This window comes from Arachis hypogaea, chromosome 14 (assembly GCF_003086295.3).
Source record: "Arachis hypogaea cultivar Tifrunner chromosome 14, arahy.Tifrunner.gnm2.J5K5, whole genome shotgun sequence".
Lineage (NCBI taxonomy): Eukaryota > Viridiplantae > Streptophyta > Magnoliopsida > Fabales > Fabaceae > Arachis > Arachis hypogaea.
Window position 1 is genome coordinate 70,413,541 of NC_092049.1, and position 72,089 is coordinate 70,485,629.

A 72,089-nucleotide genomic window follows, 5' to 3' on the forward strand; every position below is an offset into this window, starting at 1 on the left:
CTTAGCAACAACCCCCTCCAATGCACTATAACCAACAACCATTCTGTGATACATACCAAAACGATGACTATGGTGGACCCCCTTGTAGTTACCAACAAGTCCCGCCATATGCTTATGAACCATCTCCTCAACACAACTCTGGACCACCATACTCACAAGCCCTTTATCACCAAACACCACTATATGACCCTAACCTATATCCACCACACCAACCACCATATGAACCACACCCAGAACCACCACCTCAATATTCACCATCTTCATATCCTTATCAAGAAGAACCACCTTCCTATTATGAACCCTTTCTCCAAAATAATGAACCCTCATATCCACCCCAATCTCCAATAGATGACATCCTTTGTGGTCTTCTTCAAGGGCAAGCAGAGATGCAAAGGGAAGTACTAGAACTCGTGACTGCCTTAACCGAGGTAGTAAATAAATTAGCTTCTCAACATCTGTGGAGAATCAAAAGAAGAGCGTAGCATGAAGGAGACACTAGAAACTTCGGTGGACAATGAGGAACATGGCTTTGTATTGGAACAAGTGGAGGAAGCCATAATAGTTGCAGAGGAAGAAATGGTTGAAGATTTAGGAGATGCTGAACCTCCATGGGAATCGAGAATTGTACAGGATTCCACCGAGAAGTTTGAATTTGATGTTGAAGAGGGTGTACAACCTCCAAGGCATATCATGGTTGAAGATTTTGCGGAGGTTGATCAAGAGATGGAGATTAAAGAAGAGGAAGCACAACCTCCCATGCCCTTGGTAAGCCATAAAGAAGAGTTTGATTTGGAAGAAAGCTACCAAGAGGAAGAGGTTGGAATTAAAGAAGCTCGCAAAGAGGTGCAAGTTGTCAAGGAAGAGCACAAGGGAATGGAGTTGGAAATCACCTTACCACAGTTGCTGGAGACCTCTTTCCCAAAGCCATCACCATCCATCCCTTCATTCAAATGGGTAAATCTCTCATCTCTAAGCTTAATTAGCTCACTTGAATATGCTTTGCTTGAAACAGATGGTCAGCTTAGAGCTCTTTGTGGCTTTAAGAGTAAGAGGGAGATGGTTAGTGGTAGGAGTCGTCATGCAAGATTCAATATGGTGGAAAGCTCAAAGTTTAAATGCAAAGGTTGGTGTAAAGCTCAACTGAATGGGTCTAGGGAGTTGTTTGGCTGCTTTAGTGAGAATTCAGATTGCCTGCCACCCGGTTGGAACACTAATGATCAACAAGAAGACGGGGCAAAAGCAAGGTTTGGGACCCCAGAATTCATTCTGGCAATCAACACTCTTGGGGCCTTGTCACTTGCTTTAACTTGCTTGAAGGCTTTCTGCGCCTAATTTAGGATCCCGGAGGATACTAGAATTGCAAACATTGGTGGAGATTCAAGGATCAGTACAAGCACAAGCCACCATAACAAAGGACTCCCCAAATGTCCAACTTAAGGACTTTAACTGAAAGTGCTAGGTGGGAGACAACCCACCATGGTATGATCGTTCCTTTTTCAATTTTAATTTTATTTCATTTTGTTTGTTTTTAAGTTTTATTTTATTTCATTGAACCTGGAATTATTCATAACATCCACATTAGCATTGCATTTTGCATTCTACAAAAAAAAAAAAAAAAACGCACGCGACGCGGCAGCGTCGCTGACGCGTCCGCATCACCAGTGCATTTTGAAGAAAAGAGAATTAAGCGGAGAGTCATGCAAGAGCGTGGCTGGAGGCGTGCCTTTGGCACAAACATGCCCACGCGTCCGCGTCACCCACGCAAACGCGTGACCCTAAAAATCGACGTAAAACGGGTGTATGGCAACAAGTTGTGATGGAGTGGGGCTGGAACCGCGCTAGAAGCACAAGCCCCACCATGCGAACGCGTGCCCCACGCGTCCGCGTCGTTTTTCAAAGTATGGCCATTCACGCGATCGCATCAACCACGCTACCGCGTCACCCATATTTTTGGCAAAATGCATTTAAAACAGAAAGTTGCGCGGCCGCGAGGCTGCCCTCGCGCTAATGGCACAAATCACTCCACACAAACGTGTCACCCACGCATCCGCGTCACTTCATAGAAGCGCTATCCACGCAAACGCGTAACCCACACGCTCGCGTCGCTTGTGCCGCACAGCTTATCCAAATCAGCGCCAATTATCTTATCTTTTCTTTTCTAATCCTAATTTCTTCTATCTTTTCTTCTTTCTTCTTCCTTTTCTTACTTTCTTCTTCTTCATCTCTTTAACTTCTCATCCCTCTTCACTTCCATTCTATTTCATCTAATTTATTTGCATACTTTCATTCATTGCATTATTTTCATTGGTGTTAGAAATTTATTTGGGTCATTATTTTCTATATTTTGCTTGTGGATTATTAAAAGGAATTGTTTGACAATTATGTATTACTTTTTAAAGAGTTGTTTGCATGTTCAATTTAATACATTCAATAACTTATTTACCATGCATGCTATGTGTTTGTGAAAACGCCCGTATGGCATTATGCACTATTTTTAGATTTCTTTTATTCTACTACTCTAAATGCTTACTTTTCACAAAACCCTTTTTATATTTTATTAATTAAATATAATTGTTATTCAAACATGTTAGTTTGAAAGACTTGGTAATCTAACTTGGACATGGAATGCTTGATCTGTGCTACTCATGCCTTTGCCAGCATGCCAATAAACATCTTGCATTTAATTGTCATTACATGCACTTGCTATATTTCCATTGATGAACTATTCACATGCAGTCATGACCATGTGTTAACATCATTCTTCTTTATTGTGCATTGATTACCACCTTTCCCGCTCTCTTCCTTGCTCTAACTCTTAGCTTTAAAAGTTACTTTCTTTTTCCCTTTTCAGGATGGCCACCAAGAAGGGTAAAGAGAAAGCTACTCCCAAACCACCGGTAAGGAAATGAACAAAAAGAGCCCCAGCTGAGAAACCACAACTCCATCCACTTGCGCATCTTAGCATGCACCGAGGATTGTGCAATCTTTAAGTGTGGGGAGGTCAATACCGATCTCCGTGGGTTAGTTATTTCCTCTCAAAACACCAATGTTTAAATTTTCTTTGTAGTTAGTTGTTGCATGTTTGATTACATATTTGTTTGATTTTGTGCATTTAACCACTACTTGGTTAAAGTAATATTTTCTTTTTCAAGAAACTTTTTATAGCATTTCACTAATTTAAATTAAAATTTTTTTTAAACTTGTTTGAAGAAATATTATACTGGAACATGATTTAGAGCTCGAACACACAAAACCAGTGAGATTTTGAGCCTATTTGAATTGGTTGCATCTTATCAACCAATATTTTATTTTTGGTGTGTGTTTTTCTCTCTAAAATTGTGATCTTTGTCTTGCTTAATTCTATATTTCCATGGTTTGATGTATGTATGCACTTATATGATTGAGGCCTTTGTTTCATTGAGCTTACATACCCATATGGCCTTAACCTTTTCATTATCCATTGCAAACTAATTTTGAGCCTATTTTACCCCTTTGTTCTTTACTTTAGCTCATCACTAACTCTAAGCGGAAAACAATAATGTCCTTAATTTGAATCCTTGGTTAGCGTAGACTAATGAGAGTGCTTATGATTTAAGTGTGGAAAAAGTGGGTTTGGAAACATTTGGTTTAAGAATTGGGCATTGTATATCTTTATGAAAATGTGAAAGAAATGTTTAGGACATATTCATGCATTCAATAATTTGATCATATGCATTGAGAAAAAAACAAGCTAAAAAAAAGAGAAAAAGAAAAAGAAAAAAAATAAAGGAGAAAAAGAAAAGAAAAAGAGCAAATAATAAAAAGGGGACAAAATGCCCCAAAGTAAATGGTGAAAGCAATGCATATGTATTGTACTTGAAATTAGAATGCATATGTGGAAAACATGGTTAATGGATAGTTAGATGTGGTATTATGATTACATGGATTGTCTAAAGTTAGGTGGAAAGTTTAAGTTAATTAAAGATTCAGATTTTAGTCCACTTGGCAAAATACAATCCTACCTTGACCCTAACCCCATTACAAACCTTAAAAGACCTCTTGATATGTATATTTGTGCATCAAATTTGTGTTGATTGGTAGAAGAAAAGAAAGCCTTAGAAAGCAAGGTTAGTAGAGGATTGAGAGAATCGAACCTTAAACACATGAGTGATTAGAGTGTATACACTTCCAGTGAGGGTTCGATGCTCGATTCCTTGTTCCCGGCTTTCATGAGCTATCTTCTTCTTGCAAATCTATTTGTACTTTATTTTTATGATTTGAATTAGTGAAATCTAGTTCATGTATGTTCTTGGAAGATTTATTTACTTTTAACCAAGTAGGTAGAAACATTCTGTATGTAGTTGCATTCATATAGATAGGTTGCATTTCATACATTCTATCATTGCTCTTCACCCCTTTATAGCTTCTCTTGAGCTTAGCATGAGGACATGCTAATGTTTAAGTGTGGGGAGGTTGATAAACCACTATTTTACGATTTATCTTGTGCTCAATTGAGTTGATTTTATCAAGCCCTTTCCCACTTATTCATAGAAATCGTATGTTTTACATCTTCCTTCCTGATTTTGTGCTATGATTGAAAACATGTTTCTTTGACCTTAATTTTATTAATTTTGATCCTCTCTTATTACCATTCGATGCTTTGATATGTGGGTTAAGTGATTTCAGGGATTACAGGGCAGGAATGGCTCAGAGGATGGAAAGGAAGCATGCAAAAGTGGAAGGAATACAAGAAACTAAAGGAACTGCTAAAGCTGTTCAGCCTGACCTCTTGATACTAAATCGATCATAACTTGAGCTACAGAGATCTAAATGACACGGTTCTAGTTGCGTTAGAAAGCTAACATCCGGGGGCTTCGCAACGATATATAATTTGTCATAGCTGCCTCGAAGCCAGGCAACACGAACGCGTGGATCACGCGGACGCATGACCTGGCAGAAAACCCAATCCGCACAAACGCGTGGACGACGCTTCTGTGTCACTTTCCTGCAACCTGTACGTAGGGCGATTTCTGAGCTATTTTTGACCCAGTTTTCGGCCCAGAAAACTCATATTAGAGGCTATAAAGTGGGAGAATGCATCCATTCATGCAGATGTCTTCCATTATTCACTTTTCATTTTTTAGATGTAGTTTTAGAGAGAGAGAGGCTCTCTCCTCTCTCTTAAGATTTAGTTTTAGGATTTAGGATTACTTCTTCTTCATCACAGGTTCAATGTTCCTTTAATTTATTTTTCTACTTTTATTTTATTACTTTAATTGATATTTATCTTTTCAATTTAGCTTATAAACCTTTCCATGTTAGATTTGAATTTATGTTTAAACGTAATTTGAGGTATTTCAGATTTATGATTGCTTTATTCTATTTATGATGTTTTCAATTTAATTTAGATATTTTCTTCCTTTTGGTTTTGGTTAAGTAATTGGTAACACTTGAGTTGTCAAACTCAGCAGTGGTTGAAATTGGCAGATTACTAATTGATCTAGATCGCTCTAAAGCTAGTCTTCCCACAGGGATCGACTAGGACTTGAGGATCAAACTAATTAGTCCACTTGACTTTCCTTTGATTTAGTAAAGGTTAACTAAGTGGGATTAAAACTCAATTCTCATCACTATCGATAAGGATAACTAGGATATGATTTCCAGTTCTAATACCTTGCCAAAAGATTTTATTATTATTGTTTTATTTTTCTTGTCAATTAAATTACCTGTTCCTTATTTTAAAAACCCCCCATTTACAAGACTCATAACCAATAATAAGAACACCTCCCTGCAATTCCTTGAGAAGATGACCCGAGGTTTAAATACTTCGGTTATCAATTTCAAAGGGGTTTGTTACATCTGACAACCAAAACTTTTGCACGAAAGGATTCTCTGTTGGTTTAGAAACTATACTTACAACGTGATAATATATTTGTGAATTTCTTTACCGATAGAAAATCCAATCTTCAAGCGTCTCTTACGACTTCTACTTCTTTTGGTTCTCCATTCCTTGGTTGAACTGCTTCTTCTTCAACCATGTCTTGTATTTCATCTTCCTCTTCCACATCCTCCACTTCAACCATGTCTGCATCTGGGACGTGTTCCTGTGGGCTTGGCTCCTCCTGATTCCTCTCTTGCAGTGTGGTTCCGGACCTTAGGGTGATGGCATTGACGCCACCCTTTGGATTGGGTAAGGGTTGAGAAGGAATTCCACTGGAGCTTGCAGGTTGAGTGTTAGAAGTGCTAGATGATCCCATCTAAGAGACGAGAGCTTATATAGAGAATGTTAGACCGTTGAGTGTACCTTCCATGTTCTTTTGTCCTTGTGCAATGGACTGAAGCAACTCATCATTGGAAGAGGAGGGGTAAGTGATTTGAGGGACCTGCTGTTGGTTGTTCTGAGGTGCTTGGGCTTTCCTTAGGTGAGGTGCTCTGTAAGGCTTGTTCTGGTTCTGCTGTCTGTTGTTGTTATTATTCTACCTCTGATTTCCCTGGTTGTCTCTGCCTCCTCTGTTATAGTTGTCCCTCCAGCCATGGTTGGAATTATCTCTCTAGCTATGGTTGGAGTTGTCTTGCCAACTCTGGTTATAGTTCCCACCTTGGTTGTAGTTGCCGCCTTGTTGGTAGGAGCTTTGATTTGGGCGATCATAGAAATTGTGAGTGGCTGCCAAGGTGTTGTCCTCTTGTTGGAGCTATGGACACTCATCAGTATAATGACTATAATCAGCACATATCCCGCATACCCTCTGAGGAACCAGTTGTTGACTATGTTGGGGTGAGGGAGGTTGAGACTATTGTTGATTCAGGTTTATCTGCTTCAGTAGATTGGTCACCTCTCCCAGAGCCTTAGTGAAAGCAGCAGTCTCACCACTAGAGGACACCTCCGCAACAGTCTTAGGATGGTTGGTCCTGTATCTAGTGTTCCGGGTAGATTCAGCCAGATCAGTGATCAGCTGCCATGCTTCTGTCGCCGTCTTGTACTTCTTCAGAGAGCCATTACTTGCAGCATCTAATATAGTTTTATCTTGAGGCTTCATACCTTGTGTAAAGTAACTGATCAACACCATCTCATCAATCTTGTGGTGGGGACATGAGTCCAAGAGGTTTCTGAAACGTTCCTAATATTAGTAGAGGGTCTCTAATTCTCCTTAGATAATGCAGGAGATCTCTTTCCTTAGTCTGTCTGTAACTTCAGCTGGAAAGTATTTGTCCAGAAACTCCCTCCTGAGCACCTCCCAGTCGGTAACTACTGCCTCCAGTTGAGTGTAGTACCACTCCCTCGCCTTTTTCCCAAGAGAAAACGGGAAGGCCATAAGCAAAATAGTAGTTTCATCTGCACCATGACGCCTAACAGTAGAACAGGCTGTCTGGAAATCCTTGAGGTGCTTTATGGGCTCTTGAGCAAGTAAGCCATGAAACTTGGATATCAAGTTGATTAGCGACGTCTTCAGTTCAAAATCTGCAGCCAGATCTGAGTGACGCGCTTGATACGCTTGCAGGGTAAAATCTGGGGCTCCTGCCTCCTGGAGGGTAATCCTCCTACGTGCTGCCATGTCACCTGCACGTGAATCAACTGAATCAATAGTAGAGGAGCTTGTTTCCTCCTCAAATGGTGGTTCAGATTCGCTCTCAGATAAGACTGGTGAATTGGCAACAACCACTTCACCACCCTCAGAGGCTAACCGACGCCGAGCTCGCCTAATACGGGAAATAGTTCTTTCAATTTCAGGATCAAAAGCGGCTGAGCTCGGATCAGGCAGTGAACGCGTCATTCAATGAAAGAAACATACAGCTCATGGTAACAAAATAAAATAACATAAAATGCAAATAAATAAATTCCAACCAATAAATTAGCACTCTACTGCAACTCCCCGGCAACGGCGCCAAAAATTGGTGCGGCAGAAATTTGCAGATTAATAATTATTAAGAAAAACGGCGTTGCAAGTACAGCTCTTAACCAGCAAAAATCCACTTGTCAATTTAGAAAAGAGTTGTCACAAATTTTAGAAATAAAATACTGGGAGTATGAGTCCCAGGTCGTCTCCCAACGAGTTGCAGGAAGATGTGCTATTTTACTAATCAGAGGTTTTCCAAAATGTTTTTTTTTAGTTTGATAAACAGGAAATTAAATTAGAGAATTTATGTAATTTAAATAAAATCTCGACCGGGAAAAGATTAATCGGAAGTTCTATCCTTGTTGGAATTTTCTCAAGATCAATCAATAATTAGTAGTTGTTTCCACTTAGTTAACCCTCAACAAATGAGGGAAAGTCAAGTTAAAAGTCAACTTCTATTCACAAGTCCTAATCCTCTCCCTTAGGAAGGATTAGAGTTAGTGACTAACGAGTCAACCAACAACGAACCAATTATAATTGAACTCTTGAGTATTCCAGCTCAAGGTTCTCCTTTTAATCAACTCCCAATCAAGTTGGAAAACTACTCCATTATCATAAATGTAGACTTTACAAAATAAAAAGGGGAAATAAAAAGAGACATGATAAACAATTATCAAAGAGATCAATTAAAATAAAAATAGTCTTGCATTAATGAACTCTAAAAGTAATCCAATGTTAACTCTGGACAGATTAAGGATATGAAAGAGTAAGTAAAAAGTAAGTAAATAAACGAGAATGACCAAGTCCAGAGGTAGACTCTTCTCAATAACCGAAGCCAAAATCTTCAAATCCTTAATTATGAGTATATAGAAAAAAACCTAGGGGAATAGTGAAAATCAGATCTAAAAACTAAAAATTATGCGGAATGAATGTCGTTCTTTGTCTCTACATGTTCCCTGGCTCTAATCTGCGTTTCTGGGCCGAAAACTAGGTTAGAACGCGGCCCAGAATTCACGCCAGCGACTTCTGTAAATTCTGCAGATCGCGCACGCCACGCGATTGCGTAGTCCATGCGTTCGCGTCATCCGGCATTTTTTCGTGCCACGCGTGCGCGTTGTCCACGCATTCGCGTCACTTGTGCAGCTTCCAATCCATGTGGTCGCGTCAGGTACGTGAGCGCGTCACTGTAATTTTCTCCAATTTGCGCGGTCGCGTGAGCCATGCGCCCGCGTCACTTCTCGCTGGTCATCTCCTCAACTTCTTGTGTTCTTTCCATCTTTGCAAGCTTCCTCTTCATTCTCTAAGCCATTCCTGCCCTATGAAACCTGAAACACTTAACACACGGATCACGGCATCGAATGGTATAAAGGAGGATAAAATAAAAAAATATACAATTAAAAGATCTTTAGGAAGTAAGTTTTCAATCATAGAACATTTTTAGGAAGGATTTGTAAATACATGCAAATCATATGAATAAGTGGGTGAAGACTTGATAAAACCACACAATTAAACACAATATAAATCATAAAATAGTGGTTTATCACCACCCTTAGATACTCCAACTCACCTGAGCCCAACTAGAATTACCACCTGACAAAGGTTGCATGTGCTGCCTGTCCTCGACCTGTAAATCCACATACTGTTGTTTCTGCAATGGAAAATATTGTGTTAAGTGCCCTTTTGTCTCAAATCATTCTCAGCCTAACCCAACCTTTTTATTAATTCTCCTTTCCCCATAGATTGAACCCGAAAAACCCTAATACAACCCTACTGATGTGGCACAACTTGTTGCTGCCAGGGTCTCGTTTGATACTCCTCCACTTGATCTGGTTGTCACATTTGTTGAAGTTGGTGGAGCAACATGAGTCTGAGTTATAGTTGGTGCAGATGGTCTTTTGATTGGTTGCTTTGGCCTAAATCTAGCTGGTGTTTTGAAATGAGTCTGGTTTGTTATTGATTGATGTTTGGCTTAATGATGCTGCTTGTGCTGGAGTAGTTGTTTCTATTGGTACAACTCGTCCTGCTGGAGTTGCTGATGGGCATGGTAAGGCTTGATTTGGGACCATTGGAATGTCCTGTGCTTATTCAGCTAGAGCTGCCTGTTGTGTATTCTGGCTAGCTTGCAACATTTATAATGAAGACACATAAATCGTTTAACTTTTCTATTAAAGACACTTAAATCCTTCAACATTTATAACGAAGATTCATAAATCCTTTAACTTTTCTTTTGAAGACACATAAATCCTTCAACATTTATAATGAAGACAACTAAATCCTCAAGTGCTCTATTACCTCAGGCTCTAGAGCTGATTGAGATAATGGAAGTATCACTAGTGCTTTACTACTTGAGTTTTGGTGCTTTGTTTTTCTGATTTTAAGTTTTCAATTAGGATTAGATGGTGCTCCCTTGCACGTCTTGTAGTTGAGACCCTTCTCGCCGCACTTGCTACATGTTACGCAAAATGTTTTTCTTACCTTATCCCTTGAATCAAATCCTCTATTGGATCCTTCTTTCTTTTATGCACCTTTGGCCTACCAATCGGCCTCTTGATGGGTGGAGGATCTGGCTTTATATAACATGTTCTATGCCAATAATCTCCATTAGAAACTGGTTGGATAGACTGTGCATAAGTCAGATGGATGGACTCCATGCAAAGCCATTTGTGCATATAATCTTCTGGCTTGTCATGCTTCTTCCTAATAGCAACAATCACATGAACACAAGGCATTCCTATAATTAAACAATCACATACAATTTTAGAATACATTACTCATTTAACAAGTTTTTAATCAAAGAATAACTAAATCAACCTGTTAGTTGCCACATATTGCATAAACAAGTATGCTTCATCAAATCAACATCAAGTCTTGATATCTTGCAGCTCACTTCAAACCGATTCCTCTCGTTGTCACCTGTCCATTATGTATTCCATCTTTTGTTGGGCTTAATCATTCGACCAAACCTTTTTTGCTGTATCAGAGCAAGCTTCCCAGGATATGCCGATAGTAGAGTGATATGCTTCGTCATTCTCCTCATGACATAATAGCGCAACTCTTCACACATTGTAAGAATGGCCTTCACTCTGTACTTTTCTGTTGTGGCGTTCCAAGATTCATACATATTATTTGTCAAGGAATCAATCTTCGGCCCATGGTTAAGGTAAGCCTTCACCCACACCCTTGGATCAAATCTTGTATGATACTCTCATACCTCCTCATTAATCTTCTTAAGCTTCTCCATAGTCTCTACGAACTCAGGGGGAGTTGAATAGTTTGCACATTCCCAAGCCACATCTCTAACTTGCAGATTCTTAAAATGTTTGATGAAGTTTTTTCACATATGCATCAAATAATTTTGATGTGGTGCCTCTGGCATCACCTCTTTCATTGCTTTAAGAAGACCCTGAAAGTAGCACAATATCATCTTCAAATGAACGAAAAAGCATAAGCAAGTGAAATAAATTATAATTCATTCTAATGAATTTAACAAATTCTAATTTAATACACAAATGATGCTAATGCTAATTCAACCCAAACGAGTGAACTAATTCTAACTAATGCCACGAGTCTGAGAAAAGTGAACTAATGCAATGTAACAATTTCTAATTTCATACACAAATGCACTAATTAAAAAGGTAGAAACAGAACAAGCCTCAATTTCTGTAGCATTAATACAAATAATCTAAATTTCAGAGTACAACAAGCGAACTAGATTTCAAAATACAAGCATAATTTTATAAACTAAATTCTCATAATAGAAGCATAATGAACTAGATTTCAGAACATAACCATAAACAAATAAATTACTAACTTTCGGTTGATCCGACATAAAGTTCCATCCGTGCACACTTGCATTCTCAAGATCTTCTTGTAAAATAGAGTTAAAAATCATTTCCGTGACTCCTTTGTTTCTAATCCGACAATAGCATAAGCAATGGTATAGAAATTATTATTAGCATCTTGTACCATTGCCGAAAGTAACTATCGACTGAAGTACCCTTTTAGAAAGCATCCATCCAAACTTATTAGAGGTCTACAACCACTCTTGAATATATATATATATATATATATATCTTATCAAACACTGGTGGGGACTGTGGAATTGGTATCAGTTTTAAGAGTGCAGTAGATCTAGGATTGCTGCGTAGGAGTTTGAATAGATAATCCCTCAGCTTTTCATATTGCTCACTCTCGCTTCCGACAATTCTATCTCTTGCCTCCTTTAGTGCCTGACGATTAGATTTCTGCTAGTAAAGAATTTTTATAAGAATAATCACGTTGCAAGTATAGTTTCTAAACCAACAGAGAATCCTTTCGTACAAAAGTTTGGTTGTCACAAGTAAGAAAACCCAATAAAATTTATAACCGAAGTATTTAAACCTCGGGTCGTCTTCTCAAAGAATTGCAGGGAAGTATGATTTATTATTGGTTATGGAAAAAGGTGTATTTTTGGGTTTTTGAAATAAGAAACAAATAATTTAAATGGCAAGAAAAATAAATTAATAATTATAAAGAAAACTCTTGGCAAGGTATAAGAACTGAAAATCCCATCCTAGTTATCCTTATCAGGTGTGATGAGAATTGTTATTGCTCCCACTTAGTTAACCCTTATTAAATAAAGGAAAGTCAAGTGGACTAATTAATTTGATTCCTCAAGTCCTAGTCAACTCCTGTGGAAAGACTAGCTTTAGAGGGATCCAAATCAATCAGCAATTCCCAATTTTCAATCAACTGCTGAGTCTGATAACTCATGTGTTACCAATTACTTAACCAAAGCAAAAAGGGAATAAATCTTAAATTAAATTGAAAGCATTATAAATAGAATAAAACAATCATGAATCTGAAATACCTCAAATTATATTAAATAGAATATTCAAATCTAACATGGAAGGATTCACAAGCTAATTTGGCAACTGATAAACCACTATTTTATGGTTTATTTTGTGCTCAATTGAGTGGATTTTATCAACTCTCTACCCACTTATTCATAATATTTGCATGGTTTTATATTTCCTTCCTAATTTTATTCTATAATTGGAAACTTGCTTCCCGAGGCTTTTAATTACCAAAAATTAATTTCCCCTTATCACCATTAGATGCCTTGATATGTGTGTTAAGTGATTTCAGAGATTACAGGGCAGGAATGGCTCAGAGGATGGAAAGGAAGCATGCAAAAGTGGAAGGAATACAAGAAGTTAGAGAAATTGCTAAGCTGTCCAGCCTGACCTCTTTGCACTCAAACGGCTATAAATTTAGCTACAGAGGTCCAAACGATGCGGTTCTAGTTGAGTTGGAAAGCTAACGTCCGGGGTTTCGATTTAATATATAATATGCCATAGTTGCCCTAACGCTAGGCAACGCGAACGCGTGTTCCATGCAGACACGTTGCAGTGACGAAAAACCAGCGTGGCAGATTTCGCAACCAGCAATTTCTGGGTTGTTTCTGACCCAGTTTTTGGCCCAGAAAGCACAGATTGAAGGCTATAAAGTGGGGGAATGCATCCATTCATAAGGAAGCTTTCACATTCACAATTTTAGGAGTAGATGTAGTTTTTAGAGAGAGAGGTTCTCTCCTCTCTCTTAGGATTTAGTTTTAGGATTTAGGATTATTTCTTCTTCATCACAGGTTCAATGTTCTTTTTATTTCTTTTCTCAATTTTATTTATGAACTCTTTATGTTTAGATTGATCTTCTATTATTAATGCAATTCGAGGTATTTTTAGATTTAATTTTGCTTTGCTTTATTTATAAATGCTTTTAATTTAATTTAGATATTTTCCCCTTTTGGCTTTGGTTAAATAATTGGTGACTCTTGAGTTATCAAACTCATTGTTGATTGAAAATTGGAATTCTTCAAGAATTAATTTAAGTTCTAATAACTCTAACTTTTCCCAAGGAAAGACTAGGATCTGAGGAATAAAAATTAATTCATCCACTTAACTTACCTTCATAGTTAGAGGTTAACAAAGTCGGAAAAAAATCTAATTCTCATCACAATTGATAAGGATAACCAGGATAGGACTTCCAGTTTCCATACCTTACCAAGAGTCTATTCTATAATTATTTATTTATTTTATTCTTCTTATCATTCAACATACTGCTTCCTTACTTCCAAAACCCCCAATTTACAAGACTCATAACCAATAATAAGAACACCTTCCTGCAATTCCTTGAGAAGACGACCCGAGGTTTGAATACTTCGGTTATCAATTTATTTAGGAGTTTGTTACTTGTGACAACTAAAACGTTTATATGAAAGGACTTTTGAAGGTTTAGAAACTATACTTGCAATGAGGATTTATCCGCAAATTTCTAGACCACGCAAAAGTTCTCTCATCAAAATGGCGTCGTTGCGGGGGAATTGCAAACGTGTGCCTTATTATTGGTTATTGTAAATATTTGCTTTTTACTTGATTATTTGTTTTTTTTTTATTTTTGCTTTTTCATAAATTAAGAGGTTATTGGTTTTTATTTAGTTATTAAAAATTTTTCAAAAATTTGTTTTTGGTGTTCATTTTGATCTTCAAGTTGTTCTTCGTGTTCATCTTGACCTTTAAGTTGTTCTTAGTTGTTTTCTTCATTTTGATCAAAAAAAAATTTTACATTTGGTGTCATTTTATTGTTTTTCTCTTTCCTTATTAAATTCAAAAATTCAAAATTTAATTTTCAATTTTCTAAATTTAAATCTTTTTCAAAAAAATCATATCTTTTTCAAAATCTTATCTTATCTTATTTCAAAAATCAAATTTCAATATTTAAAATTCAAAATTTCAAATTTAAATTTCAATAACCTTTTAATTTCAATTTGTTTTTATTTTCGTTTTTAAATTTTTATTTGCTATCATGAGTTCTCAGCCCCATCGCTATGAGTCTGGTTACAATTATGTTGCAGGAAGAGGAAATTATCAATTTATTTAGGAGTTTGTTACTTGTGACAACCAAAACGTTTATATGAACGGACTTTTGAAGGTTTAGAAACTATACTTGCAACGAGGATTTATCCGCAAATTTCTAGACCACGCAAAAGTTCTCTCATCAGCAACATAAGTAATTAACAAGTAAAAGCATTAGAGTATCTAAAAGTAGAAGAGAAACATAAATTAAAGGAACATTGAACTTGGAACTTTAGAAAAAGTAGTCTAATCATAATAGAAATCCTAAATCCTAATCCTAATCCTAAATCCTAAGAGAGAGGAGAGAGCCTCTCTCTCTAAAACTACATCTAAAACCTAAATTTGTGAATTATGAATGTTGTATTTTTGTTTGTTGTTTTCATGAATGGATGGATTCCCCCACTTTATAGCCTCTAATCTATATTTTCTGGGCCAAAAACTGGGTCAAAAATAGCTCAGAAACCGCCCCCAGCGATTTCTGGTACGTACAGGTCGCTGCAAAGTCACGCGGAAGCGTCGTCCACGCGTTAGCATGGATTGGGTTTTTGCTATTTCACGCGTCCGCGTGATCCACGCGTGCGCGTCACCGGGCTTCGAGGAAGATATGGCAAATTATATATCGTTGTGAAGCCCCAGACGTTAGCTTTCCAACGCAACTAGAACCACGTTATTTAGACCTCTGTAACTCAAGTTATGGTCGATTTTGTACCAAGAGGTCAGGCTGGACAGCTTTAGCAGTTCCTTCAGTTTCTTGTATTCCTTCTACTTTTGCATGCTTCCTTTCCATCCTCTAAGCCATTCCTGCCCTGTAATCTCTGAAAATACTTAACACACATATCACGGTATCGAATGATAATAAGAGAGGATTAATAATTAGCAATCTAAAGGCCCAGGAAATATGTTTTCAATCATAGCACAAGATTAAGAAGGAAAATGTAAAACCATGCAATTGGTATGAATAAGTGAGTAAAGAATTGATATAAACCACTCAATTGAGCATAAGATAAACCATAAAATAGTGGTTTATCAATCTCCCCACATTTAAACATTAGCATGTCCTCATGCTAAGCTCAAGAGAAGCTATAAAAGTGAAGAGGAATGGTAGAATGTATTAAATGCAACCTATCTATATGAATGCAACTACATGCAAAATGTTTCTACCTACTTGGTTAAAAGTAAACAAATTCCCCAAGAATAAATATGAACTGGATTTCACTAATTCAAATCACAAAATAAAGTACAAGTGGACTTGCAGAAGAAAATAGCTCATGAAAGCCGGGAACAAGGAATCGAGCATCGAACCCTCACTGGAAGTGTATGCACTCTAATCGCTCAGGTGTTTAAGGTTCGATCTCTCAATTCTATACTAATCTTGCTTTCTAAGGATTGCTCTTCATCTAACAATCAACAATGATTTAATGCACAAATACACATATCAAGAGGTCTTTTAAGGGTTGTAATGGGGTTAGGGTCAAGGTAGGATTGTATTTGGCCAAGTGGACTAAAATCTGAATCCTTAATTAACTTAAACTTTCCACCTAACTTTAGACAATCCATGTAATCATAATACCACATCTAACAATCCATTAACCATGTTTTCCACATATTCTTGCATTCTAATTTCAAGTACAGTACATATGCATTGCTTTCACCATTTACTTTGGGGCATTTTGTCCCCTTTTACTTATTTGCTCTTTTTTTTTCTTTTGCTCTCTTTTTTCTTTTCTTTTCTTTTTCTCTTTTTTTTTTATTTTTTTATTATTATTTTTTTCTTTTATTTTTTTAAATGCATATGATTAAATTATTGAATGCATGAACATGTAATAAACATTTCTTTCACATTTTCATAAAGATATATAACACCCAATTCTTAAACCAAATGTTTCCAAACTCACTTTTTCCCACACTTAATTCATGAGCACTCTCACTAGTCTAAGCTAACCAAGGATTCATATTAAGGACATTATTATTTTCCGCTTAGAGTTAATGATGTGCTAAAGTAAAGAATAAAAGGGGTAAAATAGGCTCAAATTGATTTGTAAAGGATAATGAAAGGTTAAGGCTATATGGGTATGTAAGCTTAGTGAAACAAGGCCTCAATCACATAAGTGCATGCATATATTAAACAATGGAAATATCGAATCAAGCAAGACAAAGATCACAATTTTAGAGAGAAAAACACACACCAAAAATAAAATATTGGTTGATAAAATACAACCAATCAATTAGGCTCAAAATCTCACTGGTTTTGTGTGTTCGAGCTCTAAACCATGTTCCAGTATAATATTCCTTCAAACAAGTTTAACAAAAAAAGTTTAATTAAAATTAGTGAAATGTTATAAATAGTTTCTTGAAAAAGAAAATATTACTTTAACCAAGTGGTAAAATATGCACAAAATCAAACAAATATGCAATTAAACATGCAAATGCAACAATGAACTAACAAAGAAAATAAAACATTGGTGTTGAGAAGAAGGTGACTAACCTACGGAAGTCGGTATCGACCTCCCCGCACTTAAAGATTGCACCGTCCTCGGTGCATGCTGAGATGTGCAAGTGGACGGGTGGCTCTGCAGTTAGTGCTCTTTTTTTTTTTGTTCCTTTCCTTACCAGTGGTTTCGGAGTAGCTTTCTCTTTATCTTTCTTGGTGGCCATCCTGAAAAAGAAAAAAGAAAGTAATATGTAAAGCTAATGGTTCGAGCAAGGGAGCGAATATTATGGGTGATAATCAATGCACGGTAAAGAAGGATGTCGTTAACACATGGTCTAGACTACATGTGAAAAGTTCATCAAAGGTAATATAGCAAGTGCATGTGATGGTAATTAAATGCAAGATGTTTATTGGCATGCCGGCAAAGGCGTGAGTAGCATAGATCAAGCATTCAATGTCCAAGTTAGATTACCAACCCTTTCAAACTAACAACCTGTTTGTATTGACAATTATATTTAATTAATAAAATATAAAACGAGTTTTGTGAAAAACAGGCATTAGAGTAGTAGAATAGAATAATTTAAAAATAATGCACAATGCCATACGGCTTTTTCACAAACACTTAGCATGCATAGCAAATATGTTATTGAAAGTATTGAATTTTTGAACATGCAAACATCCCTAAAAGAATTGATAATTGTCAAACAACTCCTTAATAATTCACAAGCAATTATAGAAAATAAATAATCACCCAAATAAATTTCTAACACCAATTAAAATAATGCAAAAAGAAAAAGAAAGAAAAAGGAAACATAGATAATAAAAGTAAAAAGAAAAAGAAGAAGAATACATAAAAAAAATAATAATGAAAAAGTAAAAAAGGGAAGAAGAAAAGAAACAACCTTGATGATGATGATAAAGAAAGAGGGAGAAAGTAAAAAGGGAAAAAAGAATAAAGAAGAAAGAAGAAAGAAGAAAGAAATAAGAAGGAAAAGAAAAGATTTAGATTTGGGAAGGAAAAGATAAGATATTAAGCGCTGATCTGGATAAGCTGTGCGTCGCTTGTGACGCGGACGCGTGGGTCACGCGATCGCGTCGATAAGTTCAAGTGACGCGGACGCCTGGGTCACGCGATCGCGTGACCTGATTTGTGCTATTGGCGCGAGTTCAGCCTCGCGTACGCACAACTCTCTGTTTTAAATGCAATTTGCCAAATTTGGGGTGATGCGATCACGTGAATGACCATATTTTGAAAACGACGCAGCCGCGTGGGGCACGCGGTCGCGTGATAGGGCTTGTGCTTCCAGCATCATTCCAACCCTACTCCACCATAACTTGCTACCATACACCCATTTACGTCGATTTTGCAGGACCACGTGGTCGCGTGGGTGATGCGGACGCGTGGGCATGTTTGTGCCTAAGGCACGCCTCCAGCCACGCTTTCACGTGACTCTCTGCTTCTTCTCTTCTTGTTTCTAATGCACTATGACGCAGACGCGTCAGCAACGCTAACACGTCGCGTGCTCTTTTTTTTTATATGTAGAATGCAAATGTAAATACAGAATGCAGATGACTATGCAGAAATTATGAATGAACATTAAGAAAAATAGAATAAAATAAAACTAATAATAAAACAAAACAAAATAAAACTAAGATTGAAGAAGAACAATCATACCATGGTGGGTTGTCTCCCACCTAGCACTTTTAGTTAAAGTCCTTAAGTTGGACATTTGGTGAGCTCCTTGTCATGGTGACTTGTGTTTGAACTCTTCTTGAAACTTCCACCAATGCTTGGACTTCCAATAAGCTCTATCAATACAAAGTAAATTTCTCAAGCTTTCATGTAGTTCTTCACAAGCTTTGAGCTCCCAAAATTGATACTCATATATTCCCGGATCCCAAATCTTGATTCTACACCCATCTTTAAGTTGATCATGATGATTCCATCCGGGTGGTAAGCAATCTGAATTCTCACTAAGGCATTCAAACAGCTTCCTAGACCCATACAATTTAGTATTCTTCCATCCATGATAATTCAGTCGTGAGCTTCCTACCACAATGAATCTAGGATTATGTTGCCAACCACTAATCATCTTCCTCTTACTCTTAACGCCACAAAGAGCTCTAAGTTGACCATCTGTCTCAAGTAAACCATATTCAAGTGGAATGAAAAAGCTAAGGGATATGAATTTTACCCACTTGAATGTTGTGAAGGATGATGGTAACTTAGGTGGAGAGGTCTCCAACAACTTTGGCAAGGTGATTTCAAGCTCCACTCCATTGTGCTCTTTGACAACTTCCACCTCTTTGCAAACTTCTTCAATTTCAACCTCTTCCTCTTGGTAGCTTTCTTCCAATTCAATATCTTCTTCATTACTTACCAAGGGCATGGGAGGTTGTGCTTCTTCTTTAATCTCCATGTCTAGTCCAATGGGAGAGGATTCAATTGTAGGTAAGGCTTCATCAATGCTCGAATCCATCTCTTGATCAACCTCTTCAAAGTCTTCAATCATGATATGATTTGGAGGTTGTACATCCTCTTCAACATCAAATTCAAACGTCTTGGAAGGAGGTTCTATGACTGGACTTTTCCATGGAGGTTCTACATCTCCCAAGTCTTCAACCACTTCTTCCTCTTCAATAATTACTGCTTTGTCCAGTTGTTTTAGTATAAAATCGTACTCATCCTTGATGATTTTCTTTCCATGATAACTCATTTCAAATATTCCTTCATCTTCAAGGGTCTCTCCTATCTCCACATTTTGGGCTTCCTCTTGCTCTAAGACAAAATCAGACTCCTCCTTGATGTCTTCCTTCACTAATTCTTCAACCACTTCTTCGACTTCAAGGGTCTCTACTACCTCCACCTATAGGGCCTCCTCTAGCTTCTTATGAAGTATGGATTTGCGAAGATGATTCCTTCTTTCTTGTTCCATATCAATAGCATAACTGGGATCATCTTGCTCTTGAATTGATGGATGTGGGTGCTCTTCCATGGAGGGTGGTGATGGGATGGGAAGATTATTATGTGGTTGAAAAGGAAGCGCATGAACTTGAGGGTTGAATATTGGAGGTAGAGGGTTGGTCCATGCGGGATATAAGATTTTGGAGTGTAGAGGTGAGACCAATGATATTAGAGATGAGTGTGTTGTTATCCAATGGAGGTTGGGGTGGATAGGAGGGTTCATTTGTTGGGAGAGAGGGCTCATAATACGGAGGTGGTTCTTCTTGATAAGGATATGGAGATGGTGGATATTGAGGTGGTGGTTTTGGGTGTGGTTCATGTGGTGGTTGGTGTGGTGGATGTGGGTTAGGGTCATATGGGGGTGTTTGGTGGTAAGGTGCTTGTGAGTATGGTGGTTCAAAGGTATGTTGGGGAGGCAGTTTATAAGCATTTGGCGGGGCTTGTTGGTAACTACAAGAGGGTCCACCATATTCATCATCTTGGTACGCTCTCTAGAATGGCTCTCGACCATAGTAATTTGGTGGAGGTGGTTTGTCATGAAAGAGTCCACCATAACTATTGTCTTAGCATGCATTGTAGGATGGTCGTTGTCCATGGTATCTTGGAAGGTGTTGTTACCGAAAGGGTTGATCAGATCCTCGTGACTCCTTCCACCTTTGATTGTTTTGACTTTGATGCATGTTCCTGTTATAGCTTCCATTCCTTACAACATTAGAACCAAACTTAAAGCGACGGGGGTGAGAACTCATAGTAACTAATAAAAATTAAAAACAAAAATAAAAATAAATAAACAAACAAAAAAAAATATTTACAGTAACCAATAATAAGGCACATGTTTGCAATTCCCTGGCAACGATGCCATTTTTTGACGATCTGATTTCTGCTAGTAAAGAATTTTTATAAGAATAATCACGTTGCAAGTATAGTTTCTAAACCAACAGAGAATCCTTTCGTACAAAAGTTTGGTTGTCATAAGTAACAAAACCCAATAAAATTTATAACCGAAGTATTTAAACCTCAGGTCATCTTCTCAAGGAATTGCAGGGAAGTATGATTTATTATTGGTTATGGAAAAAGGTGTATTTTTGGGTTTTTGAAATATGGAACAAATAATTTAAATGGCAAGAAAAATAAATTAATAATTATAAAGAAAACTCTTGGCAAGGTATAAGAACTGGAAATCCCATCCTAGTTATCATTATCAGGTGTGATGAGAATTGTTATTGCTCCCACTTAGTTAACCCTTATTAAATAAAAGAAAGTCAAGTGGACTAATTAATTTGATTCCTCAAGTCCTAGTCAACTCCTGTGGAAAGACTAGCTTTAGAGAAATCCAAATCAATCAGCAATTCCCAATTTTCAATCAACTGCTGAGTCTGATAACTCAAGTGTTACCAATTACTTAACCAAAGCAAAAAGGGAATAAATCTTAAATTAAATTGAAAGCATTATAAATAGAATAAAATAATCATGAATTTGAAATACCTCAAATTATATTAAATAGAATATTCAAATCTAACATGGAAGGATTCATAAGCTAATTTGGGAACATAAGTAATTAACAAGTAAAAGCATTAGAGTATCTAAAAGTAGAAGAGAAACATAAATTAAAGGAACATTGAACCTGGAACTTGAGAAGAAGTAGTCTAATCATAATAGAAATCCTAAATCCTAAGAGAGAGGAGAGAGCCTCTCTCTCTCTCTCTAAAACTACATCTAAAACCTAAATTTGTGAATTATGAATGTTGTATTTTTGTTTGTTGTTTTCATGAATGGATGGATTCTCCCACTTTATAGCCTCTAATCTGTGTTTTCTGGGCCAAAAATTGGGTCAAAAATAGCCCAGAAATCGTCCCCAGCGATTTTTGGTATGTACAGGTCGCTGCAAAGTCACGCAGAAGCGTCGTCCACGCTTTAGGGTGGATTGGGTTTTTGCCAGGTCACGCGTCCGCGTGATCCACGCATGCGCGTTGCCTGGCTTCGGGGCAGCTATGGCAAATTATATATCGTTGCGAAGCTCCGGACGTTAGCTTTCCAACGCAACTGGAACCGCGTCATTTGGACCTCTGTAACTCAAGTTATGGTCGATTTAGTACCAAGAGGTCAGGCTGGACAGCTTTAGCAGTTCCTTCAGTTTCTTGTATTCCTTCTACTTTTGCATGCTTCCTTTCCATCCTCTAAGCCATTCCTGCCCTGTAATCTCTGAAAACACTTAACATACATATCATGGTATCGAATGATAATAAGAGAGGATTAATAATTAGCAATCTAAAGGCCCAGGAAACATGTTTTCAATTATAGCACAAGATTAAGAAGGAAAATGTAAAACCATGCAATTAGTATGAATAAGTGAGTAAAGCATTGATATAAACCACTCAATTGAGTATAAGATAAACCATAAAATAGTGGTTTATCAGTGCCCTCTAAACTATCTTATTATGAAGATGTATGCCAAACTCATCTTTCAGAAAATCAGTAGCCTCCTTCCTAGTCATTTGAGGATGGATAGTTAGCCATTTTTCAATTTTTTTGCTCAGCCAGTGTTGGTCAGTAGCATTACTGCCCATGTCCCTTGCACATGTATACTCAGATTTAAAAGTTTTAACCTGGAACCACCTAAGAGAATTATTGTAGGATACATGTACAACCCATGGACATTCTTCTCCTTTGCAGCTCACCCGAACCCTTTCTTTATCGTTTTTAATCCGCTGAAACTCCTTACCCTCAGATATGAACAAGTCCTTCACTACTTCTTTAAAACCATCAAGAATTGCGGACATGGTGCCTACTTCAAAGTGGCTGACAAACCCCAATTTGAGGATTTATCTTGTGATGATTTCAGGGGTTTTATCAATGATTCCACACACTTTCTATATGAAAATACAAGATATTGCATTCCTTTCCTAGTTTCGCCTCATGAATGAAAACATGCTTATTTCGCACTAAAATGGATGCATTCTTAATCTTCTCTTGATGCCATTCGATGCCGTGACTTGTGTGTTAAGTGGTTTCAGGATATAGAGTAGGAATGGACCGAAAGAGAGAAGGAAGGTGGGTACAAAGTAAGGAAGCATGAGGATTAAGCTTTGGAAATCTCCGCATGGGCGCGTGCGCGCACCTTGCGCGCCCGCGCGGATAAGGCAACATGGAGCCAAAGCCAAGAGCCGGGTTGAGAAGCGGCTAAGCCAGGATCTTCATGGGTGCGCACGCGTACATCACGCCTCCGCGCACATTACAAGACGTCTCAGCGGCGCGTGCGCGTGCCTTGCGCGTGAGCGCCGATTTGCGAATATGATTTTTTAAGAAGTCACGTGACTTAGGCGTGGAGGCAGTTAAGGATCCCACTCTTGGAGAAACACCTTGGCGGGAAAAGCTTAAGAAGACCAAAGGAACAAGGGTTAAGGACACTTTTAGTTCATTTTTCTAGATCTAGATATTTTTTTCCTTTTTTGGAGAGAGGAGAGAGTTAGTTACACTTTTTGGGAGAAGAAGAGGGAGATTCCAAGCTTCACTAGGGTTCATCCTCATCTAATTTCTGAATTTTCAATGACTTTTTGGTGAGATCCATTGCAATTCTCACTCCACTTTGTTCATGTCATAGATTTTCTTCTCCAATTTCAAGTAGTAGATACAATTGATCAATTCTCATAGATCTAGAATTCAACTTTGTGATTTTGGATTTCATCTCTATTTTGGATTTTCATTGCTACTCTTTGAGATTTGTTGTTAGATCTTTGTGTTGCAATACTTTCAATTTGACTTTCCCTCTCATTTCACTATGACTTGCCTTCTTGCTCATCACATGTTTGATAAAATGATAACACTAGTTATGGAGTAGAATTTTCACACTTGGCATAGGGTTTGGTCCTTGGAAGAAGTTGAATAGTTGTATCAATAGTTGATTTGGAATTAGGGATTGCTAGTTGGCTTGGAGTGCACTAAAGCTAGATTCCCATAAGGTGAAGCTAGGACTTGTGACTCAAGTTGATTGCTCTCATTTGACTTCCCTCTATACCTAGGGGATAACTAAATGAAGCAAGGCCTAATTGTCGTCAACATTGAATAGACTATAAGGATGGAATTTCTAATGCCAACCCTAAGCCAAGTCTTTTGATAATTGATTGTTTGTCCCTCATTACTTTGCTAAAAAAAAAACCCTCAAGAATTCCAACAAGGCTTACTAAACCAATAAGATGCACACTTTGGCAATTCCAAGGGAGAACGACTCGGGAGAATAGTACTCTCGGATATAGATTGTAGATTTGTTTGATGAAGGATTTTGCGTCGGTTTAGACTATACTACGATTGATCATTTGATAATTTCTATACCGGCAAAAATTCATTTGTCAAAATGGCGCCGTTGCCGGGGATTTTGCTTAGTGTGCCATGTTATTGTTTTGGATTAAGCGTGTATATATGTACATAGTTGCACTTCATTGTAAATTGCTCAATTGACTAACTCCTCATCGTTACAATGAATTCCATTTCCCCTTCATTGCATGACGCGTTCACAACCGAATCCGAGCTTAGCCCCTTTTGACCCGGAAATAGAACGAACTTTGTTTCATATTAGACAAGCTCGGAGGTGGCTAAGATTTGGAAAAGGTGAAGAGGTTTTCACCACCTCAACCACCTTACTAGAAGTGAACATTGAACCGTCACTCAAAGAAGGCATTAATCATACTCCCGTCAATCTCACTAACAATTCTTCTTTTGTTTTAGGTACTAATACCATGGACGCTCCAAGGAGAGTTACCATCAAGGAAGCGGGTGCACCGGATTATGTCCTTCAACCCCTTCATGTAACTCACCCCAATTTGAATGCGAATTTTGAATTGAAGACCGCTTTGATCAACCTCCTACCCAAGTTTCACGGGCTTCCCGCACAAGACCCTATTCGACATCTCAAGGATTTCCATCGCATATGCTCGACTACTAGACGGGAAGGGTCCGATGAAGTTGCTATATGGTTGTTTGCTTTCCCTTTCTCTCTTGAGGACAAGGCCAAAGAATGGTTCTACACTCTCTCTAGTGAAGTTACCTCCGATTGGGACCTACTTAGAAGGGGGTTCTTGGATAAATTCTTACCCCCGGAAAAGATGGATAGGCTAAGGAAGGAAATGTCTTGTATTGTGCAAGGTGAGACGGAACCACTATATGAGTATTGGGAACGGTTTCGCAAGCTACTAGATGCGTGCCCTAATCACATGCTCGACACTCAAGTATTGCTTGGATACATATGTCAAGGGATGCGAGAGCAAGATAGAACCCTCTTGGACACTTCTAGCAATGGCTCTTTGTCCAAATATAAAACCGCGGAGGAGGCATGGCAACTTATTATTGACTTAGCCGAATCCAATCAACATATGAGGCGAAGAGTCAACCGTCCAAGGACCGTGAACGAGGTATCAACTAGTAGTGAAGCTACCGCTCTAACTCAATCCTTGAATGAGATGACATCCGTCTTGAGGCAACTCCAATTGAACCAACAACAACCACAACAACCTCAATCATATCAACAACAACCTCCACCACCTCAACAACACAACCAACAATTGGTCCCTCAAAGAGTATGTGGCATTTGCTCTTGCTACTCTCACTACACGGATGAGTGCCCAAACCTTCAAGAAGACAACACCTTGGCGGCCACCCATAATTTCTATGACCGCCCTAATCAAGGGTACTACCAAGGAGGTAATCCTAACCAAGGGCACCCTTATCAAGGAGGAGGCTACAACCAAGGAAGTGGACACAATAATCAAAATTGGAAAGACAATCATCAACAAGGGAATAGGGACAACAACAACAATGGAGGAGGTCAAAGATGGAATAACAACTCGCAAAATTTCTCACAAAACCGACCATACAACTTACAAAATCAACCATACAATCAACAAAACCCACAAAGAAACTACCAAACATATCAACCACCACATCAAAGACCACCACCCAACCAATCACAAACTCCTCAACTCACATACGCAACCACCCCCTCCAACCAAGACGAAACACTCCGGACCATTATCCAAGGCCAAAAGGAATTACAAAACACACTTGCTTCCGGCCTCACCGGCCTCACTTCTACACTACAAACTCTTCTTGCACGCATGGACACACCATCGACCCCCACTCCTCAACCCCCAATCCAAAGTGTCATTCCCTCTCAACCTCAACCAAATCCAAAAGGGGGCATCAATGCCATCACCCTTAGATCCGGTACACAACTAAAAGAAAAGGAAGCAAAGGACCCAAGTCCTATCACAACCACCCAAGAGGAAGAGAGAATAGATATAGAAGAGGTAGTGGAAGAGGAGACACCACAAGCCATAGTTGAGGATGAAGCCCAACCAACAAGGGAGACAACCAAGACCAAAAGAACCTTGGAAGAAGAAATTGCTCAACCACTTCCATTTCCAACACTTGCAAAGAAAGCCAAAAAGCGCATGGAACTCGACCCCAAAATGGTAGAAATGTTCAAGAAAGTTGAGGTAATCATCCCCCTCTTTGATGCCATCCATCAAGTTCCTAGATATGCCAAATTCCTCAAGGATTTATGCATAAACAAGGATAGAATTCTTGAATTAGAAACCATCCCATTGGGGAGTTCTATTTCCGCTTTGATGGGAACATTACCGGAGAAGTGTGATGACCCGGGCCCTTGTATGGTCACTTGCACCGTCAATGGAGTTCAATTTAGAGATTGTATGTGTGACCTCGGAGCATGTGTTAGCATCATGCCGCTCTCCGTTTATCGGGTATTGAACTTGCCCCCACTAAAAAGGTCGACGGCAAGATTTGTCCTAGCGGATAAAAGCATAATAACCGTAGCGGGTGTTGCGGAAGATGTATTGGTGAATATAAAAGGGTTGGTGTTTCCGATTGACTTCTATGCCCTTGAAATGCCGTCAAGCGAAACCGAGAGAGCATCATCTATCCTACTTGGAAGGCCATTCTTGAGGACTTCTAGATTTAAGCTTGATGCTTACTCGGGGAACTACTCATTTGAAATAGATGGGAGAATTGTAAGCTTTAGCCTAGAGGAAGCAATGAAGCATCCACCGGAGAACCACTCTTTATTTCGGTGTGACCCAATCGACAACATAGTGGCCGAAGTGCATCTTGCAAGACTAGATGAGAAGTGCATGGTCGAAGAAGCAAATGAAGAGTCAAGCGAACTAAATACCACACATCATACAAGCCATCCGGAGACTCAAACTTCAAGGAATGACAAGAAGATGGAATTGAAGCCACTACCACCTCACTTAAGGTATTCATACCTTGATGAAGCCCAAAAGCTACCCGTGATAATTGCACAAGAGTTAACTCCTCAACAAGAAGAAAAATTGCTTAATGTATTGAGGAAAAACAAAAGGGCAATTGGGTGGAGTTTGGCGGATCTCGTGGGAATAAGCCCCCAAGTGTGCGAGCACCGCATATTTCTCGAAGAAGGAGCAAGACCGGTCCGACAACCTCAAAGGAGACTTAACCCAACCATTCTTGAGGTGGTAAAGAAAGAAGTCACTAAGCTACTTGAAGCGGACATCATCTATCCTATCTCGGATAGTGAATGGGTAAGCCCGGTCCAAGTAGTGCCAAAGAAGTCCGGAGTGACAACAATCAAAAACGAAAGTGGTGAACTTATAGCAACAAGAGTGCAGAATTCTTGGAGAGTATGCATAGACTACCGAAGATTGAATGCGGCCACAAGAAAAGATCACTTTCCACTACCATTTATCGATCAAATGCTTGATCGGTTAGCCGGTAAATCATACTATTGTTTTCTTGATGGCTACTCCGGATACTTCCAAATTCATATTGCTCTAGAAGACCAAGAAAAAACCACATTTACCTGCCCCTTTGGAATGTATGCTTACAAGCGTATGCCATTTGGCCTATGCAATGCACCGGCAACGTTTCAAAGATGCATGATGAGCCTATTTGCGGACTTCCTAGAGCAATCGATGGAAGTTTTCATGGATGATTTTAGTGTGTATGGTGAGTCATTTGAGCATTGCTTAGGTAACCTTGAAAAAGTCTTAGAAAGATGCACCAAAACAAACCTTGTCTTAAATTTTGAAAAATGTCATTTCATGGTCAAACAAGGCATTGTTTTGGGACACATAGTATCAAAGGAAGGCATCTCCGTAGATCCGGCAAAGATAAATGTCATATCCAGTTTACCTTACCCCTCCTCCGAGAGGGAAGTCCGTTCTTTTCTTGGACATGCAGGATTCTACCGGAGATTCATCAAGGACTTTAGCAAGGTGGCCTTACCTCTCTCTCGATTACTACAAAAAGACACCGAATTTGAGATGAGCAAGGAATGTATGGAAGCATATGACAAACTCAAGATAGCATTGACACAAGCCCCTATTGTACGAGGACCCAATTGGACTCAACCCTTTGAAATCATGTGTGATGCTTCGAATTATGCGATAGGAGCCGCGTTAGCACAACGCGAGGGTAAGATTCCCTATGTCATAGCTTATGCTTCCAAAACATTAGACGGAGCCCAATCCAACTACACTACTACCGAAAAGGAACTTCTAGCTATTGTTTTTGCCTTGGACAAGTTCCGAGCCTATCTTCTTGGTTCCAAGGTAGTAGTGTACTCGGATCACGCGGCACTAAAGTACTTGTTGGCAAAAAAGGAATCCAAACCGAGATTAATTCGTTGGGTGCTCTTATTACAAGAATTTGACTTGGAAATCAAAGATAGGAGCGGTGCCCAAAACCTAGTGGCGGACCATTTAAGTCGCCTCGAACACACAAAAGGCGACACCACTCCTATCAATGACTCCTTTCCTTTAGATGCTTTGCATGCAATCTCGGAAGTGGTTCCTTGGTATGCCCCAATAGCAAACTATTTGGTTTCACGCACTTTCCCTCCCAATCTCGACAAAAACAAAAAGGATAAGCTGAAAAGCGAACCCAAATACTATGTTTGGGATGATCCCTATTTGTGGAGGTGTGGAGCGGACCAAATAATGCGACGGTGCATACCTCAAACCGAATTCCAAGCAATCTTGGACGCTTGCCATGCTTCCGAAGGAGGTGGTCACTACAGACCCCAAAGAACGGCAAGAAAAATCCTTGATTGCGGATTTTGGTGGCCAACTCTTCTCAAAGATGCTTCTCTCTATTGCAAATCTTGTCCCCAATGTATTAGGTTTGGAGATATTTCCAAGAAGGACGAAATTCCCCAACAAAATATGCTTTTTTGCGAAATCTTTGACATATGGGGAATCGACTTCATGGGACCATTTCCAAATTCCAATGGCTTCCTTTACATCTTGCTAGCCGTCGATTATGTGTCAAAATGGGTGGAGGCAATCCCCACCCGAACGGATGACGCTAATGTTGTGTATTCTTTTGTGAGGAACAATATCATTTGTCGCTTTGGCGCCCCAAGAGCAATCATAAGTGACCAAGGATCCCACTTTTGCAACAAAAGAATAGACGGCCTCATGAGAAAATATGGCATCATCCACAAAGTCGCCACGGCTTACCACCCTCAGACAAACGGCCAAGCCGAAGTCTCTAACCGGGAAATCAAGCATGTGTTAGAAAGGATTGTAAAGCCGAATAGGAAAGATTGGAGCATTAAACTCTCCGAAGCACTGTGGGCCTACCGAACGGCTTACAAGACACCCATTGGCATGAGCCCCTTCCGGCTTGTATATGGTAAAGCATGTCACTTACCGGTGGAGATTGAACACAAAGCTTATTGGGCCGTAAAGGAGTGTAATATGAGCTTGGGTGGAGCCGGAGTAGAGAGAAAGCTTCAATTGGCGGAATTAGAATGTTTGAGATTGGAAGCTTACGACAACTCTAGACTCTATAAGGAAAAGTTGAAAGCCATCCATGACAAGAACATTAGGAGAAGAGAATTCCAACCCGGTGACCTAGTCCTTCTCTACAATTCAAGGTTGAGATTACTACCCGGAAAGCTTAGATCAAGGTGGGATGGGCCATACCAAGTGGAGAAAGTAGAACCTTATGGAGTCTACCACTTGCGCCACCCATCAAACCCGGACATCTTCAAGGTAAACGGTCACCGTCTCAAATTGTATCATGGTGAGCAAAGAAAGAACGCCAGGGAAATTGAAGTGTTCCTCTTGAGGGATGCAACTCTTGAACAAACACTATAAGCCACTGAAAGTCCAACTTAAGGACGTTAAACAAAAGTGCTAGGTGGGAGACACCCCACCATGGTAAGATCTTCCTTTGAGATTTGTACATAAACACTTGACTTCATGTTTGTACATAGACACTTCACTTCATTTGTTGACTTCCCTGATAGTTTACCAAGCAAAATGCCCTGCTATAGTGCTTAAGTGGCTGTATGGGGGGGGGTTTTGAAATGTCAAAACTAGTGTAAACACTTGCAAATTTAGAAAACACCACCCCTCTGCGCATGCGCGCACTTGGCGCGTCCGCGCATATGGGCGAAATCTGCCAATCGGCGCGCAAGCGCACTGTGCGCGTCCGCGCCGATTGCCTTGCTACCCTCCTAGTACATTCTACAGAGAGTTAAGCCTCTCTCAAGCCTACACTAAGCCACCAGCCCAGCACCTTTGCCGCGTGCGCGCACCTGGCGCGCACGCGTCCACATAAGGCAAGCACGAAATGTGCGCGCGCGCCGCAGCCGCGCACGCGCCCCTTTCTTCTACACCCCTCTCTGGGCCAATTCACAGAGAGTTGAGCCCCCTCCAGGCCCCTCTCATGCCTGCGGCACAACCACGAGGACGCGCGCGCGCACTGTGCGCGCGCGCGCCAAAAAGAACTGAAGCCATCTCTGGTACTTCGTCCAGAGAGTTATGCCACCCCTGTGCCTCTCCTGCGCCGCCAGCCCAAGCGTATGGACGCGCACGCGCACTGTGCGCGCGCGCGCCCCTAGTCCACCTCACTTCCCGCGCAAGCGCACACTGCACGCGCACGCGCCGGTGATCGACGCCCTCTTTAAACAAAAAAAAAGGGCACACTCATCCCTTCATTCTCATTCCACTTCTCTTCTTCTTCCATATCCTTCTCCATCTCACAAGGTATTATACTAGACTCCCTCTTAGTCCATTAATCACTCATTTAGTTGCACCATCTTTTAGGTAGCTTCTTTCTTCTTTTTCTTCTCTCTTCCCTCCTTCTCTAGTTGCTCCCTTGGGATGTCTCTGCTCCCTCTTCTCTCTCAATCCAATTCTTCATGAGCATTTGGGTCTCAAACTAACTTACATGCATAGATGAATGGTGTTGCTTTATTTTCTTGCAATTAATATGCACTATAATCATTAATAATGGATTGTGGAATGTTACATTGCTCCCTCTTTCACATAATCAAATACTACTTCATGGATGCACGCCAAGTGTTCGATGAAAGACACACTTGAATTTTGGACTTATTGTGACTACCTTGCCTCTCAACCAATCACTTTTGAGTGCATCCCCACTTTCCACAAACCATTCATCCCCATTTTCTTCGCTTGCCTTCCATTTATGGTCCCTAAGGGTGTGTGCTTCTCATGCTTCTTCCTTGCATGCTTAAACTACCCTTGCACCACATGAAAATTTTTTGCCTTGCTCTTCACACATTATCCTAGTTACATGTTGCAGCTGTCATGTAACGAAGATACCCATATTCTATGGCATAACTTTCATTACATAGAGCTCATGTATCTCCACTTCTTTGGGTTTGATATTTTTCCTTTCTTGCTTCCACAGGATGGTCATCAAAAAGGACAAGGGGAAAGGCCCCAAGAAGCCAGTTTCCAATAAAGTGCGCCAAGAACTAACGGCCAAGCCCCTCCTGAAGAAGACTAAGGGCCCCGTTGACGTTCTAGAGAAGGACAACCCTCCTAAGGATTCAAACAAGTTTCCCAACCGTTACTGCGAACTTGTCTACTCCAGAATGATTGAAAGGAATTACCATCCGGAACCCCTCCTAGTCTTACCGGCTCACCTCAGTCCGATTGTGATGCCACACATTGACCGGAGGCATTGGAGGTTCCTCTTAAGGCAACCAACGGAGGCCAATCTCTCTTGGGTGGTAGAATTCTACTCCAACTTCCACTCACCTCATCTCACATCAATATTTGTGCGCCGAAAATAAGTGTCGGTCACAGTGGAAACCATCCGAGAAGTCCTTGGGGTTGAACCATCAATGGATGCATATGACGCCTACCACGAAGTCTTGGCTACATGCGTTGACCGCGCATTCGATTGGAGTGCGATCCTCCGCGTCATTGCTTTACCCGACGCATATTGGATTCGGGGGACCATAAAGCGAAGACCCAAGGGTTTAGATGTCCGCCACCTCACCCAAGAAGCCACGGCATGGGCCCAAATTCTAGCTCACTACGTGCTCCCGAGCACGCATGGGTCATCCATCACCGCCGAGCTTGCCTTATTGATATGGTGCATCTTGACCGAGAAACCGGTCGACGTTCCGCGTGCCATCCGCCAATCCATGGGGCGCATTCATGCCAAGGGAAATCTACCATTCCCCGCTTTAGTGACGGCATTAGTTACGAAAGCCGGCGTCAACCGGGAGACTAAAGATAGGCGAACCTCAATACCGGTTGATGGTGATATCATTCCAACCAAGAGATGCCTCAAGCCTCCGGAAGTCACCATGGACATTGAACTGCCTACACCAACTGGCCACGCTACCACTTCATCTACATCACAAAAATCGACCGCCCAACGCCTTGAGGACCTTCACAACAAATTAGACCGTTATGAGAGGCGTAACCAACGCCGCTATGCTCATGTGAAGAGGCTTCTAAGCATAATCAGCCCAGCTATGGAGGAACCCGATATCTCCACCTCCACCGCAACTTCAAGCGGAGATAGTAATGGCATTGGAGATGTGGCACACTCGGAGCTCAATCAACCTGTGCGCCTAACCTCTAGCACGGAGGACCGTGCCAAGTTTTAAGTGTGGGGAGGTCGGCCGACCGATCTCCGTAGGTAACATCTGAATAAATTAAGATAGGTTGCATGATTAGGTTTTAGTAAGATAGGTTGCATGATTAGGTCCTAGTTGACACCATTCGCATGATAAATCTGCTTGGTTGGAACAATGAAATTCTCTCTTAGGAAACCAACACTTTGGGACGACCATGGCATTGCAAATTTTAAATGCTTTGATGCCAAAGTTGCATGAAGAATTATATTTTGGAACATGGTTTTGAGCTAAGAACACAAGCTTGTGAGATTTGAGCCTAATGGTGTGGTTACATCTTATAACCACTTATTCTTCCTTCTTGTGTGCATTATTCTCCTCCTATGATTGTGATCTTTGATTTGTTTGATTCTTTATGTCCATTATTTGGTGTATTCATGCATTTATATGATTGAGACCATCATTTCATTAGCTCACTCACCCAAACGGCCTTACCTTCTATCTTCCTTTGTTAGCAAAATTTGAGCCTGCGATCAACCCACTTTGTTCTTAATTTAGCACATTACAAGCCTTTAAGCGAAAAATAATAAAAGTCCTTATTTGGATCTTTGATTAGCTTAGGCTAGTGTGTGAGTATCATTCAAGTGTGGGAACCTTGGGACATTGGGTGAATAAGAGGGTATTTTGTATTATTATTGAAAATATTGGGAAGTGGGTACATACTCATGTATTGATCAAATGTAAAACCTCATGCGTTGACACTCTTGTATATAAAAAAAAATGAGAAAAACAATATGGAAAAAAAAATAAAATAAAATATAGAAAAAGAAAGAAAAAAAAGAAAGAGGAAAAATAATGAAAAGAGGACAAAATGCCCCAAAGTGAAGCTCAAGAGGAATCAATGCATAAGTATAGTGAAACGAAAAGAAAATGCATGAGTATGTGGAAAAGTGAGGAATGGGTAGTTAGGTTAGCACTTAATTGTATAGGTCATTATATAGGTTAGGTGGGAAAAGTTCAAGTTAATCAAAGATTCAAATCCTAAGTCCACTAGCCATATACGACCCTACCTTGACCTTAACCCCATTACAACCTAGGAAAAGACCTCATGATAATTGTATGCATGCACTGAATAATTGTTGATTGTTAGATGAAAAACAAATCTTGGAAAGCATGATTAGGGGAGAATTGAGAGAATAAACCCCAAACACCGAGTGATTGGAGTGCAAACACTTCCGACGAGGGTTCGATGCTCAATCCTTTGATTCCCGGCTCTCGCGAGCATTCCTCATGCAAGGTTGCACATATTGCATTTCATGCTTAGAAAGTGGCAAGTCCTATGCTTTGACCACCATCGTATCCCATGTGCTCGCATATGTCCTAAGAAGGCTAATTTGCTCCCAACCAAGTGGATAGTGGCACTAGTCATAGTTGCATGCATATAAGTAGGTTGCACTTCATGAGTCTTATACTTTTGCAATCCCTCGGTCTTCTGTGTTTCTTCGCATTTCTCTAAGCATGAGGACATGCTAGAATCTAAGTGTGGGGAGGTTGACAAACCCCAATTTGAGGATTTATCTTGTGATGATTTCAGGGGTTTTATCAATGATTCCACACACTTTCTATATGAAAATACAAGATATTGCATTCCTTTCCTAGTTTCGCCTCATGAATGAAAACATGCTTATTTCGCACTAAAATGGATGCATTCTTAATCTTCTCTTGATGCCATTCGATGCCGTGACTTGTGTGTTAAGTGGTTTCAGGATATAGAGTAGGAATGGACCGAAAGAGAGAAGGAAGGCGGGTACAAAGGAAGGAAGCATGAGGATTAAGCTTTGGAAATCTCCACATGGGCGCGTGCGCGCACCTTGCGCGCCCGCGCGGATAAGGCAACATGGAGCCAAAGCCAAGAGCCGGCTTGAGGAAGCGGCTAAGCCAGGATCTTCATGGGCGCGCACGCGTACATCACGCCTCCGCGCACATTACAAGACGTCTCAGCGGCGCGTGCGCGTGCCTTGCGCGTGCACGCCGATTTGCGAATATGATTTTTTAAGAAGTCACGTGACTTAGGCGTGGAGGCAGTTAAGGATCCCACTCTTGGAGAAACACCTTGGCGGGAAAAGCTTAAGAAGACCAAAGGAACAAGGGTTAAGGACACTTTTAGTTCATTTTTCTAGATCTAGATATTTTTTTCCTTTTTTGGAGAGAGGAGAGAGTTAGTTACACTTTTTGGGAGAAGAAGAGGGAGATTCCAAGCTTCACTAGGGTTCATCCTCATCTAATTTCTGAATTTTCAATGACTTTTTGGTGAGATCCATTGCAATTCTCACTCCACTTTGTTCATGTCATAGATTTTCTTCTCCAATTTCAAGTAGTAGATACAATTGATCAATTCTCATAGATCTAGAATTCAACTTTGTGATTTTGGATTTCATCTCTATTTTGGATTTTCATTGCTACTCTTTGAGATTTGTTGTTAGATCTTTGTGTTGCAATACTTTCAATTTGACTTTCCCTCTCATTTCACTATGACTTGCCTTCTTGCTCATTGACAAACCCCAATTTGACGGTTTGTTTTGCATTGAATTTAGATCATTTTGATAACCTTTTGTCACATTTAGCCTAAGAATTAGCATGGTTTTGTTATCTCTTCCATAATTGTGCTTAAGTGTAAAAACATGCTTTTAAGCCTTATTTTGGTGAATTCTAGTTTCTGTTTGATTCCATAAGATGCCTTGATGTGTTTGCTAGTAACCTCAGGTTGAAACTAGGCATGGATCAAAGGAAGCAAGGAAGGAAGCATACAAGTGGAGAGAAGCATAAAAAGTCAAAGAAGCAAAGTCAGCCATGCACGCGCACGCGCACAAGGCGCTCGCGCGCACATTGCAGAATCGACCAGGGACGCGCACGCGTACCATGCGCGCACGCGCCGATGATGGCACATGACCTCATTAATGCAACACGTGCCTGGCGATTTGAGAGGTTTTTCTGAACCCATTTTGGCGCCAAATTGCTAAGGGAAAGGAATAAAAGGATGAAGGATTGAGGGGAAGGCATCACTTTACATACTTTTCATACTTTAGAAGTTAGTTACCAATTAGCTTAGTTTAGTAGTGAGAGTTAGTTTCTAGAGAGAGAAGCTCTCACTCCTCTCTAGAATTAGGATTAGGTTTAGTTCAATAATCTTAGATCTAGATTTTAATTCATGCTTTCATCTCCTTCTATCTCTCAATTCTTTGTTGCTACATTCATCTTCTTTTATTCTTTTATTGTAATTTCCTTTATGTTGTTCTTATATTTTGTTGAAGATCTAGTATTGTTCCTTCTACTTTCTTCCAATTCAATAAGAGGTAATTCATAATAATTGTTCTTCTTTACTTTTCTATTGTTGATCTCTTGTTTTTGTAGTTGTAGATTCCTTTAATTCTTGCATTTAATAATGTTTACTCCTCTTGCACTTTATGTGTTTGTTGAAATGTCTCTTTTAGTTTTAGTGTAGATTTTGTTCCTCTTGGCCTAGGTAGAGTAATTAGTGACACTTGAGTTATCTAATTCCTTTGTTGATTGATAATTGGAGAGATTGCTAATTGGTTTGGAGTGCACTAAAGCTAGTCTTTCCTTGGGAGTTGGCTAGGACTTGTGGCTCAAGTCAATTCATCCACTTGACTTTCCTTTAATTAGTAAGGGTTAACTAAGTGGTAGCAATGAACAATTCTCATCACAATTGAGAAGGATAACTAGGATAGGACTTCTAATTTTCATACCTTGCCAAGAGCCTTTTATAGTTGTTAGTTTATTTTCATTGCCATTTACTTTTCATGCTTCTTATCCAAAACCCCAAAATAACTCATAACCAATAACAAGACACTTTATTGTAATTCCTAGGGAGAACGACCCGAGGTCCAATACTTCGGTTTATAAATTTTAGGGGTTTGTACTAGTGACAAACAACTTTTTGTATGAAAGGATTATTGTTTGGTTTAGAAACTATACTTGCAACGAGAATTCATTTGTGAAATTCTATACCATCAAAAATCCGTTCATCACTCATCACATGTTTGATAAAATGACAACACTAGTTATGGAGTAGAATTTTCACACTTGGCATAGGGTTTGGTCCTTGGAAGAAGTTGAATAGTTGTATCAATAGTTGGTTTGGAATTAGGGATTGCTAGTTGGCTTGGAGTGCACTAAAGCTAGATTCCCATAAGGTGAAGCTAGGACTTGTGACTCAAGTTGATTGCTCTCATTTGAATTCCCTCTATACCTAGGGGATAACTAAATGAAGCAAGGCCTAATTGTCGTCAACATTGAATAGACTATAAGGATGGAATTTCTAATGCCAACCCTAAGCCAAGTCTTTTGATAATTGATTGTTTGTCCCTCATTACTTTGCTAAAAAAAAACCCTCAAGAATTCCAACAAGGCTTACTAAACCAATAAGATGCACACTTTGGCAATTCCAAGGGAGAACGACTCGGGAGAATAGTACTCTCGGATATAGATTGTAGATTTGTTTGATGAAGGATTTTGCGTCGGTTTAGACTATACTACGATTGATCATTTGATAATTTCTATACCGGCAAAAATTCATTTGTCAGTGGCCTTCTCCAAATCCATACTCATCATTGAACTCGGACCAATGTTGCTTCTCAGCTTCTTCATCAGAAGAAACAGGGGTATGTAAATCCTATAAATGGTATTCATAGTCATACTCTGAATCAGTGGAGTTTGAGTGTATAGTAGGCCCATTACTAGGCCCACCAATTTCAAATAAAGCCCATCTCTTTGGTCTACACTGGGCCAACACTTGGTTGTACATTAGGTCTTTTTCCAACAACATTTGATCTATTCTTCCTTGGTGCATCCTTCCTCTTTAGTGGATCCTTCTTGTTCTCTTTTATTTTTCTCTTTGGTAAAGGCACTTTTTTTCCCTTGTAAGTCATACTTCTTTTCTTTTTGGTACGCTTCTCTTTTCCACTGCTCTCCTCATCATCACTGTCATCATTATACCCCGAAGGTGGATGTTTGTAAGGTTTGCCCTCCGTGCTCTCATAGTCGTCATCAGAGGATGATGTTGTCAGATTATCATAGATATCATCTAGTTCTATGCACTCAACATTCACAGTTCCTGCATTTCCAGCTCCTGCTTCCTCTACATACTCAGGTCCATTGACAACATGATCAAAGTAAACATAGAACTCATCTTTTTCTTCATTCTTAATCCAATGGTCACACAATTCACAAATCCCACTATCCCCTGTTAAAAGATGAAGCCTAGATTCAATATCACTCGCCGTGTTATCAAACCAGTATATTGCCTTGTAGTCAGGATATCCTATACCCTCATACAACTTCACCAAATCATCAAAGTTGATAAAATCTATGTCCATCTCTGGAAATTTTTCTACTTTTCTATTCACATAAACAAGTCCTCCATTACCATTGCTCACAAACTTTCTTCCATGGTGAAAAACAAAAATCACATATCTATCAGTCATTTGTAATTGTTTAACAAAAACAAAATCAACCCACAATGCACAGAACACTAAAAAACTTTAAAATGAGGACACAATAACTTTTTCAACAAAACTGAAATAGAAAACAACCATGGCAGAGTGCATTTGCATGCATCGCACCCTACGCTAAATGGAACCCTAACGCGAATGTGGTCATGAACGTTGTGGGTTTTGCTTACCTTGATTGATGATTGAACTTTTTCAGCATACGAACTTTATTTCTCCTACTCCACCTTCTTCAATAACGCTTCAGTTTCGTTTCGGAGGGGAGGAAGTTCTGGCTTCATGAAGGGGTTAGGGCAGTATATGGTAATTTCTCTCTTGTCAAAGTTTTTTTTAATAAAAATTAGCTACCTTTGCAAAACGACGCCGTTTTCATCATAGACCTATTTATCATTCGAACTTTTTCCTCCATTCAGCGTGGCACCATAACGAACACCTGGACACCATTTTAACTACGTCAGCCAATTCCGTTTGGTGTATAAGAAGCAAATGAATAGAAGGATTAAATTGTCCTCCGTTTGTTGAAATCAAGAAATTTTTTTTATATTTAAATTTTGTCAGAGATATATTTGTTAAAAACTTAAAAGATCAGGACCTATCTGTCTTTTTTTCTTAAAAAAAATATTCTTTTCCAAACGACAAATCTTAAAAGTTCAATAGAATCATTCTATTGGTGAATGATAAATAGGAAACGCAATTAATACGTGACTTTTATTGGTGAATGTTGTAGCAATTTCATATGTATAAGGATAAACAATGGTATCAAGGTATGACATAGTGCTGGTAATTTCTACAATAAGAATGAATTTATGACGTAGAACTAGAATGTTAGAATATGTCTTCATCTTCACTTAATTATTGAATCACTATTCTTAAGAAATCAAGAGAGTGATGTTTCTTGCTCTGCGTCTTCTTCACAAGCAGACAAGCTACTTACTCCTTGCTTGTTATCCGAATCGTCTTTGTTCGAATTAGGCAGGTCGACATTATCACTGGGTCCTGAACCAAGCCTTCGCTTGTGCTCTACAATTTTGTATAAAACTGTTAATCTTAAAATAAAGATGCATGAAAATATATGAAATAATTCAAAGAGAAATATTACTTTTACGTGTAATTGCCTGCCGAGTCAGCGCCAAAAACTCTTCCCATTTGAATTTACGAAGCTCCCGCTTTTCTTCTTCAGGAAGCTCGAAATTGGGTTCTCTCCCGCACATGAAAGCAGCCCTACAGATAAACAGAGAAAGAACATACTAATAGAGTCATAATCTATGGTTTAATATAACTTTCAAAATGAGAATATAACCATCTCAAAGTAGAACCCCCCCACCATTAATATAATGGAAAGAAACATCTCATAACAGCCATATGATCCTGGATAACAAAGTAAATGCATGCATCGTATTTTAAATACACTTAAAACTATAAATCAACAAGCTTGCCAGCGCAAATGATTGTCAAACCCTACTAGAAACAGTTGCCATACAGTAGTAATCATATATATTTTTTAAATAATCTAAGTAGCTCTCCTACTTTCTTGTAGAAACTAACTGCATTTCAACTTCAAATTATTTTTTATTTCATTTTATTGTAGACAGTACAGAAATAAAGCCTAAGCATTCAAAGGAACGATACATCAAAATGCATAGACAACAAGATTGTTGAACTCAATGAGAACAGAGGTAGGTACCCAGCAACTTATCAAAAGCAGCCGAAATACATACATAATCTTAGCGACCTTATGTTATGTACAAAGGATTATGGTTAGCATTAAATCATTAACTTGTTGCAATTCAAATTAATACCTATCGTATAAGTGAGCAGCTTCTTGTTGAGACCCAACAGTACCTAGATGAATCTGTTTCTTGTCTACTTTTATTGCTGCTTGCCATTTCATATTTTTGAAATAGACCCCTCTCATTAAGCATGGCTCTTGATTATGCAAATTCTTTCTTCTGTGCCGCTTTCTGCGTTTAACAGGAGGCCCTGCTAAGTGCAATGCAAAACAAGTAACAGATAAAAAAGGCTAATAATAGATCAGTCAAAGCCACTCTAAAATGGAAAAGTAAACTTTCGTTGCATGAAAGCTAATAGAAATGCGCTTATTTCCATCACACAGTCTTCCTTTTTCAGTAACCTCCTATTAATGAATAAATGATACAGTGCATCATTGCAAAGAACATTGGGAATAAACAAAAATCGGATTGGCTCGGTTCACCAAAATGCCATGTAAGGCAAGAGACATGCCAGTTGGTCATTCACACATTGTTTTAGTTAGCTATAAAAGCCAAATATGTTGTACAAGTTATGCATTAGAGGATTATTCATTCATTATTGCTGATTCCTGATTCTCATGTTGCAAAATACTGCATTTCAGAGAAGTTAACACACTCATTGTAACTTTGACTGGAGGAATCATGTGATGTGACATGCTTCTCCCATTTGTGGAGTTTGGCACTGTTGCCAAAACCAACCAAAATGGATCTCCAAGATTGCCTCTTATAATGGTCAATCCTACACATTATGTTAGATCAGCACCAAAGATCAGCCCTATTTGATGGACCCTGATACTCCTTATTAACACCCCATTTATTCAATGAATTGTTGGATGCCTAGATCAAGGCACATGTTGCATGAGCTTAAGCAACAAAACCACACAAATGAATGACTTTTACTCTACACAAACTTACTGCTTATTACTTATACTGGTTTCACATTATGTCTACCCTTAATGGTAATATAATTCCATTTTATGATATTAACTGTGCAGGCCATGTATATAAAGAAGCTTGCATACAAGATGATTCTAAAAATGAAATACTTAATAACAAGGTAAGCATAAGTGCTTATGAATTGACCAACAAAATGACTAATTAGCCACTGTAACAGGGGTATATCATCCTGCTAAAAAAACAAACCTGAAATTTGCTGACTAGGCTGATCTTTTGATGAGCTAGAACCAGATACATTTGATGATCCTGGTTCTTCTTTGACAATGTTATTCTACAGAAAAAAAAATAAAAATAAAATAAAAAAACAGTTTAGTACAGGGTTCCTAGCTATCTAACCCATTAATGAAAAACACTCAACCACGCCAAGGGGTAAGGGAATAAACATTTTTATTTTATCAACTAGGCAAACATCAATCTTGATTTCACCTACTTAATGCTAATTGATGAGCTTGTTGAGGACAATCAATCAAGAATCTTCCTGATAATAGTATAAAAAATTTAGGACAGAGCCTTTCCGCGTCAATAAATCAATGCAGTCAAGAACCACTGACTCGGATAACTACAGCAAACATCAACAATGAAATATTTATGATAACAACAGCTAAGTTTTGAAAAGTTGTCGATCTTGAAATTGAGTTGACCGCCCTTTAGTTGCATTCTCTAGTGATTAAATATTTTTCAGGGTGTTAGAGAATAGTGTAACAAAAACCAGACATCTTTTTCACAAGCAAACAATCTTTCAAGCTTCCAAATTGCGGCCATGCAGCATAAATAAAATAAAAGCAACTCATAATCACAGAACCAATATCTGAATGATACTGATACCTAGGTCATACGAATACCAAATCTCCCTAAGGCAGATATGAAAACCAACAACAGAGATTCCATAGTAGAAATTAAAGAAAATGAAGCTTCAAAATAGCATTCATATAATTGTGTTCCCTACACTGTCCAGCATGCTTGCATTATCTGAAAGCGCAGGCTGTTCTGTCTTCAGTCGAGCATCACGGGTTGAATTTTCAGTAGCAGTTATATTCTCACAATATAGAGGGAGGGGTGCAACAAAGGAACTGCTTCCTGCAAAGGACAAATAACATTGCTCATTTTTGTCAGTTAAGCATAAGATATAACCAATAATAGATTAATAGTATACTCTACCCTTCCAATGACATCATCATGTTTTGTTTCCTTAAGAAACCTCCACAATTACCTGAGCATAATCCCAAAAGTCTGCGCCTTCTCAAGCTCACCATTCTTATCTCTGATCGTCTCACAAAGTCATCTGAACTCACTGATTATTTCTAACCTTACCAAAGTGCTCCTTCAACTTTGGAGGCAGGGTAGCTATAACATGAGTAGAACAGTTTGATGCAGCTGATAAGTTAGAACTATAATTCAAAGTTCAAACCTATTATAAAGGAAGACAAAGTTCCAAGTCAGTATCAGTTAAACACTGTAAAAGCCTGACAGTGTCATAAACATAAACATCAAAATAGTTGCTTCCCAAGTCCCAAGAAACCAATGAGTGATGAGAACAAGATATACTTTTTTTACCACAAAAGGGAATGTCTTTTCTCAGTTTTAGTACCAGACATAAGTAGACAATCATCAAAGGCTAGCAGCAAATAAAGAAACATCAATACTTAAACAATGAAAACAAGATCCCCAAACCTATTTTGACGATTATGACCTCATACATAGACCAACTTAGCCAAAAACAAACACATATACAAGATGCAAAGAAACCTTGATCATGATACAGTATCAAGTTTCAACCACCGACACCAAGAACAAACGTTTGAAAGCAATCTGTTATCCAATTTGATCATCATTCTCAAAGGGGAGAGAGAAATCAGTTTTAAAAGTTGGTACCACAAATTTGTTAAAAGGAAACCACACACATTAATTGGAATCAGAATTTGGAAACAAAATATCATCAAGTCACAGAAGAAAGAAAAGTCTCTCTCCGCGGGTTGAAGTCAACCCTCATCAACCTACGACCTTTATCGGAAAACGGATGGTAAGGTAACATTCACATCAACAACAACAATTAACGATTAAAATTCGAAGAAACAGCCAAAGACCCAAACAAAAGGCAAGGAGAGAGAGAAAGAGTCAAGACTTCTCAAGGAGTCAACCCGAAATGCCAACCACACGCAAAAGACGAAAGGAGTGAATAAGTAATAACCCTTGAGAGAGAGCCACAACATCAAAGCAAAAGAAGAAAAATAAAAGCACTGAGAAAGAGAATAATGAGAAGAGACAGAGGCCATGTGTTGGTTTAATACCTGAAACCGGAAAAGTTTAGATAAGGTGGCAGAAGAGAGAGAGAGGGAAAAGGGAATTAAAAGAATTTTGGGAGAAAACAGAAACAAGGTGGTGACTGGTGAGAGTGTAAATGGAGAGATATTATGTCTCTTGTGTAATTGTGTTGTGTTGTGGTGTGGCTCATGCATCTACCACCTTTTGTTTGTTTTTATGTTTATATATTGCGCCCTCACTTCTTTCTCTCTCTTTATATCAATAGAAGGAAGGAAGAAGGGTGGTAGGAGGAGATATGAATGGCCGCGGAGTGTGGACAGAGAAAGTCTTGTAGAGAGAGAATGTAAGGGTTTAAAGTAGTGATATTTTAAATTAGTCATTCAAAAATTTTTAATAGAAAAAATTATCTTTCTTAAATAATAGCTAAATTAGTCTATATCGGATAAATAAAATTTAATAAAATAAAATGTAAATTTTTCGAAACAAAATAGCTAGAAAGAATTATTTGAGTTGAATAAAGGATTAGAGAACGCAAACGTAGCTGCTGTTGAAGTTTTTTTTTTTTTTATTTTTAATTAATTGGATATAATAGGTCAACGTTGACCACAAAGGCTTAAATTACAATTTTAAACAAAAATTTAATTTTGTTATTGTAAAATAATTTTATATATGTATTTAATTATTTATTATTATATTAATAAAAATAACTATTTTTTATATTGATTATATTAATAATTATATAAATAAATTAATATAATAGCAGAATTTATTTTAAATAAATAAAATAAATATTTTATTTATTAAAATAAATAATTTATAGCATTTTTACAAAAATTTATCGCATATATTTATTTTATTTACAGTGTAAACGAAATAATAATGCACGTATTTTATTTATACGATAAATAAAATAAAACTAAAAACAAATTATTTGTATATGTAAACAAAATATGTATATTATTATTTCGTTTATATTATAAATAAAATAAAAAATATGATAAATTTTTGTAAAAATATTATAAATTATTTATTTTAATAAATAAAATATTTATTTTATAATTGAGAAAAAAATTCTATATTTAAACGACTATATAAAACGTTTTTTTCTATTACAATTAAATACGTTAAATAATTGTCCAAAACTATTGTGATATATTATAAAATTATTTTTAAAATTTTAAATCACAGAATATATGATCGTTTCCAATTACAATGGGAACGTATTTTATTTAAGACACAGGTAAAAAAAATATTACATAATTAAAAAATATTATTATTTTTTATTAACACTTAATTAGTAATAATTTATATCCATATTTATATATATTTTATATATATAAAAATATATAATTTGTATTTATATACTAGAATTTTATCCACATAAATTAATATAATTTATTTTTATAAATCAATATAATTTATATCTATATTTCTTAAAATTTATACATATAAATTAGTAAAAGAATAATTTAGTACTTGTGTTAGTTAAATAATAGTTAAAAATACTAATAATTATTGGCCTTTAAGAATTTCTCCAAAAAAATATTATTTGATAAGCACCATTGCTTAATAAAAAAGGGAGGGGTTAAGTATGATTTTGGTTTTCAAGGTATAGGCCAAAAATTTTTTTTCGTTCTTAACATTTTTTTGCATACAAAATCGTCCCTAAGATTTAACTTGGTTTTAAAATCGTCCTTACTTTAAGTAGCGTTTGGTTGATGTTCATGTCTCATTGAGACATAGACATGGTGACACATGTCTGCTGTTTGGTTTGGTGAGACACAAATTTTCGAAACATACAGGAGGACACAGATGGACACGGAAACACTAAATTTGTGCACCTCCAATTTGGTGAGACATTGAGACACAACTTGTGAGACACTAATTTTTTACTCTTTTACCGTTATTCAATTTTTAAATTTTGTCCACTTATCTCCCCAAACCTTTCTTTTTCCTCTTCCTCTTTTAGATTCTACAACCAAATTTAAACTTTTATTTTCTTAAAAAAATATTGTACATTAATTTTTTTGTTTATTTAAATTTTGATTAATCTTTGATAAATTTTGAGCTTTAGTTTTCTATTTTTTTTAAAAAAAAATTATATATTTAATATTTAAATAATAATTTAAGATGATATTAGAAGAAATAAAAAATATTAAAAGAAATAAAAATCCAATGGTGATGACATATAGTGTTTAGGATAATGGGTGTGTCTTGTTCCTTATTTTTGCCAAACACAATACATAAACACAAATATTTTATGTTCATGTCTTTAATGTCTATGTCTTTATACCTATGTGTCATCGTATACATCAACCAAACGGAACTTTAGGGACTAAAATCGTACGGAGGTGGCGGCGGAAGTAGAAGCAAAGGTGGATCATAGACAACTTTTTTTCTTCTTTCCTTTCCCCTTCTTCTTATTCCCTTTCCCATTTATAAGAGTAGAAATACTCTCTTTTTCTTATTTTTTTTATTTTATAATTTTTTTTGTTATAAGTAATTTGGTCCAAAATTTAAGATTTAAGTAAAAATGACGATTTTAAAACTTAGTTTTAAACCTTAGGGACGATTTTGTATACAAAAAAGGGTCGGGGACGAAAAAAATTTTCGACTTATATCTTAGGAACCAAAATCGTACTTAACCCTAAAAAAATTTATAACTAATTTAGATTGGACAAATAGTTTATTTATTTGCTGAAATAAGTACTATGAATTTAAATTTTGTCTTATGTATATCGTAATTTATTGTTCAACAATAAGCTCTTAAATAAATTTTAAATTTATGATAAATTAATCTTTAATTTGTTGGCATAAGATATATAGTGAAAAAAAATTATACGAGTCATAAATATTGTTGTCCATAATAATAATAATAGTGTAGTTTTAACTTGTTCTCTTGAATAATAACTCTAGAGATTAAATTTTTAGACAAAATAAACTTGTTTTGCTCTAGATCACCATAAATGCTATTGTAAAGCCTAATAAAATAGAGTTAAATTTTATTTTGGTATTTGTGATTGGCGAATTGTATTGATTTGATCTCTGACTTTTCAATTGTTACAATTTAGTTCTCCAGATTTAAAAAAGTGCACCAATATAGTCCCTCCTCAATGTCGTTAATTTGATAGCTCAAATTTTACTATGTTGGACATATTAAAATGATGTTGTACACGTTTTGGCACAAAAAGAGCACTAAATGATGTAATTTCATGGTTTGAACAATACTAAAAGGGAGAGATATAACATTTTAGTATTGTTTAAACCTTCAAACAACGTCATTTAGAGTCTTCTTTAGCGCCAAAACGCATACAACGTCATTTTAATATGTCTAACAGGGTATTCTTGTGACTCCACAAGAGGGTATTCTTGTGATCTCTAACAGGCATAATGGAATCAAGGCTGCTTTGGAAGCCCCTGATAGTGGTTGGCTACCTCCTTGTGCTTATTAAGCATTCTACATTTGTCATGTTGCAGCAAATTTTTTTTCTGAGTTTCAAGGGTCGGGACGCAAAGAGGCTACATGTGAATACTGCATATGCAAAGTCCAAGACAGAATTTGACTACTGGTTTGATATTATGAGTACTGAGAATTCTGCTATGTGTGATTAGGCAAACAGCATGGAATACTATAAGATGGCGACACCAAATGCAGATGGAGGTGTCCCTCCCATGGTAAACCACCTATCATATGGACTACCTGCAAGATCATTAAGATCCACCACAAACTATAGCTGAAACTCCGGGACTTATGGCTGAAACTCTAGAATCTGTGACTGCACCTCTAGCATTTGTGACCCATAATGCTGACCATCATCATCCTGTAGCATGGCTGCAAACTCTGCATAGAACCACGAACTCTGCGTAGATCTGCAAACTGCCTATATAATCGTCAAAGTCCAAGGTCGTGGTAGTAGTAGCAACATCTGTGAACATCTGAGCACTGACATCCTGGAATAGTTGAGAGTTGGTCCCAACAGTAAATGTGCCTCTAGTGAACCTAGTCCTAACATCTCCACCCCCCATGATTAGACTGTACTCCATCACTTGCACTAGTGGAAGTCCCATCTAGTCAACCAGATATACTAGCTCTAGCTTGACGAACGCGATGATGGGTGGTGCGCGAATTGTGAACTCGCCCAACTTAACCGGCAAGTGCATCGGATCATCCAAGTAATACCCCAGGAGAGTGAGGGTCAATCCCATGAGGATTGTTGGACTAAGCAACGATGGTTATCCAATTGGCTTAGTTAGGTAAACAAAAAAGGTTGTTTGATGGTGTAATTCGCATAAAACAATAAACAAGAGAATAAAGAAAGCAAATAAAAGGTTTGGTGTAAAAACAGTGAGAGAAAATAGTTAAGGTTTCGAAAATGTTTACTTTTCTGGATTAAAAGTTCTTACCAACAATTTTAACAACGCATGATTCATTTCATGGCAAACTGTAAATGACTAAACCCTAATCTCTTAGTGATTCAGTCTCCTCTAACCTTCGTTAACTGCCACTCTCGTCGTCACTTAATTCCGATTAAAGTGTTAAGTTCAAAAACTAGTTTATGGCCACAAAAATCCAAATTAACCAAAGCTAACAGGATTATATGTCACATATCCCAATTAGTTCATGTAATTAGCAATTTAGGAGTAATTTATTTTCAAACTGTAGTTCAAGCGAGATAACTCTCTTGAGAATCACAAGAACTCATGTAGAATAAGGGTCATACTCTCATTCTACCCAGATTCATAATATTAAGAACGAAAACAATCCTTGAAACTGAATCAATACATTAGTTAAAATAGAAAAGCAATAATCTTAATCCATAAAAATAAATAGAGCTCCTAACCTTAACCAAGGAGGTTTAGTTGCTCATGACTTACAGAGAAAACTAGGGTTCTTCCAAAAGTGTGCAAAAAACCAATAATGGTTTGCCCCCTCTAATGGGAGAATCCTTTCCCTTTTATATCTAACCTAATTTTGATTCAGAAATAAAATAAAATAATAAATCCTAAAGGATATTGTTTGTAAATAAAAATTACAAAAAATATATAAAATAACTAATAAATGCTAAATCCAACTAGAGATGCTCCAAGAGTGGGCTTTCGGTCAACATGCCTGGCGCTAAACGCCAGATGGGGGTTTAGTGCCTTAGAGAGGCAGAAACGTTACTGGACTCAAGGGCTTGCTGGCGCTAAATGATAGCTAGGCCTTTAGCACCCAGGGGGGTGCTGCCAGCTTCTCCTTTTCAGCTCAAAACTCTGCCGAATTGCTCTGAATTTTACCTGAAATCATGAAAACACTAAAACAACTCAAAGTAGCATCCAAATAGGATTTTTGCACTAGGATACTATGAAACTAAATAAGATCTATTAAAAAACAAATGGAAAATGAAGGGAAAAGGGTATAAGATGCTCACGCATCACAACACCAAACTTAAATTGTTGCTTGTCCTCAAGCAACCAAAAATAATATAATACTGAGAAGAAAAAATACCTAAGACTTGAATTGTCATTTAAGCTCAGGTCTAGTTACTGAGTGGGGCTAATGATACTCTAACTCTGAATAGGTTTGACATCTCATTATCCTTTGAAGTTCAAAAATATTAGTATCTTTCATAACTAGAACTCGGATGGTATTATAGATTTTCTTCTTTAGGCTCTAATTGATTCTTGAACACATTTTTTCTTTCTTTTCTTTGGTGCTTTGCACCTTGAGTCTAGCTGTGACTCTAAGTATTTAGTCTTCAAGCTTAACTTGATACAAGAACACCACAAGCACTTAACTGGAGAACTCTTTGAGTTCTAATTTTTCTTCTTATTTCTCTAGACAGTAGTTCTCAGAGCCTTAGGCATACTCTGTAACAGCAATAGGTCACGACTTTAAGTGTTCAGTGTCAAGGGTTACTTAACCCTTTCACACCACAAGCATATGGTTAGGGAAAACCACTCTTTTGAGCTTTAGATCAGTTTTGACCCTCCTAATCATTGATGCTCAAATCCTTGAACCTTTTTCTTTTGATTTTTCTTTTCTTTTTCTTTTTGCTGTTAGTTTTGCTTCAGGAATTAATTTCTTACTTATTTCAGAGAATCAATAATACTTTTCTAAGTTTCTGTTCCTCAAGAACCAATATTCTCAACTCCAATATCAAATATGCACAGTAATTCATACATTCAGAAATAGAGATAGTGCCACCACATCAAAGTAACTAGAACAACTCAAATATCATGCATTTTACTACTTCTTTTTCTTTTGATATTTCTTTAAGCTTAGTGAGCAATACATGAGACATCTTTTTAAAATAAACATAAAATACTAAAATAAATAACTAAACTAGACAACAAGGAAATTCTACTAGTGATCATACAAACTTAGGATAGAAAACAGAAAATAGAATGGAGTACTGAAAAAGAACAAAATAAGATAAGGGAAGGAAGAATGAAACTCAACCACCTCAGTCATGGTGGCTGTTGTTCCCTCTGGGAAATCCTCTCTGGCGTCTCAGCTCCTCCAGCTCATGCCTTTGCCTATGTTGCTCCTCTACCAGCTGGTGGAGGAGGGCAGAGTGATCCTGATGGTCAATCCTCAGCTAATCTACAGACGATGTAAACTCCCCAATGGATGTAGTCAACTGATTCTAGTAGTCACGAGGAGGGAAGTAATATCCCTGAGGCATCTCAGGCTGCTGCTCCTGCTACTATGGAGGAGGAAGAACTGGCTGCTGCTGTGGTCCATGCCCAAGCTCTCTAGCGTGAACGTGCTCCATACCCCTTCTAGTGATCGGTCTATCAATGTCGATCAGGGTATATCCATCAATGTGAGCTCCAGCTACTGCAAAAAGGCGGTAGATGAAGTGAGGGAAAGCCAGTCTCACAGAGGTAAAGGACTTGTCAGCTATCCTATAAAACTTTTGAGGGATCACCTTGATGAGCGGATATTTTATACGCTTTTTGGCATCATTTTCATATAGTTTTTGTTATGTTTTGTTTGAGTTTATTATATTTTCATAGGTTTTTAGTACAAAATTCACATTTTTGGATTCTACTTTGAGTTTTTATGTTTTATGATGATTTAAAGTATATTCTGGCTGAAATTAAGAAGCTTTGGAAAAGTCTGATTCAGAGACAGAGAAAGGACTACAGATGCTGTCAGATTCTGACCTCCATGCACTCGAAGGAGCATTTCTGGAGTTACAAAAGTTCAAATGGCATCCTCTCAATGGTTATGAAAAGCTAACATCCAGGGCTTTCCAAAAATATATAGTAGTCCATACTTTGTTATGAAAATAAAGGCCCAAAACTGGCATTCAACGCGAGCTCTCAACCTCATTCCTGGCGTTAGACCCCCAAAAGAGAGCAGCTAGCGCCCAACACCCAAAAAGGAGTCCAAAGCTGGCATCCAACACCTCAGAGGGAGTACCACTTGTGGCTTCACCCCAAGCTCAGCCCAAACACTCAACTCAAGTGGGCCCAAGGATGGATTTTGCACCTCTAGTCTAGTTTATCATACTTTTGTACTTCTTAGTTATTAGATTAATATATATAGAACAAGGATCACCCTTGTTCAGGACCTATGCCATATTTTTGAATACATTACTACTTTCTGTAAGCTATGAGTCACTAACCTCCTAGGTTAAGGTTAGGAGCTTTGCTGATTCTTATTGATTAATAATATCATTGTTCTATTTCAATCTATGCTTGATTCCATTCTAAGGTGTATCTTCGTTCTTCATCCTAATGAATTGGGAGTGTAACTTGACCGTCATCCCTATTCTACATGGGTTCTTGCGAGTCCTTGACGGGATAGTACTGAACTACAAGCTTGATTATACATCTCTTAGATGGCTAATCTACGACTTCATTGGGGACTTGGAGACATCAGTTCAGCCAAGGTATGTGGTGATTAGGGCCTTTGTGGTATAGGCTAGAATCAATAGGGAAGCATTCTCTGATTCGGAAGATCCGACCTTGTCTATGGCGCTTTGAGTAGGATCACCAATGGAATGGACTGCAGGAGCTTCACCCCCGTTCAGATTGGATGACCACTGACCTGGCGTTTGATCTGAAGCAGAGGAGATTAATGACCACTGACCTGGCGTTAATCACTTACAGCATGCCATGGAATGAATCATCAGAAGTTGAAGTAGATAGTGAGAAAAGTTTATCTAGAAGGAAGAAGCATCTCCGAAGCCTCAACCATTCCTTTATTATTGATTTTACACCAATTAAGTAAGTCTATCTTTATTCTGTTTTTATGCATTTTTTCACAACAACTATATTTTCTATCTGCCTAACTAAGATCTACATGATAGCCATTGCTTGTTCAAACCAACAATCTCCGTGGGATTGACGTGGAGGAAATTGGCAGATTAAGAAATTAATATAAGAGATACGTTGCAAGTACAGTTCTTAACCAACAAAAATCCGCTTATCAATTTAGAAGGGTTGTCACAAAATTAGAATTAAAATACTGGGAGTATGAATCCCAGGTCGTCTCCCAACGAGTTGCAGAAAGATGTGCTATTTTATTAATCAGATGTTTTCCAAAATGGTTTGAGTTTGATAAACAGGAAATTAAATCAAAGAATTTGTGTAATTTAAATAAAACTCTTGACCGGAAGTAGATTGATTGGAAGTTCTATCCTTGTTGGAGTTCTCCCAAGATTAATTGATAATTGAAGGTTGTTCTGCTCAGTTATCCTTTACTGGTTAGAGGAAAGTCAAGGAAGTTGGAAGTCTAATCCTGTTCACAAGTTCTAATCCTCTCCCTTGGGAAGGAATAGTGTCAGTGACTAGAGAGCCATCCAACAATAAACCCAATTACAATTTTACTCTTGAGCATTCCAACTTAAGGTTCTTCTCTCAATTAACTCCCAATCAAGTTAGAAAACTACTCGCTCATTATGAATGTAAACTTCACAAAATAAGAAAGGAAAATAAAGGAAGACATGATAAATAATAATCAAAAAGATCAATTAAAAATAAAAATAGTTCTTGTATTAATAAATTCTAAAAATAATCCAATAGTAATTCTGAACAAACTAGAATGATGAAGTCTTGGCGAAGGTAATAACTCTTCTCAATATCCCAATCCAAAAAGCAATAAAAACAAAATCCTAAGAACTATGAATGTGTAGAGAGAAAACTTAGAGGAGGAGTGAAGTCAGATCGAAAACTAAAAATTATTCGGAATGAATCTCTCCCCTGGTCTCTGCAGGTTCCCTGGCTCTAATCTGCTTTTCTGGGCCGAGAACTGGGTCAAAACATGGCCCAAAATCGCCCTCAGTGAATTCTGCAAATTCTGCAGATCGCACACGTCACACGATCGCGTCATCCAAGTGTTCACGCCATCCAGCGTTTTGCCTTTCTGCGCGTGCGCGTCGTCCACGCATTTGCGTCACTCGTGCGATTTCCAATCCATGCGTTTGCGTCAGGCACGCGAGCGCGTCACTACGATTTCTCCATTTCGCGCAGTCGCGTGAGCCATGCGTCCACGTTGCTTCTCGCTGGTCATCCCCTTAATTTCTTGTGTTCCTTCTATTTTTGCAAGCCTCCTCTCTAATTTCCAAGTCATTCATGCCCTATAAAGCCTAAAACACTTAACACATGGATCACGGAATCGAATGGAATAAAGGAGAATTAAAATACATAATTAAAAGTCTCTAGGAAGTAAGTTTTCAACCATGGAGGAATTTTGGAAAGGAGTTGTAAATACATGCTAATCATATGAATAAGTAGGTAAAGATTTGATAAAATCACACAATTAAACACAATATAAACCATAAAATAATGGTTTATTAACCTCCCCACACTTAAACATTAGCATGACCTCATGCTTAGTTGAAGGAGATAAGATAAATGAGTAGGAACATGTAAAACTCATGCAATGCAATGCAATGCAACCTATACATGTGAATGCAACTATATGATTCTTGTCCACTTGGTTAAAAGTAAATAAGCTCTTCAAGACAATCACAAATCAAATTTCACTAATTCAATTCTTATACAGTAACAACAGATAAAAATGCAAGAAGGTAGCTCATGAAAGCAGGGAACATAGAATTTAAGCATTGAAGCCTCACTGATGATGTATGTACACTCTAGTCTCTCTAGTGTATAGGGTAATCACTCTATCCTTCTCTAATCATGCTTTCTAATTTTTGTTCTTCACCTAACCAATCAACAACATTTAATGTACCAATGCAAACATTATGAGGTCTTTTCAAGGTTGTAATGGGGCTAAGGTAAAGGTAAGGGTATATATGGCTAAGTGAGCTTATAGATTGAATCTTTACTTAACCCAAGCTCTCACCTGATCATATATGTATATTCTATATAACTTTAAATTTCATACCTAGCTACCCAAAATCCCTCTTTCACATTCAATACTCATGTATCAACTTTATTTTAATTTTATCATATCTGCATTGATCTTTGAATTTTAACTTAGCATTGGGGTAATTTTGTCCCCTTTTTCATTTATTGAAATTTTTTTAAAATTTTTTTTGAACATGAAAATAAACATAGCTTATCAATGCACATGGATTTTTAATTTTTATAGTCTCACATGAGTAGGTACCCAAATTCCCATTATATTATCATGACACATTCCCTTATTATCTTTTGTTCCCACAATCTTCTCATACTCAATTAACACACAATTCTATCTTAAGCTAACCAAAGATTCAATTGGGATATATAATTGTTTTTCTGCTTAAGGTTAGTGATGTGGTAAAGTACAGAACAAATGGAATTTAAAGGCTCAAAGTGGCTAACAAAGGTAACTTAAGGGGTAGGCTTAATTTGGATAAGTGAGCTAAACAAATAATGGCCTCAATCATATGCAAGCATATAAATATATTAAACATTGGACATATAGGATGAAACAAAATATAGATTACAATCATAGAGAAGTAAACACACAAGAATGAAATATTTATGGTTAAATAATGTAACCATGTAACTAAGCTCAAATCTTACGGGTTGTGTGTTCTTAGCTTTTTGAAACTATGTTCCAAATACAACTTCAAGCAAATTTAACATAAAAGTTTTGAATAAAATTAGTGAAATTTTTGTTCTAAAATAAAATAGGGTCTTAGAAGAAACTTATTATCTTTTCAATCAAGTAGAACATGCATGCAACTAACCTATTACTATGCAATTTATCCTATTCTACAAAAGAAAAACTAACTAAATATCTTATTTTATTGGTGTTAAGGAAGAGAAATTACCTCCGAAAGTCAGGTACTGACCGACCTCTCGACAATTAAGGCTTTGCACCGTCCTCGGTGCCATCTGTCAGGAACAAAGGTGGGCTGGTAGTAGTATCTCCACAGTCGGGACCGTCATGGCTCCCTGTGCTGGTAAAGGAAGTGGAGTCTGGAGTATCTGGGTCTTTGTCAGGTCTATGGTTGCCTGTGAGTAGCTCCTTGAGGTATTTGAATCGACGTTGGTTGTGGCACTCTCGTAGCTTCACTTTCTGGTCTTGCCGGTCCAACCTCTCCAGTATTTGATGGAGCATCTGACTTGTTGAAGGTGCTTGTAGTGTGGAAGGGGGAATGTCTATAGCTTGTTCTGCGGACTGGCTAGTAGCGGCTGTTGGTGGCCTAAGATATTTCCCGTTAGGGACGTACTGATCATCTCTTGAAAGCATGACTTTGGTGTCCCCAGCTCTGTATGAGACTCCGGCTACTGAGACAAGAGCTGAGACCAAGGCGGGAAAAGGTAAGTTGCCCATAATTTGTACGTGTCCCATGGCATTCTGGATGTGTCTTGGTAGGTTTAGAGGCTAGTCTGTAAGGATACACCAGAGTAAAACAGCCATGTCTACAGTGAAGGAGGACTCATGGGTGCTCGGAAATACGTAATGGGACATAATCTGTGTCCATACGCGAGCCTCCAAGGTAAGTGCTGAAGCCGATATCCCTTTGGGTCGGGATCGATGGTATCCGTAGATCCATCCGCTGCCAGGTTGGGCGATAACTCTGAGAACGGCGTCCAAGTCAAATTGGTATGTCTGGCGCATGAGTGAGGCTTCTTGGAATGCGTCCAATCCTTTTGGAGCAGGGGGGAGATCTAAAGCTCGCTGAATGGCCTCTTCTGTAATGGGGATTTGCTTCTGACGGACATAGACAGACTACAGGGTTAGCAGGTGGAAATTAGAGTAGAACTCAACTACCCATGAGAGATTAACCTATCGTGGCTGTCTTTGTAGGAATCCCCAGTGTCTGTGTTCGATCCGCGGCTCAACAAATTCAGCAATACGGGTCGGGAGGATAAGCAGGTATTCATTGTTGTAATTCCTTGCTGCCAGGATGGGGAACATCTGCTCACAGTAGCGGTTGGAAAATCACGCAGTGTCCTTTGCTGGGAAGGCTTTCTCTTTCTCATCGACCTTTATAATCCTCTTAATTCGTTTTGTTGAGGGCTTAATTGCAGTTGAAGATGGCTCTGTTGCTAATGCTCTTTTTGTTCCTCTTCTTGCTGGTGGTTTGGGAGTAGCTTTATCTTTTCCTTTCTTGGTGGCCATCCTAAAAGGGAAAGAGTAAGTATGTTAAAACTTCAAGTGTTAGAGCAGGGAGGGGAACGGGAAAGGTGGTAATCAATGCACATTAAAGATGAAAGATGTTAACACATGGTCATGACTACATGTGAAAAATCATCAACGGAAATATAGCAAGTGCATATGATGACAATTAAATACAAGGTGTTTATTGGCATGCCGGCAAAGGCATGAGTAGCATAGATCAAGCATTCAATATCCAAGTTAGATTATCAAGCCTTTCAAACTAATAACCTGTTTGTAATAACAATTATATTTAAATAATATAATATAAAAAGGGTTTTGTGAAAAGCAAGCATATAGAGTAGTAGAATGAAAAAAATCTAAAAATAGTGCACAATGCCATATGGGAGTTTTCACAAACACATAGCATGCATGGTGAATAAGCTAGTGAAAGTATTAAATTGAACATGCAAGCAATCCTGAAAAATTGATATATAATTGTCAAACAATTCCGTAACAATCCACAAGCATATCAAAAGAAACAATGACCCAAATAAATTTCCAATATCAATTAAAAGAAAAAAGAAAGAAGAAAACATAAAAACAAGAAGAAGAATAGAAAAGTAAGGAAGGAAGAAGTAAAGAAAAAACCTTGATAACGGTGGTGAGAGAGAGAAAGTAGAAAGTGAGAAAGAAGGAAGACAGAAGAAAGGGGAAGAAAGAAATAAGAAGGGAAAAGAAAAAGTAGGATTTGGGGAAGAGAAAGATAAGATATTTAGGCAGATATGGATATGTTGTGCGGCGCAAGCGACGCGGACGTGTGGGGTACGCGTTCGTGCGAAAAGCACATATATGAATCGACGCGGACGCGTCGGTCACGCGGACGCGTGACTCGTTCGGTGCTACTGGCGCGAGGGCAGCCTCGGGCCCGCACAACTCTCTGTTCAAAACTCAATGTTGTCAAATTACAAGGTGACGCGTTCGCGTGGTGCACGCGATCGCGTGAATGGCCAAGACTGGAAAACGACGCGGACGCGTGGGGCACGCATTCACGTGGTAGGGCTTGGGTGACTAGCATCATTCCAGCCCCGGTCCAGTGTAACATTCTGCCATACACCCTTTCTTACATCGATTTTCAGGGCACGCGTTCGCGTGCTTGACGCGGACGCGTGGGAGGCATTTTTCCCACATGACGCGGACGCGTCAACGACGCGGTCGCATGGGTAAATTTATGCCAAAGGCACGCCTCCATCTGCGCTTTCGCGTGACTCTCTGTTAAGTTTTCTTTTCTTCCCAATGCCAATGCGACGCGGATGCGTCGGTGACGCTGTCGCGTAGCATGCCGCTTTCCTCCTCTCTCTTCGATTTTTTTTTATGCAATTGTGCAAATGAAGATGCAAACTATATGTGCTATTAATGGGAAGAGTTATTGAGAAAGAAAACTAAGAAGAAAGAAAGGAACGATCATACCATGGTGGGTTGTCTCCCACCTAGCACTTTGCTTTAACGTCCTTAAGTTGGACGCTCTACTAGCTCAGTCTTCTGTTGTTGGTGGATCCTCCAAGAGGAAGATCTCTAGTTCCATGTTTTTCTTTATCTTCTCACCATGATATAGCTTCAAGCGATGTCCATTGACTTTGATGAGTTCAGAGCTTGAAGGATGACTCAGGTGGAAAACTCCGTATGGCTCGGCCTTCTCTACTCTATATGGACCTTCCCATCTTGATCTCAACTTGCCTGGCATGAGCCTCAGTCTAGAGTTGTAAAGGAGGACTAAGTCCCCAGGTTAGAACTCTCTCCTCTTGATGTGCTTATCATGCACAGCCTTTATCTTTTCCTTGTACAGCCTGGAGTTCTCATAAGCTTCTAGGCGAAGGCTTTCTAATTCTTGCAGTTACAACTTCCTTTCAGCTCTGGCTTTCTCAAATCCTATGTTGCACTCCTTCACTGCCCAAAAGGCTTTGTGCTCTACCTCAACTGAGAGGTGACAGGCTTTTCCATAAACTAAGCGAAAGGGACTCATCCCAATGGGTGTCTTGTATGCCGTTCTGTATGCCCAGAGTGCATCTTGTAGTCTGGTGCTCCTGTCTCTTCTATGAGGTTTGACTATCTTCTGCAATATACGCTTTATCTCTCTGTTAGACACCTCGGCTTGCTCATTAGTCTGGGGATGGTAGGCTATTGCCACTTTATGAATTATCCCATGCTTCTTCAGTAATCCTGTTAGTCTTCTGTTACAAAAATGGGTGCCTTGATCGCTCATGATTGCTCGTGGTGATCCAAAGCAACAAATAATATGATTTTTAACAAAGGAAACAACAGTGTTAGCGTCATCAGTGCGGGTAGGAATTGCTTCCACCCACTTAAAAACGTAATCTACAGCTAACAATATATAAAAATAGCCATTAGAATTTGGAAATGGACCCATGAAGTCAATGCCCCAAACATAAAAAATTTCACAGAAAAGCATAATCTGTTGAGGCATCTCATCCTTCATGGATATATTACCAAACCTTTGGCATGGGGAACAAGATTTACAAAATTCAGCAGTGTCTTTAAAAAGAGTAGGCCACCAGAATCCACAGTCTAAAATTTTTCTAGCTGTTCTTTGAGGGCCAAAATGTCCTCTACTCTCAGATGAGTGGCATGCCTCTAAAATGGACTGGAATTCTGATTGAGGCACACACCGTCTAATTACCTGGTCAGCGCCACATCTCCATAAATATGGGTCATCCCACATATAATATTTGGAATCTGATAAACCACTATTTTATGGTTTATATTGTGCTTAATTGTATGGTTTTATCAATTCTTTACCCACTTATTCATATGATTGGCATGCATTTATATTTCCTTCCTAAAATTATTACATGATTGAATATTTGCTTCCTAAAGACTTTTAATTATGTATTTTAGTTCTCCTTCATTCCATTAGATGCCGTGATCTGTGTGTTAAGTGTTTTAGGCTTTATAGGGCATGACTGACTTGGAGATTGGAAATGAAGCTTGCAAAAATGGAAGGAACACAAGAAATTGAGAAGATGACCAGCGAAAAGTGACGCGGACGCATGGCTCACGCGACCACGCGGATTGGAACTGCACAAGTGACGCGGAGGCGTGGACGACGCGCACGCGTGGCAAGGCAAAACGCCGAATGACGCGTCCACATGAATGATGCGATCGCGTGACATGAGCGATCTGCAGAATCTGCAGAATTCGCTGGGGCGATTTTGGGCCCTGTTTTGACCGAATTTTCGGCCCAGAAAAGCAGACTAGAGCCAAGGAACATGGAGAAACAAAAGAAAACAATTCATTACAGACAATTCTCAGTTTTAGATCTAGTTTTTACTCCTCCTCTAGGTTTTCTCTCTGCACATTCATAGTTCTTAGGATTTTATTTTTATTGCTTTTCGCATTGGGATATTGAGAAGAGTTATTACCTTAGCAAGACTTTGTCATTCTAGTTTGTTTTCTTTACCTGTCTCTTACTCTTCCATGTCCTTTGTTTACTCAGAAATATTATTGGATTATTTTTAGAATTTATTAATACAAGAACTATTTTTATTTTTAATTGATCCCTTTGATTATTATTTATCATGTCTTTCTATATTTCCCTTTCCTATGTTATGAATTCTACATTTACAATGAGCGAGTAGTTCCATAACTTGGATGGGAGTTGATTGAAGGGAAGACCTTGAGTTGGAATGCTTAAAAGAAAAATTGTAATTGAGTTTATTGTTGGATTGCTCTCTAGTCACTGACACCAATCCTTCCAAGTAAGCGGATTGGGACTTGTGAATAGAAATAGCTTTCCAACTTGTTTGACTTTCCCTTACTTAGTAAGGGATAACTAAACAGAACAACTCTCAATTATCAATTAATCTTGAGAGTACTCCAACAAGAATAGGCTTTCAACTAATCTACTCCCAGCCAAGGCTTTTATTTATAATTACACAAATTCTCTAATTTAATTTCCTGTTATTCAACTCAAACCATTTTTTGAAAATATCTGATTAATAAAATAACACACCTTTCTGCAACTCGTTGGGAGACGACCTGGGACTCATACTCCCAGTATTTTAATTTAAATTTTATGACAACCCTTTTAAATTGATAAGCAGATTTCTGGTTGGTTAAGAACTGTACTTGCAACGTATCTCTTCTAATAATTTCTTAACTCGCCAATTTCCGCCACGTCAATTTTTGGCGCCGTTGCTAGGGAGTTACAGTAGAGTGCTAAAGTTATTAATTGGAATTTATTTATTTGCATTTTATTTTATTTTGCTACTATGAGCTTCATGTTTCTTTCGTTAAATGACGCGTTCACTTCCTGATCCAAGCTTACCAGTATTCGATCCTGAGATTGAAAGAACTATTTCACGAATAAGGCAAGCTCGGCGTCGGTTAGTCCTCTCTGAGGGCGGATCTGAAACGTCACTTGCAGAAGAAACAGGCTCCCTTTTTGCTGATTCGGTTGATTTACATGCAGGTGACATGGCAGCACCTAGGAGAATTACTATCCAGGAGGCTGGAGCCCCTGATTTTTCAATGCAACCGTTTCAAGTGAATCATCCAGCGGTGGCTACAGACTTTGAAATAAAAATAGCACTGCTCAATTTGATGCCCAAGTTTCATGGCTTACCTGCTCAAGAGCCTATCAAGCACCTTAGAGACTTCCAAGCAGCCTGTTCTACTGTCAGGCGCGATGGTGCAGATGAAACTTCAATTTTGTTAAAATCCTTCCCATTCTCTCTTGAGAGAAAGGCGAGAGAGTGGTACTACACTCAACCCGCAGCAACTGTATCCGACTGGGATACACTTAGAAGAGAATTTTTGGAAAACTTCTTTCCAGCTGAAGTAACTGATAAACTAAGGAAAGACATTTTCATGATTGTCCAGGATGAATCCGAGACTCTCTATGAATACTGGGAGCACTTCAACAACCTTCTGGAAGCATGCCCCCTACCATATGATTGACAAGATAGTATTGCTCGGCTACGTCACACAGGGCATGAAGCCTCAAGATAAGACCACATTGGAAAGTGCTAGCAATGGATCTATGAAGAAGTACAAGACCACTGATGAGGCATGGCAATTGATCAGCAATTTGGCTGAATCTACTCGGAATCACAGGCAGAAATAAGGCCGTTCAAAAGCTGTTGCAGAAGTATCCTCTAGTAGAGAGACTGCTGCTCTAACTCAGAGTATCTGTGAAATGACTAACTTACTGAAGCAGATGCAATTGAATCAACAACAAGTTCAGCAAGCTCAACCTTCTCCACCACAGTAAAGCCAACAGTTTGTCCCATAGAGAGTTTGCAGAATCTGTGCTGATTATAGCCATTATACTGATGAATGTCCATAGCTCCAACAGGAAGATAACACCGTGGCAGCCACTCATAACTTCTATGACCGCCCCAACCAAGGGTACAATCAAGGTGGCAGTTACAGCCATGGATGGCAGGACAATTCTAACCAGAATTGGAGAGATAATTCTAACCAGAATTGGAGGGACAACAATAACAGAGGAGGCAGAGACAATCAGGGAAATCAGAGGTGGAATAATAACAACAACAGGCAGCAGAACCAGAATCAACCTTACAGAGCACCTCACCTGAGGCAATCCCAAGGATCACAGCACAACAAATAGCAGACCTCTCAGATCACTTACCCCTCTTCATCTTCTAATGATGAGTTACTAAAATCTATTGATCGGAGATAACAGGCCATGGAAAATAACCTTAATTCTACCATAAATGGTCTAAACTCTACCTTGCAATGAATAACTCCAATAACCAGCCTTTGAGCTCCAGTGGAATCCCCTCTCAACCATTACCCAATCCAAAGGGTGGCATCAATGCCATCACCCTAAGGTCCAGAACCACACTGCAGGAGAGGAATCAAAAGGAGCCAAACCCACCAGAACACGCCTCAGCTGAAGAGGTGGTAGAAGTAGAAGATGTTGAAAAGGAAGAGGACATACAGGACATGGTTGATGAAGAAGAAGTTCAACCACGGGAAGAAGCACCAGAGGACGCTGAAGCTGTGAAGGACGCCATTCCTATTCCATTTCCACAAATTGCAAGGAAGGCCAGGAAGCAGTTGGAACCCGATCCCAAAATCGTAGAGATATTCAAAAAGGTTGACGTAACTCTTCCCCTTTTTGATGTTATTCAGCAGGTACCTAAGTACGCAAAGTTTCTAAAAGATTTATGTATACATAAAGACAAAATTAATGAATTAGAAACTATTCCTTTAGGTAGTTCTATATCTGCTTTAATGGGAGGTATACCTGAAAAGTGTAGTGATCCAGGTCCATGTATGGTTAATTGTATTATTGGTGATGTGATATTTTTTGACTGCATGTGTGATTTAGGAGCATGTGTTAGTATAATGCCTTTGTCTATATATGATAATTTGATGCTCCCTCCCTTAAAAAGGTTGGCAGCTCGTTTTGTGTTAGCAGATAAAAGCATTATTACAGTGGCTGGAGTTGTTAAAGATGTATTAGTGGGCATTAAGGGGCTCACCTTCCCCATTGATTTTTATATCCTGGAGATGCCCCAAAATGACTCAGAGAAGCCATCATCAATCCTGCTCGGAAGACCATTCCTGAAAACCTCAAAGTTCAAATTGGATGCTTTTTCAGGAACATACTCTTTTGAAATAGATGGCCGAGTAGTAATCTTCAATCTGAATGGAGCTATGAAGCATCCTTTGGAGGATCATTCTATCCTCCAGTGTGACATCATAGATGAAACCGTGGCTGAAATTCACTAGGAGGAATTTGAAGAGAAATACATAAGACAAGGTTCGAGTGTGGGGACACTTTCTGAAGACAATGACAGTGCTTTACCATTGTTACCAGCTCCAAACAACCCAGAGCCTGACCATGAGCAGAAGTTAGAATTGAAACCCCTCCCTCTACACCTCAAATATGCTTACCTTGAGGACAAGCAGAAGTTTCCAGTTATCATTGTAAGGGAACTCACTTCTCAACAAGAAGAGCAGCTACTTAGTGTGCTGAGGAGGCATAAGAAGGCACTTGGGTGGAGTTTGGCAGACATAGTAGGCATCAACCCTCAAGTTTGTGAGCACAGAAGAATTTTTAGAAGAGGGAGCGAAGCCTGTCCGTCAACCCCAGAGGAGACTGAACCCCACTATCTTAGAGGTTGTCAAGAAGGAAGTGACCAGACTACTAGAGGCAGATATCATCTACCCCATCTTAGACAGTGAATGGGTAAGCCCAGTACAAGTGGTGTCCAAGAAGTCTGGAGTCACTACAGTGAAGAATGAGCATGAAGAGCTCATGGCAACCAGAGTGCAGAACGCTTGGAGGGTCTGCATTGACTACAGACGCCTAAACCAGGCCACTCGTAAGGATCACTATCCTCTTCCATTCATTGATCAAATGCTGGATCACCTGTCAGGTAAATCACATTATTGTTTCTTAGATGGTTACACAGGCTATTTCCAGATTCATATAGCTCTTGAAGATCAGGAAAAGACCACTTTTACATGTCCTTTTGGGACTTATGCTTACAAGAGAATGCCCTTTGGCTTGTGCAATGCACAAGCTACTTTCCAAAGGTGCATGATGAGTCTTTTCTCTGATCTTATTCAGGATTGTATGGAGGTTTTTATGGATGACTTTAGTGTATATGGTGATTCCTTCAATCTTTGCTTGGATAGTTTATCTAGAGTGTTAGATAAATGTGTCAGTACAAACGTTGTATTGAATTTTGAAAAATGCCACTTTATGGTTAAACAAGGGATTGTACTAGGACATATTGTGTCTAATACTGGCATTTCTGTAGATCCAGCAAAGGTGAATGTTATTTCTAGTTTACCTTACCCCTCCTCTGTGAGGGAAGTCTGTTCGTTTTTTGGCCATGCAGGTTTTTACAGGAGATTCATTAAGGACTTTAGTAAGGTAGCACTTCCCTTATCCAGACTACTGCAGAAAGATATTGAGTTCGAGTTCAGTGAGGATTGCAAACAAGCGTTTGATAAGTTGAAGACCACTCTGACTCAAGCTCCAATTGTGAGAGGACCAGACTGGAGCCAGCCATTTGAAATAATGTGCGATGCCTCCAACCATGCAGTAGGTGCAGCACTGGCTCAGCGTGAAGGTAAGGACCCCTTTGTAATTGCTTATGCGTCTAAAACTTTAGATGCCGCTTAGTCTAATTATACTACTACTGAGAAAGAGCTTCTTGCTATTGTTTTTGCTCTGGATAAATTCCGAGCCTATTTACTTGGTACGAAAGTAGTAGTGTACTCAGACCATGCAGCTCTAAAGTATCTATTAGCTAAAAAGGAATCCAAACCAAGGCTTATACATTGGATATTGCTACTACAAGAATTTTATTTAGAAATTAAGGATAGGAGTGGTAACCAGAATCTAGTGGCAGACCACTTGAGTCGCCTTGAGCACATTAAGCATGACTCCACTCCTATAGCTGATAATTTCCCATTTGATAACCTGCAACCAGTATCTGAGGTATTCCCTTGGTATACAGCTGTAGCTAATTATCTAGTTAGCCGCACCTTTCCTCCAAACATTACTAGGCATCAAAGAGACAAGCTGAAAAGCGAGTCTAAATATTATATATGGGATGACCCATATTTATGGAGATGTGGCACTGACCAGGTAATTAGACGGTGTGTGCCTCAATCAGAATTCCAGTCCATTTTAGAGGCCTGCCACTCATCTGGGAGTGGAGGAAACTTTGGCCCTCAAAGAACAGCTAGAAAAATCTTAGACTTTGGATTCTGGTGGCCTACTCTCTTTAGAGACGCTGCTGAATTTTGTAAATCTTGTTTCCCATGCCAAAAATTTGGTAATATATCCCAGAAGGATGAGATGCCTCAACAAATTATGCTTTTCTGTGAAGTTTTTGATGTTTGGGGCATTGACTTCATGGGTCCATTTCCAAATTCTAATGGTCATTTTTATATATTGTTAGCTGTGGATTACGTTTCCAAATGGGTGGAAGCAATTCCTACCCGCACTGATGACGCTAACACTGTTGTTTTCTTTGTTAGAAACCACATTATTTGTCGCTTCGGATCCCCACGAGCAATCGTGAGCGATCAAGGCACCCATTTTTGTAACAGGAAACTAACAGGCTTACTGAAGAAGCATGGGATAATTCATAAAGTTGCAACAGCCTACCATCCTCAGACTAATGGGCAAGCCGAGGTGTCAAACAGAGAGATAAAGCGTATATTGCAGAAGATAGTCAAACCTCATAGGAGAGACTGGAGCACCAGGCTACAAGATGCAAGATGCACTTTGGGCATACAGAACAGCATATAAGACACCCATTGGGATGAGTCCTTTCTTCTTAGTTTATGGAAAAGCCTGCCATCTCCCAGTTGAAGTAGAGCACAAAGCCTTTTGGGCAGTAAAGGAATGCAATATGGGATTTGAAACAGCCGGAGCTGAGAGGAAGTTGCAACTGCAAGAATTAGAAAGCCTTCGCCTGGAAGCTTATGAGAACTCAAGGCTATATAAGGAGAAGATGAAGGCTGTACATGATAAGCACATCAAGAGGAGAGAGTTCCAACCTGGGGACTTAGTCCTCCTTTATAAATCTCGACTGAGGCTCATGCCAGGCAAGTTGAGATCAGGATGGGAAGGTCCATACATAGTAGAGAAGGCCGAGCCGTACGGAGTTTTTCACCTAAGTCATCCTTCAAGCTCTGAACTCATCAAAGTTAATGGACATCGTTTAAAGCTGTACCATGGCGAGAAGTTGAAGAAAAACAAGGAACTCGAGATCTTCCTCTTGGAAGATCCACATATAGCCGAAGACTGAGCTAGTGGAGCATCCAACTTACGGACGTTAAAGCAAAGTACTAGGTGGGAGACAACCCACAATGGTATGATCGTTCTTTTCTTTATTCATAGTTTTCTTTTTCCATAACTCTTCTTCTTATTCGCACATATCGCTTGCATCTGCATTTGCATATTGTTATTTTGAAAAAAAAAAATTTTCACGCGACGCGACCGTATCAATGACGCGTCCGCGTCGCAGGTGGCTCAGAAAGAATAAGAAAGCGAACAGAAAGTCACGCGAGAGCGTGGTTGGAGGCGTACCTTTGGCACAGCCCTTACCACGCGAACGCGTGCCCCACGCGTCCGTGTTAGGTGGAAAATTTGCCTCCCACGCGATCGCGTCACCCACACGGCCGCGTGACATGAAAATTGACGTAAAAAGGGTGCTTGGCCGAAAGTTATGCTGGAATGGTGCTGGACTAGCGCTAGACGCACAGAACTTACCACGCGAACGCGTACCCCACGCGTCCGCGTCATATCCCAATATTGGCCACTCATGCGGTCGCATGACCCACTCGATCGCGTCACCCATATTTTGGCAAAATAAGTTTTCGAACAGAGACTTGTGCGAGCGCGAGGCTGCCCTCGCGCCAGTAGCATAAAACGTGTCACGCGACCGCGTGACCGACGTGACCGCGTCAATCCGAATAAATGCAATTCGCGCGAACGCGTCACCCACGTGTCCGCGTCGCTTGTGCCGCACAGCTTACCCTGATTTGCCAAATATCTTATCTTTCTTTTCCCCAAATCCTATTTTATCTTTTCCCTCCTTATTTCTTCCTTCTTCCTTCTTTCTCACTTTCTTCTCTCTCTCTCTCTCTCTCATCCCCATTATTAAGGTTTTTCTTTTCTCTTCCTTCCTTACTTTTCCATTATCTTTCTTATTTTTATGTTTTCTTCTTTTCTTTTCTTTTTACTTTCATTATCCATATTTTCTTTTTCTTTCTTTTTTTTCTTTTAATTGGTGTTAGAAATTTAATTGAGTCATTATTTATCATTATATGCTTGTGGATTGTTGTAAAATTATTTGGCAATTATATACTACTTTTTAAAGGGTTGCTTGCATGTTCAAATTATTATTTTCAATAGTTTATTCATCATACATGCTACGTGTTTGTGAAAAAGCCCATATGGCATTATGCATTTTCTACATTATTCTATTCTACTATTCAATGCTTGCTTTTCATAAATTCCCTTTACTATTTTATTAATTTAATTAAATTGTCAATACAAACGTGATGGCTAATTTGTTACGAGTGATAACATATTTAACAAATTAAATGCTTGATCTATGCTACTCATGCCTTTGCCTGCATGCCAATAAATATCTTGCATTTAATTGTCATCAAATGCACTTTCTATATTTCCATTGATGAACTTTTCACATGTTGTCATGACCATGTGTTAACGACAGCCTCTTTACCGTGCATTGATTATCACTTATATCATCCTCTTCCTTGCTCTGTCCCTTTGAATTCATGTTACTTTCTTTTTCCCTTTTCAGGATGGCCACCAAGAAAGGAAAAGAGAAAGCTACTCCCAAACCACCAGCAAGAAGAGAAACAAAAGAGCATTAGTGGCAGAGCCTTCTTCAACTGTAGTCAAGCCCTCAACAAAAAGAATTAAGAGGATTATAAAGGTTGATGAAAAAGAGAAAGCCTTCCCAGCAAAGAACACTGTGCGATTTTCCAATCGCTACTGTGAACAGATGTTCCCTATCCTGGCAAAACGGAGCTACAACAATGAATACCTTCTTATCCTCCCGCCCAATATTGCTACCTTTGTTGAGCCGCAAATTAAACAAAGACAATGGGTTTCCTCCAGAGACAGCCAAGGCAGGTTAATTTTTCTTGGGTAGTTGAGTTCTACTCTAATTTCCACTTGCCAACCCTGCAGTCTGTTTATGTACGTCAGAAGCAAGTCCCCATTATAGAAGAGGCCATTCAACAAGCTCTAGATCTTCCCCCTGCTCCAGAAGGATTGGACGCCTTTCAAGAAGCCTCACTCAAGCGCCAGATGTACCAATTTGATTGGGATGCCATTCTCAGAGTTATCGCCTTCTCTGGCAGCAGATGGATCTTCGAATACCACATTACTAGCCTTAAGCGGAAAAACAATTTTATACCCCAATTGAATATTTGGTTAGCTTAAGATAGAATTGTGTGTGTTAATTAAGTATGGGAAATTGTGGGAACAATAGATAATAAGGGAATGTGTCATGATAATATAATGGAAATTTGGGTACTTACTTGTTCATACCCTGGGTCAAGCTGTCCGACTTGGGATGTTTAGCGACAAGCCGACCGACCTCTTCAGGTCAGATTATCCGACCTCTTCTCAAAGAGCTCAGCCAATGCCCGACCTCTTCACAAAGAGCTCGGCCAAATCGCCGTAAGAGACCCAAGCAGGCCCAAACGAAGGGACACAGCCCAATCTAAAGGCAGTCAAAGCCTAGAAAGATAAAGGCAGTTCCCCAGAAGATAAGATGATCTCACTCAAAGATAAGATAAGATAAGATAAGATAACTAACTTATCTTATCTAAGAAGGTCACTCTACACCTCTATAAATACACTGGAGCACCCAGGTATAACTCATACTCTGATTCTACATAAAACCTGCTTAATACTCGTGCTAACTTAAGCATCGGAGTCTCTTACAGGTACGCCCACCCTCCGGTGACCAAGGATCAGCAGTGCAGCAAGTCCAACAAGTCGGATACAATAGCTCCGGCCGCCACCAGCCAGCCGGACACGCCATCTCCGACCAGTATAGAAGATCTCATCCGAGATCGACCTCCAGTTTCAGGTAACCCTCGGAACACTACTCATGTGAAACCATAAGAAAAAAAAAATCTGTGTGCATTGATTAGCTATGTTTATTTTTTTTATGTTTATGTTGAAAAAAAAATCCAAAAATATTCAATGAATAAATAAGGGGACAAAATTACCCCAATGCTAAGTTAAGAATTCAAAGATCAATGCATGTATGATAAAATTAAAATAAAAAGTTGATACATGAGTATGGAATGTGAAAGAGAAATCTTGGGTAGCTAGGTGTGAATCTTAAGTTATATAGAATATATATATGTTGGGTTAAAGCTTGGGTTAATTAAAGATTCGATTTATAAGCTTACTTAGCCATATATGTATCCTTACCCTTACCTTGGCACCATTACAACCTTGAAAAGACCTCATGATGTTTGCATTGATATATTAATTGTTGTTGATTGGTTAGGTGAAGAACAAAAAAATTAGAAAGCATGATTAGAGAAGGATAGAGTGATTGCCCTATACACTAGAGAGGTTAGAGTGTACATACATCATTAGTGAGGGTTCAATGCTTAAAATTCTATGTTCCCTGTTTTCATGAGCTATCTTCTTGCATTTTTATCTGTTTTTACTGTATAAGAATTGAATTAGTAGAGTTTGATTTGTGATTGTCTTAAAGAACCTATTTACTTTTGATCAAGTAGACAAGAATCATATAGTTGCATTCATAATATATGTTGCATTGCATTGCATGAGTTTTACATGTTCCTACTCATTTATTTTATCTCCTTCAACTAAGCATGAGGACATGCTAATGTTTCAGTGTGGGGAGGTTGATAAACCACTATTTTATGGTTTATATTGTGCTTAATTGTATGGTTTTATCAATTCTTTACCCACTTATTCATATGATTGGCATGCATTTATATTTCCTTCCTAAAATTATTACATGATTGAATATTTGCCTCCTAAAGACTTTTAATTATGTATTTTAGTTCTCCTTCATTCCATTAGATGTCATGATCTATGTGTTAAGTGTTTCATGATTTATATGGCATGAATGACTTGGAGATTGGAAAGGAAGCTTGCAAAAATGGAAGGAACACAAGAAATTGAGGAGATGACCAGCGAAAAGTGATGCAGATGCATGGCTCACGCGTCTGCGCAACATAGAGGAAATTGCAGTGACGCGGACGCATGGCTCACGCAACCGTATGGATTGGAACTGCACAAGTGACGCGGAGGCGTGGACGACGCGCACGCGTGGCAAGGCAAAACGCCGAATGATGCGTCCACATGAATGATGCGATCGTGTGACATGCGCGATTTGCAGAATCTGCAGAATTTACTGGGGGCAATTTTGGGCCCTGTTTTAACCCAATTTTTGGCCTAGAAAAGTAGACTAGAGCCAAGGAACATGGAGAAACAAAAGAAAACAATTTATTACAGACAATTCTGAGTTTTGGATCTAGTTTTTACTCCTCTTCTAGGTTTTTTCTCTGCACATTCATAGTTCTTAGGATTTTATTTTTATTGCTTTTCGCATTGGGATATTGAGAAGAGTTATTACCTCAGCAAGACTTCGTCATTCTAGTTTGTTTTCTTTACCTGTCTCTTACTCTTCCATGTCCTTTGTTTACTCAGAAATGTTATTGGATTATTTTTAGAATTTATTAATACAAGAACTATTTTTATTTTTAATTGATCCCTTTGATTATTATTTATCATGTCTTTCTATATTTCCCTTTCCTATGTTATGAATTATACATTTACAATGAGCGAGTAGTTCCATAAGTTGGATGGGAGTTGATTGAAGGGAAGACCTTGAGTTGGAATGCTTAAAAGAAAAATTGTAATTGGCTTTATTGTTGGATTGCTCTCTAGTTACTGACACCAATCCTTCCAAGTAAGTGGATTGGGACTTGTGAATAGAAATAGCTTTCCAACTTGTTTGACTTTTCCTTACCTAGTAAGGGATAACTAAACAGAACTACCCTCAATTATCAATTAATCTTGAGAGTACTCCAACAAGAATAGGGCTTCCAACTAATCTACTCCCAGCCAAGGCTTTTATTTAAAATTACACAAATTCTCTAATTTAATTTCCTATTATTCAACTCAAACCATTTTTTGAAAACATCTGATTAATAAAATAGCACACCTTTCTGCAACTCGTTGGGAGACGACCTGGGACTCATACTCCCAGTATTTTAATTTAAATTTTATGACAACCTTTCTAAATTGATAAGCAGATTTCTGGTTGGTTAAGAACTGTACTTGCAACGTATCTCTTCTAATAATTTCTTAACTCGCCAATTTCTGCCACGTCAGACTCGCTTTTCAGCTTGTCTCTTTGATGCTTAGTAAAGTTTGGAGGAAAAGTGCGGCTGACTAGATAATTAGCTACAGGCGCATACCAAGGGACTACTTCAGATACTGCTTGTAAGTTGTCGAATGGGAAATTATCATTTATAGGAGTGGAGGTATCCTTAATGTGCTCAAGGCGACTCAAGTGGTCTGCCACTAGATTCTGGTTACCACTCCTATCCTTAATTTTTAAATCAAATTCTTTTAGTAGCAGTATCCAACGTATAAGCCTTGGTTTGGACTCTTTTTTAGCTAATAAATACTTTAGAGCTGTGTGGTCTGAGTACAGTACTACTTTAGTACCAAGTAAATAGGCTCGGAATTTATCCAGAGCGAACACAATAGCTAAGAGCTCTTTTTCAGTAGTAGTGTAATTAGACTGAGCAGCGTCTAAAGTTTTAGACGCATAAGCAATGACGAAAGGGTCCTTACCTCGCGCTGAGCCAGCACTACTCCTACTGCATGATTGGAAGCATCGCACATGATTTCAAATGGTTGGCTCCAGTCTGGTCCTCTCACAATTGGAGCTTGAGTCAGGGCGGTCTTCAACTTATCAAACGCTTGTTTGCAATCCTCTTTGAACTCGAACTCAATATCTTTCTACGTAGTCTGGATAAGGGTAGTACTACCTTACTGAAGTCCTTGATGAATCTCCGGTAAAAACCTAGATGGCCAAGGAACGAACGGACTTCCCTCACAGAGGAGGGGTAAGGTAAACTAGAAATAACATCCACCTTTGTTGGATCTACAGAAATTCAAGTATTAGACACAACATGTCCTAGTACAATCCCTTGTTTTACCATAAAGTGACATTTTTCAAAATTCAATACAAGGTTCGTACTAACACATCTATCTAACACTCTAGATAAACTATCTAAGTAAAGGCTAAATGAATCACCATAAATGCTAAAATCATCCATAAAAACCTCCATACAGTTCTCAATAAGGTCAGAGAAAAGACTCATCATGCACCTTTGGAAAGTAGCTGGTGCATTGCATAAGCCAAAGGGCATTCTCTTATAAGCATAAGTTCCAAAAGGACATGTAAAATTAGTCTTTTCCTGATCTTCAGGAGCTATATGAATTTGAAAATAGC

The 72,089-nt window shown here is 38.6% G+C and overlaps 2 protein-coding genes across 13 annotated transcripts; both read right to left on the reverse strand.

Annotated features, from left to right (window-relative positions):
* Positions 1-17,256: 17,256 nt before the first annotated feature.
* Positions 17,257-38,962, reverse strand: LOC112742091 (uncharacterized). 2 transcript variants are annotated; one of them, XR_011870921.1, is made up of 3 exons: positions 38,878-38,962; positions 38,703-38,800; positions 17,257-17,363 (listed from the first exon to the last, which is right to left on the reverse strand). XR_011870921.1 is itself a non-coding variant. In XM_025791323.3 (2 exons), the coding sequence occupies exon 2, from the start codon at positions 38,503-38,505 to the stop codon at positions 37,798-37,800; it is 708 nt and encodes a 235-aa protein (XP_025647108.1). In that variant the 5' UTR covers positions 38,506-38,800; positions 38,878-38,962; the 3' UTR covers positions 37,727-37,797. The 2 variants fall into 2 exon arrangements, 1 of the variants encoding a protein (XP_025647108.1); XM_025791323.3 differs by lacking the exon at positions 17,257-17,363 and having other exon boundaries at positions 37,727-38,800.
* Positions 38,963-39,211: 249 nt separating this feature from the next.
* LOC112742090 (ethylene-responsive transcription factor-like protein At4g13040) lies at positions 39,212-43,895 on the reverse strand. 11 transcript variants are annotated; one of them, XM_025791322.3, is made up of 7 exons: positions 43,544-43,895; positions 42,466-42,663; positions 42,202-42,332; positions 41,442-41,526; positions 40,329-40,509; positions 39,629-39,750; positions 39,212-39,549 (listed from the first exon to the last, which is right to left on the reverse strand). In XM_025791322.3, the coding sequence occupies exons 2-7, from the start codon at positions 42,506-42,508 to the stop codon at positions 39,407-39,409; spliced, it is 705 nt and encodes a 234-aa protein (XP_025647107.1). In that variant the 5' UTR covers positions 42,509-42,663; positions 43,544-43,895; the 3' UTR covers positions 39,212-39,406. The 11 variants fall into 11 exon arrangements, with proteins under 11 accessions (XP_025647107.1, XP_025647103.1, XP_025647105.1 ...); XM_025791318.3 differs by having other exon boundaries at positions 40,329-40,512; XM_025791320.3 differs by lacking the exon at positions 43,544-43,895 and adding an exon at positions 43,394-43,519 and having other exon boundaries at positions 40,329-40,512.
* Positions 43,896-72,089: the final 28,194 nt, after the last annotated feature.

Bases quoted from the DNA above. Each gene is read 5' to 3' on its own strand.
- LOC112742090 (XM_025791318.3), bottom strand. From the start codon at position 42,508: ATGGTGAGCTTGAGAAGGCGCAGACTTTTGGGATTATGCTCAG. The intron at 39,751-40,328 runs GTATTAATTTGA...GTTTATCTGTAG, and splicing joins GCTGCTCACTTATACGATAG to GGCTGCTTTCATGTGCGGGA. The intron at 39,550-39,628 runs GTAATATTTCTC...ACAAAATTGTAG, and splicing joins GCAGGCAATTACACGTAAAA to AGCACAAGCGAAGGCTTGGT.
- LOC112742091 (XM_025791323.3), bottom strand. From the start codon at position 38,505: ATGACTGATAGATATGTGATTTTTGTTTTTCACCATGGAAGAAAGTTT.